At 35.2% G+C, this 70,991-nt stretch overlaps 4 protein-coding genes and 1 pseudogene across 21 annotated transcripts; 3 read left to right on the top strand and 2 right to left on the bottom strand.

Moving 5' to 3' along the window:
• Positions 1 to 3,742: 3,742 nt before the first annotated feature.
• On the top strand, positions 3,743 to 8,864 carry LOC114295900 (HSP20-like chaperones superfamily protein). Of its 3 annotated transcripts, none has more exons than XM_082904248.1 (7): positions 3,802 to 3,957; positions 5,288 to 5,474; positions 6,136 to 6,289; positions 6,393 to 6,436; positions 6,524 to 6,567; positions 6,598 to 6,686; positions 8,469 to 8,864. In XM_082904248.1, exons 1-7 carry the CDS (start codon positions 3,953 to 3,955, stop codon positions 8,597 to 8,599), a joined length of 654 nt encoding a protein of 217 aa, XP_082760374.1. In that variant the 5' UTR covers positions 3,802 to 3,952; the 3' UTR covers positions 8,600 to 8,864. The 3 variants fall into 3 exon arrangements, with proteins under 3 accessions (XP_028096002.2, XP_082760374.1, XP_082760375.1); XM_082904249.1 differs by having other exon boundaries at positions 6,524 to 6,569; positions 6,618 to 6,686; XM_028240201.2 differs by having other exon boundaries at positions 3,743 to 3,957; positions 6,524 to 6,686.
• Positions 8,865 to 20,713: 11,849 nt separating this feature from the next.
• On the top strand, positions 20,714 to 24,665 carry LOC114295899 (Transducin/WD40 repeat-like superfamily protein). Its single transcript, XM_028240200.2, has 8 exons — positions 20,714 to 20,961; positions 21,050 to 21,257; positions 21,392 to 21,487; positions 21,710 to 21,784; positions 22,002 to 22,112; positions 22,269 to 22,360; positions 23,250 to 23,334; positions 24,077 to 24,665. The coding sequence occupies exons 1-8, from the start codon at positions 20,831 to 20,833 to the stop codon at positions 24,437 to 24,439; spliced, it is 1,161 nt and encodes a 386-aa protein (XP_028096001.1). The 5' UTR covers positions 20,714 to 20,830; the 3' UTR covers positions 24,440 to 24,665.
• A 212-nt stretch (positions 24,666 to 24,877) lies between these two features.
• On the bottom strand, positions 24,878 to 33,647 carry PMS1 (DNA mismatch repair protein). 13 transcript variants are annotated; one of them, XR_014350098.1, is made up of 12 exons: positions 33,164 to 33,640; positions 32,203 to 32,550; positions 30,397 to 31,674; positions 29,828 to 30,102; positions 29,209 to 29,737; positions 28,907 to 29,106; positions 28,465 to 28,533; positions 28,164 to 28,266; positions 27,495 to 27,560; positions 26,798 to 26,901; positions 25,697 to 25,878; positions 24,878 to 25,377 (listed from the first exon to the last, which is right to left on the bottom strand). XR_014350098.1 is itself a non-coding variant. In XM_028240197.2 (11 exons), the coding sequence occupies exons 1-11, from the start codon at positions 33,404 to 33,406 to the stop codon at positions 25,258 to 25,260; spliced, it is 2,868 nt and encodes a 955-aa protein (XP_028095998.2). In that variant the 5' UTR covers positions 33,407 to 33,647; the 3' UTR covers positions 24,878 to 25,257. The 13 variants fall into 13 exon arrangements, 4 of the variants coding, with proteins under 4 accessions (XP_028095998.2, XP_028096000.2, XP_028095996.2 ...); XR_014350097.1 differs by having other exon boundaries at positions 28,193 to 28,266; XR_014350096.1 differs by lacking the exon at positions 28,907 to 29,106 and having other exon boundaries at positions 28,350 to 28,533; positions 29,605 to 29,737; positions 32,227 to 32,550; positions 33,164 to 33,647.
• A 3,405-nt stretch (positions 33,648 to 37,052) lies between these two features.
• Positions 37,053 to 37,805, top strand: LOC114295906 (ubiquitin carboxyl-terminal hydrolase 3 pseudogene; annotated as a pseudogene).
• A 2,770-nt stretch (positions 37,806 to 40,575) lies between these two features.
• LOC114295902 (AAA-type ATPase family protein) lies at positions 40,576 to 56,645 on the bottom strand. 4 transcript variants are annotated; one of them, XM_028240204.2, is made up of 28 exons: positions 56,321 to 56,635; positions 56,000 to 56,198; positions 55,787 to 55,914; positions 54,281 to 54,403; positions 53,991 to 54,137; positions 52,693 to 53,381; positions 51,755 to 51,876; positions 51,569 to 51,660; positions 51,163 to 51,406; positions 50,914 to 50,977; positions 48,495 to 48,643; positions 48,300 to 48,370; positions 47,997 to 48,170; positions 47,840 to 47,911; positions 47,156 to 47,257; positions 46,977 to 47,066; positions 45,346 to 45,421; positions 45,150 to 45,246; positions 44,968 to 45,037; positions 44,590 to 44,769; positions 44,320 to 44,442; positions 44,147 to 44,230; positions 43,695 to 43,879; positions 43,470 to 43,608; positions 43,328 to 43,387; positions 41,763 to 41,867; positions 41,302 to 41,425; positions 40,576 to 40,943 (listed from the first exon to the last, which is right to left on the bottom strand). In XM_028240204.2, exons 1-27 carry the CDS (start codon positions 56,399 to 56,401, stop codon positions 41,312 to 41,314), a joined length of 3,780 nt encoding a protein of 1,259 aa, XP_028096005.1. In that variant the 5' UTR covers positions 56,402 to 56,635; the 3' UTR covers positions 40,576 to 40,943; positions 41,302 to 41,311. The 4 variants fall into 4 exon arrangements, with proteins under 4 accessions (XP_028096005.1, XP_028096006.1, XP_028096004.1 ...); XM_028240205.2 differs by having other exon boundaries at positions 40,576 to 40,940; XM_028240203.2 differs by lacking the exon at positions 40,576 to 40,943 and having other exon boundaries at positions 41,009 to 41,425; positions 56,321 to 56,645.
• Positions 56,646 to 70,991: the final 14,346 nt, after the last annotated feature.

The raw sequence follows: 70,991 nt of genomic DNA, 5'->3' as shown, positions 1-70,991 counted from the left end.
AACCTCAACTGCCTGACTTCGCAGCTGGAGCTCGGCAGCCGAGCTGCTCTTCCTCGGCCATGTCATGCGCCTAGCCGGACAAACACGTGGATGACCGGGCTAGGCGGCATCTCGGCAAAGCCTAGCCCGGGCACCTCCTTTGGTTGGCCTTCCTGCCGGTCAATCAACTACCTCGGCTGACCGCGCCTTTCCGGGCGCCGGTCTCTCAGCCTGTCTGGCTTCGACCATCCTCGGACCGAGCATCCTGGTCTGACCGGTCACTTCCTGGCCGAGCAATTTCTGTACGGTCCGGGGTGGCACACGCTCGGTCCAAACTCTGCCCGGCCCAAGTTTTGGCAGCCCTTCTCTGGGCGAACAGTGGATCATCTCGGCCCAATGCACTGTTGGGCTCTCAACCTGATCGGTCGATATCTCGGCCCAACTCCAGATCATAAATCACCCTCTCAGGGTAAAACTTGTTTATTCTTGGTTTCTAATGAGTTGATACTAGGATCTTGATGTTCTTGAACTAGCAAGTCATGATCTCTGCTAGTAATGCGATCTTTGTCAAGATAAACCTAGATGAAATGAAACATGATGGTTCATGGTTCTTGATTTTTGATGAGTGGACTTTTGAGTCCTTGTTTCTTGGTGCCAACGAGTCATGATCTCGGTCGGGGAAGTACATGTATAGGTTCCATTACCTTAGTTTGCCAAGGTAATAAAACTTAGGGGGCAGTTGTGGGGACATATTTTTAGGTAGTCCACGTGGCCGAGGTACCACGTGGATGAACTATGGTTCCGAGATATGGTGCGATAAAATCGGAATTCGTGATATTTGGATAGAGGACTAGAGTCTTAGATGATATCAAACTACCTATTTGAATAGAGATGAGACTCTTGAGGGAATTCATCTTAATCTGAATAATGTGAGTTGTGATAAATGTTATCCTTATAAAGGATAAAGTCCCATGAAGTAAGATTTCTAGGGGAAGTTGGACATTGATCATTATAAAAGTAAGGTACCCTCGTGGGTCAAAAGCATGTTTTATTTGAGATACTTTTATGCTTTCATTGTTGAAGTTTAAATATTTGTATTGATATCTGTGAGAGATAAGATTTACTGACTTGATCGTCGGAGTGCCCTTGGATGGACGAACCACTGCGGTATTCTTATATTCTTGTTGGCAGGTGTTCGGGTTTAATCTATTCTACCGGTACTCTTCAACTGAGTTCCCTGTTTAGTTGTGTGGTCAGAAATCAATATCCACACTTATTAATAAATTCTTTATGAATTTAAATTTAACATTTTAAGATATATTTTAGTTTCAAATACAATCCCCAACATTGACTCTATTTGGTAGGGCTTATTTTCAGTTTATTTCAGTTTTTAGATTAATTTAAGCTATTTTGGTGTGTTTGGTTTAGCTTAACAATACAGTTTATAGCTTTTTATAAGTCAAAAATCAACTTATTCTTTGAGTAGGGGAGGATAAGCTTAATTTATAAGTCAAAAATCAACTTATGTTCACAATTATAAATTATAAACTGTTAGATTATAAGGTATAATTATTTTCTCCCAACTCTACCAAATGGGATCATTGACACCGGTCTATGAGAAGAAAATGTGACGCAATGTATCGATTTAGGTGGCCTACATGTTGGTCCAATCGTGGAGTTGTAATTGGTCTTTATTTTTAGGTTCGGTTTCTTTCACTCAAGTTCAAATCATGGACAGATCATCGAACGGTTTATTTGTATATTATTCGTAATTTTTTTAGATAATTATATTTTGTCTCTTTTATATTTAGGTAATTTTTTACTTTGGCCTTTCAAAATTATTTTTTTTCCACTCTACTCCTTTATGTTTTAAATTTTTTTCATTTTACTTTTAAAATTAATTTCTATTAAAAAATAAATAAAAAATAACACATTATTAGTCATATGATATAAAAATATTTTATTATATATAACTCACACTTCTAACATAAACTTAAACTCTAATATAATAATATATTTTTTATATTATGTGACAGTTATTATGTCATTTCCTGTCTAATTTTTAACAAAAATTAATTTTAGGAGTAAAGTGAAAGAAATTTGAAACATGAAGAGTTAAAGTGGGAAAAAACAAACTTGAAAGGCCAAAATGAAAAAGTGACTAAACATAAAAGAGGTAAAATATAATTTATAAAAAAAAATAGCATTTTTTTCTCTTGAAATTGGCCTTTCAAAATTATTTTTTTTCCACTCTAATCCTTCATGTTCCAAATTTTTTTCATTTTACTTTTAAAGTTAATTTCTGTTAAAAAATAAACAAAAAATAACACATTATTAGTCACATGATATAAAAATATTTTATTATATATAACTCACACTTCTAACATAAACTTAAACTCTAATATAATAATATATTTTTTATATTATGTGACAGTTATTGTGTTATTTTCTGTCTAATTTTTAACAGAAATTAGTTTTAGGAGTATAGTGAAAAAAATTTGAAACATGAAGAGTTAAAGTGGTAAAAAACAAACTTGAAAGGCCAAAATAAAAAAGTGACCAAACATGAAAGGGGTAAAATATAATTTATAAAAAAAATTTGCATTTTTTTCTCTTGAATTGTCAGATTTTTTAAAGTTTAAATTATAATCATATTTAAAATTTATTTCGGCCTTGTTTGACAATATGAATTCGTAGTTAAAAATTCAAAATGTCACTATAAATTATCACTTCACTGCTTTTATTTTTACATATATATTCCTAAAAAATTAAAAATTTAACTAAAATAATCAATTTCCAAAGGGGACCTCAATAAGCAAATAAAATAATTTAGTGAGTAAAACATATATGCATTATAAAAACCAAGTAATTTGGGCTTTGTTTGTAATTGATTTGTTAAAAATATATTTGAAATTAACTCGTCTATTTAACTAAATTGGATTTATTTGGTTTGCAAAAAATATAATAACATAAATATTAGTTATAGAATCAGATGTGACTCTTTTACATAGAAGTTATTATTTGTCAATAGATTATTTTAATTACAAATTTATTATAAATTATAACATTGTTCTCTTTATATTTTTGTATATTTTTTATAAAAAAAATATTTAAATCATCAATAAAAAAATATTTAAAACTTATTAAAAAATATCTCACAAGGTAATCTACAATAATATGATAAAATATATATTAATTGTTAATTTATCATTATCTCTCTTACCACATAAATATTGATCAAAATCAGTATTTAGCGCACTACTCAGTACCTCCAATTTCACACATATAGCAGATAGTCAGGGAGAGATCAGGCGAGGAGTGAGGATACTCTTCTTGGCTTTTTACTTAGTAGGTCATTAGACTCAATTTTGAGTTTAATTTCGATAATTCAATTCATTTATATTTTAAAATTTATAATATATATTATATTTGTAAAAAATTAAATAAATTGAATATCGAAAATTACGTTAATTAAAAGTTTTATTAAATAATAAAATTGTTTATTAAAATTTTTTAATAAATAATTTTTAATTTTTCTAATATTTAATTAATTTAATTTTTTATAAATATAATATACATGATAAATTTTAAAATATAAATAATTTAAATTATTAAAATTGAACCAAAAATAAGCATAATAGGAAGGCAAGAAGAGAACGTAAGAGAGAATCCTTACTCAGTAGGAAATTGGTACACAGATTTATCCGTACCTCAAAATTTGGACCGTTGATCAACCAATCAACGCTTTCCAGTTTTCATTCCTTTGCTTTGCTTTCCTCACCCTCTCAACCTCAAACACACGCGTTGTGTCTCAGCACACCCACATTCCAGAAGTTTACTTTACTCTATCTCTAAAAGTACTAGTATAAAACTCGTACTCTCTTACTCGCCTCATCTCTGCTTCTAGGGTTTCAGTGTTTTTCTATCCTCTTCGTTTCCACAGTCACAACATCACAAACCAAACCACACAAAGATGAGGTATCTACTCTCTCTCTCTCTCTCTCTCTCTCTCTCTCTCTTCCCTGTTTTCGATCCTTCGATTTCGAGTCTTCAGTCACTCCGATCGACTCTTTTACGATCTCTATGTTGTTCTTCAATCATATGCTTTTTTACACTTTCAATTTTTGTAGCTTTTGTTTTTTGTTACCCCCCCCCCCCCCCGCGGGGGTTATTTTCGATTGTGTAAATGTGTGTTTTTGATTTTTGCCCTAAAAAAGCAGAAATTTTTTATATAGATTCTGTTGAACTTGTATGTGATGGTGTTATTCTTTCCTGCTGTTGCGAAAGTTTGATCTCTCATTCTATCTTTCATTTTTGCATTCTGAAAGATCCCGTAATTTTAATTGTTGAATGAGATCATTGTTCAAGAGATATTAATAACATAGGGTTTTGGGTTTATGGGTCTCGAGTCAATTTGCCAAAAATTCTGAAAAAGTTTTTATTTTTGTTTTTGTTTTTATTTTTATTTTTATTTTTATTTTTATTTTTATTTTATGAAACATTTTAGGGGTTGTGATTCAAGATTATGATAGTTGTGTTATTAGTTACTTTGTTTAGTTGGATAAGAAATATGTTATTTTGGGAGTCACAAAGAATTGCTAGTGACTATTGAACGGCTTTCTACTAGCAGAGTAGGTTTCTGTTGTAAAGTGAACTACTTCAATCGGTTGGTGGCATTTCTAAGACTCCTAGTTATTGGTTATTAAAGACACTGTGTGCTGATTTTCTATTGATACTTGGTCTTGCATTTTGAAACTTATATGTGTCCGTAGTATACAGGTAGGCATTTTTTATTATTTTAAATATTACAGTAGCTAATAGAGACAATTGTTAAGGAGTTCTCAGCACCATCATCTTTATGATTTTCTAGAAATGAATAGTGGAAAATAGGAGCTCTGAGTAATGTTTGTGGGAATGCAAATGTCTGTTGGCCATTTGTTGATGGACAGAAATCTGATGACATTGACAATATTATACTCCATGTCATGGAATTTTGTAGGCTACTGCATGAATTGATGATTGTGTCATGCTTCTATTGAAATTCTGGTTTTGTTTAGTCCACTTCATCAATCACACAACTCAATTCTTATTCTTCTACTTCTTTCTATGGTTGGCCAACATACTGGAGTGGGTCACTTTACCTTTGTAGTTGCTGCAGTGTACTCTGCACGTTAATATTGGTTGTGTTCTCCCAATATATATTTATATTTACTTGAGATACACACTAAAGATCGCTCCTATGGTTTCTTTATTTATTTTGTTATTTTTGTGTGATTATCACTGTCCTAATATGTTTTGTAATTTCCAGTCGACATCCCGAGGTGAAGTGGGCTCAGAGGCTGGACAAGGTTTTTATCACAATTCTATTGCCAGATGCCATAAATGCAAAGGTTAATCTCGAGCCTGATGGAGGTTTTACATTCACTGCTAGTGCTGGAGCAGAGAACCACCTTTACGAACTGAAGTTGGACCTTTTTGACAAAGTTATTGTCGAGGTAAGACATGGTTTGCCATTATTGCTACTCATTTGGTTCTTTCTGAATCATTGCGACAAGCCTGATGTATATGAATGATGGTTCAACTTGCACTGCACCTTGGACATGTAATCACATAAGCTGAGAATAAGGATTTGGTCACTTAGGCCTCGTTTGGGAACAGGCTAATTTAGTAACTTTTTAGCTATTTGGCTAAAAAGATAGGTAAAAAAAACTTGTATGTTTGGGATGACTTTTTGGCTAATTACGAAAAGATGTGCAAAAAGTAGAGAGAAAAGAGAATCTTTGACTTTTTGGTATAGGTTGTTGGCTTTTTGGCTAATTTAGTAACTTTTTGGCTAATTGGCTAAAATAGCCTCTTGCCAAACGAGGCCTTAGTTTATTACACTGGCTTAATATCTAATTACATAATCTAACTATCTAATGCGCTTGTCTACTCCTTTGGAAGGTCACAGGAAGTGGGTCCATCAGAAATAGTTTAGAATAGAATATTGTTTGTTATTATTGTATTTTGACTGTGATAGCTTTGTAGAATTTATTACGGTTTTGAGGGGATCCATTGACTGGCAAGTGTGCACTTGTTTGCTGTGGTTAGAGTAATGTATGCAAAATATTTTTCTGATTTATTTTACTCTACAACTTCTGATTCTCATTTTTGCAGGAAAGCAAAATAAATGTGGGTGTGAGGAGTATATTTTGTGTTTTGGAGAAAGCGGAGATGAAATGGTGGAAGAAACTACTGCGGGGAGATGACAAGCTACCACACTATGTGAAAGTAGATTGGGACAAATGGGTGGATGAAGATGATGATACTAGTATTATGCCCTCCAATTCACATTTTATTTCTTCAAACTGTTCTGCTTGATGTTGAATATATGGTCTTCATTTGTTAATTTGAAATCTACTTTTTTTGCTTAGGTTCTACTCCTAATGACCTTGATTTGGGAGGGATGGATTTCTCGGTAAGGATGTTTAGAGCAGCTTTTTGCTGTAGATTTGGAAATTCTTATAGGACTCTGCTGATTTTTTGCTTATTGATGCATGCACAGAAATTTGGGGACATGGGAGGCATGGGCGGCATGGGAGGCATGGGAGGCATGGAAGGCATGATGGGCGGCATGGGCGGCATGGGAGGCATGGGAGGCATGGGCGGCTTGGAAGGCATGATGGGCGGCATGGGAGGCATGGACGACCTTGATGATAGTGATGAAGGTAAAAAACTTTAGGCAGTTTTTATTTTGATATACAGATCAAGCATCACGTGTGCTTTGTTAATGCATCAAGTGTTAAGTAAAAGGGTGGTAAATATAGTGCCAAGATTGTTTGGTGTTGAGAGTGGTGTATTAGTAGTTTAGTTGCCATGGTCAATTGGAACACTGGCACTTCGAGGGCCCCATAAAGGCATGTTCAACATATCTCCAATGTACGTCCATACTGACATTTATTTAAACATTTGGAAGTTTGCTTCCATTCTTTTCCAAAATTTTAAACTGTTGTTTGAAGTTGACTTTGAGCAACAAGTTTTACTTTTGTGGAATTACTCAAGTATAACTTCGGCCATGAAATCAGTTTTTGCATGTGCAAATATATTGAGAACATAGTTCACCTTTGTTTCAGTAATATGTAGAAAATTGAAACAATGCGAAAGCAGTTCATGAAAGTATACCTGTTTATTGCTTTTCTTAAGCTGCCATTTAATGTGCATAACTCCTCATTAAACCACTAGGTCAGGCCACCCCACGGTCGCTCGGTTTGGGTTCTAACTAGGGCTGCAAACGAACCGAGCCGAGATGGGCTGAGCTTTGCTGAGCTTGAGCTCTGCTCGATAAGGAATTGGGCTCGAGCTCGGCTTGGCTCGTTAATAGTAATGAAACTCGAGCTGAGCTCTGCTCGACTCGGCTCGATAATTTTTTTTAATATTATTTATATTATTTAATATGTACTATTATTTATATATATTTATTTATTATTTAATATACAAATAATATATTTATTATATAATTTAAATAAAGATAAACGAGCCGAGTTTATGCGAGTTCAAGTTCGGTTTGTTTACTAAACAAGCCTAATATTTGAGCTCGAGCGTGGCTCATTTACTAAATGAACTGAGCGGAGGCGAACGCTTAACGAGCAAAGTCAAGCTTATTCATGGACAACTCGGTTCATTTGCAGCCCTAGTTCCAACCTAACTTGAAGTTTGACATCTCCCACTTGCCCATGGTTGGCATGACATTGTTGCTTCTCTCAAAATCCATCTTATAGGGCATCAACGTGGTTTATGAAAATGGCATAGTCCACTAGTTCTCATGTCAGGTGCTGATTCTGTATCACTGATGTGAGAAACAATTTTTGCTGTTTTTCTTTTGTTGAACTTCTGCATTTGTTTGTGGGACTAACAATTAGGTCCTCATCTATTTTGTCTGAGGGGCTTGGGCATTTAGAAATGAAGGGATCATGTCTCAGTCTTGCTTAAGAAGTGATTTGTCATTTTGCAATGAGTGTCAAGTTCAAGTAGCTTGCCGCTGGGTATACAAGTGTTTGCTATGTTGGTATCTTGGTGGGTGGGTCAATAGTAACTTCTTTGCCATTATTTATATTCCTTGTAATATGAGCTTCTTAATTAAACGATCTTGAATTCTGTAGAACAAGAAGTGATCCTTGAGTTTAGACGGGATCATTGATGTGGAGTTTGTTTCATAGACATGTAGTACTGGGTTCTTCTAGTCTACTGAGCGCTTGTGTTGAATGTGTTGGGAAAGAGTTATTGTGAAAGGTTTCTCTCTTCTGTGCTATAATCTATAGACAGCTCTTCTAGTTTATCCTTTTTTCCACAATTTAATTTTTGGTGGGAGGTGGTCTTATTTTATGTACTAAAGGTTTCTCTCTTCTGTGCTATAATCTATAGACAGCTCTTCTAGTTTCTCCTTTTTTCCACAATTTTATTTTTTGGTGGGAGATGGTCTTATTTTATGTACTAATTTAATTTATGTGTAGATGAAGAAATGTCAAAGCCAGAAGAGAAAAACGTCGAGAAAGCAAAAGGGAAAGCAACGCCAGGGGAACATGTGGCCAGTAAGGTGGAAGGAGCTACAGAGGGGAAAGTTGAAGCTGCACCAAGCACATGAACTGTCTTAGTTGAGGGTGTTGATGGATACCTTTAGCGCTGTGTTAGTGGGTAAATTTCTTCTCCATACGACTTGAAAAGCATGCCTTTTCCAAACTAAGTGAGTGTTAATTTGGCCCGAAGTTTCATGTTTACAAATATTGGCTTCTGTCGTTGGAGACACAGCAACTGTTATTCCATATATTGACTTGGATTTGGTGGTTGTATTTTATTTGAGGGTTTGGTGGATGATATTCCAATAGTAGGTGGCATCTGGATTCACTTAATGATTTCTTTTGCCTGCAGGAGTTTGATTTATTTCTTTTCTCGTTTGGTTTTTTAGTAGCCATACTACTACTACTGGAAAATTTGAACGAAAATTTGAAACGATATGGCGTGCGCGTGTGGTTTTCAAGGATTTGGTCGTGTTGGGTTTTCAAATTAATAGTATTTTTGTGTTGGGTTTTGGTTGTATTTTTAACTCCCCTAAGAGCATCTCCAACCGTGAATCAAAAATTTCACCAATTCTGAGTTCAAAAATGGCCATTTCCTGAATTTGATACTTCAGGCTCCAACGGTTCACCTTCACCAAATCTATCCCGGGACAACCGGGTGGTCGACCGGCCGGTTGACCGGTTAGGCCAAAATTTTTTTTTTTTTTTTTTTTTTTTGCGAATTGTCTGAACTTTTTTTGAACTTTCTGAACTTTTTTCGGGACAACCGGGGTGGTCGACCGGCCGGTCAACCGGCCGGTTGACCGGTTAGGCAAAAATTTTTTTTTTTTTTTTTTTTTAACGGTTTGAACTATTTTTTCTGAACTGTTTGAATCTTTTACTGGTTGATCGGTTGGTCAACCGGCCGGGCAACCAGTTGGTCGACCGGTGTAGCATTTTCAACGGTCAGTAACAGTGATTTGGTAAAATCTGTGTCTTGATCTCAGTTTGATGTCTTGTTTGCTGAATTCTCATTTTGGTATGACTTTGGTGCAACCGTTGGAGCGTGAAAAAGTAGGTTTTTCATCGAAATTTAAATCTGATGCTGGGTTTGGTTCAGCGTTCCAATTCAGCACTTTTTGTTTCATCAAATTTAAATTTAATAAAAATTTGTGCTTTTTGCTGTGTCAACCCTATCACCAAATAAGTATTAAATTTAGGATTTCTTAAATCTTTTATTAAATTGATGATGAATGTATCTTTCACTATTGATAGCCATTGGAATTGTAGGTTATTTTCATCGTCAGACCGGTTGGATGTCCGGTTGGTTGTCTCCCAGGATGAATATTGTTTTGTAAAAATTTGTGAAAAAATTCCATTGACTAATTATCTGTCTGGTCGTTTGATTGGTCGGCCGGTATTTTGATGAAAGTTTAATATTTTTAGTTGGAGTACGTGATATCATATTAGGTGATATCATCTGAAGGTTTTACCCAAATTTAATAAGAAAAAATATATATAAAAATCACAAACTGGTGCAGTGCCGTGACCCAACCCCAAACTTTTAGGTCTGACTGCCAGGAAGAGCGGAATAAAGAAGTGGAAGCTTTCAGCTCTATTACCCATCTATTGCTCTAACCCATTTAAATCAACTGCCGGTTCAAAATTGTTAAAATATAGAAAAATTACAATTCAGTCCACTTTTTGAAAAATAATTATAAATAAATAGAAAAAATTATGATTTTAATTATGGGAAATGTTTAATCCACACACAATATTCTACCCCGACACACTGCAATTGCACGTGGCACCCTCTGAACAAAAAACACCCCTTGTTTCCTCTCTATTTCTCAAATGTAAAATCTCTCTCTTAGAAACTCGTAGCAATCTTCGTCTCTCTCGAACAAGATTTCAAGTTTCGTATTTCTCTCTTAAATTGACGCCACAGCGATTCTCTCTCACAAACAAAATTCCAAGCTCCGTCTCTCTCTCTCTCTCTCAAGTTGACGCCGGGCCCAATCTCTCTCAAACAAGATTCCAACCATAGATTCAGCATCAATTCTTTCTTGCCTTCAATGACATTGCCACATTGTTTGTCAGATTGGGTTTTGTCGCAACCATAAAGGATCGAGCAATTGAAGTACGTAGAAGAGTAAAAGATCAAAAATTTGTTGGAGGAGAAAACCAACATGCAAGGGTGTAGAAGAGGAGAGATGAGACTGACCTAGCCAATCGAGGTGGCTCATTTCAGGACGACCTATTTGGTGACTACGATGATCCAATTGGAAAAGCCACACATCAAAAAATTGATGAGATCAATTTGCACTCACTTGATCAAATGAGTTTTCTGTTTCCACAACACTATGTGTGGTTTTTCTTAAATTAAAAGTTGATAATTAGAAAGTAAAAAATAAGAGTACTCATTTTTTAATTTTTAAATAATCAATTTTTTTCAGCTTATTTAAATTATTTTTGCGTAATAAGTTATAAGCAGAAGTTACACTAAACAGTTTGGTATAGACTCCTAAATTAAATAAGCTATAATTATCCCTAAAAATTGTACCAAACAGTCTATGTGAATGTAAATATATCCGATTTTATTCATATATTATTGACAATTGAAAGTTTGACACTTCATTGTTTTATGCCATTCAAAACTTAGCTCATCTAGATGCTTTACTAGATTATAAATATTGTTTTCGAAATTGAAAGAGAAAGAGAATAGGTTCATAATCAGAATAACAAATTAATACACACAACAGAGACAACAACCAAGGAAATGTGCATAACGGGGATTTATGTTTGTCTAGCATGAGACACCATTGCCTTTATCGTTATCGCAACCGACAACACAATCACTGCCAACCCTCTGCTATAACTTGCCACCTCCCTCTCTCTAGATTGCGACAGCCCCATCTATTACTGGACGCCCCAAAACTAGGGTTGAGCAAGGAATTGGTAAATTCGTAATTCGATCAGATTCAGTCCAATTTGATAGGTTTAGATTAGTTTTTTGAATCTATGATTTTAGTTCTGGATTGAAAAATTAAAAATTCGTAGTTCACGAATTAGTTTCGGATTGAACCCTATAGTTCCGGATTAAAACTAGTCCGGATCATATACAAATAGCCTATATTTATATTACACACTCTCCCGCATAGTATCTTCTCTTATTTCATATAAAACTTAAACGAAAACCTAAACCCCGCATACTATCTTCTTTTATTACTTTTATTTGTTAGATTTTAGTTTTAATTTGTAATGGTTTAAATACTCATAGTGGAATCAGTTTTTTTTATAATTATTTAAATTCTAGAACAGTATAGTCCTATTATGGAAAAACATGTTACTATTGTGGAACTAATATGATGCTATGTTTATGTTTTTATGAAATTAAAATGTCACATATATATATATATATATTTTTGTTATTTAATTATGTGAATCCGTGATCCTAAACCGATCTAATCCATGTTTAAATAGATTGGTTCCATGATTTAAATGGATTGAATTGGTTCTAATTCTTCAATAATCGTAAATAACAAATTGATCTTGATTTTACCTCAATTTAAACCAATCCGGACTATGTTCAACCCTATCCAAAACTCCTTTCACTGTCACCCTTAGTTCTCTCTGTCTGGCCATAATCAAGTGGTTTTGGTGTTGAATGCGGGGATAGATTTGTAGCGTTTTTGGAGGTGGATTGGATTGAGTGGAGTTTATTGGTGGTTTTGGCAATGGTGGATTATGTAAAAAGACGTTGAGGGAGGAATTTTTTTTATTTGTCATTAGTGATAAATTTGTCATTAGTGATGAGTTAAATTAAACTTTTAAATATTCAAACTTATTTATTAAGAATTAGCTCGAGCTCGAGCTAAACTCTACTTGTGCTTAAAAAATCAAACTCTAGCTCAGCTCGTCAAATATTTGTTGAACTCGAACTCGACACGAGCTACAGTTTGAAAAAAAATTAAATTTAAATTAAGTAAAAAAATTAAATTTAAATTAATATATTTATTAAGATAAAAAAATACAAAATTATGATTAAAATATATTATAATTCTTATATTAATAATAAATTTTATTAATCAAATATGTAAATTTACACAAACACTAAATATAAATAAAAAATGAAATAGATTATTGAAAATTTATTTAATATATTATTAAAAATAAATGTTAATTTATTATTTTTATGTTCACGAGACTTAGGAGTGGTTGTGGTTCGGTTTTAGATGGTTTGCGAATCGGTTTGGAATGATACAGATTGAATTTTAAAAAATAAGTATTTTTATTTTATTATTTTAAAATTAATATTGTTATGAAATTATTTAGTTATAGTTTCTTTATTTCCGTATTGCATTATGGTAGTTGCCAATTTTGGTTGTTTCCTAATTAAGTTAGATCTATATTTTGGTAGTTGCTGATTCTGGTTGTTTTCTAATTAAGTTAGGTCTATTTTTTGTTTATAAATAATGAATATAAGCCTTAGGGCAAAGGAAGAGATAGTTTTTTTGATAATTAACATATTTTGAGTTTTATAATCTTTTGTCTAACTTTGAGTATTCTTTTTAATTAACTATTGTTAAGCCTTTATTCTTGGTATTCTTTGCGAATCAACGAGTCTAGAGAGGAATCTTACTTCCGGAATTCTTGTTTGAATTAACGGATTTTAAGATTATTTTTATTACGCGTTTTGCGCTGCATCAGTTGGTATCAGATCTTGCTACGTTCTTGCTTTATGCCTAGGAATCGCAGTGATGCTCAGGAGGTTCCTGTGGAAGAGGAGGAGGTAATAGATGATGATTCTAACCTGCTGAGTTTTCATAGTGAAAGACCGAGGAGAGATCATGCATTGAAAAATTATAAAGATCACGTGAACCAAATCACTAAACACGATGATCTGATTAAATGGCCTTTCATGTCAAAATTTATTCTGGATTCGATTGTGAATTGGAGTAAGCCATCGATTTTTGATGATGAACTATTCATTGATGGAACTAATAATATGTTTAATCATATTTTGTCTGTTGGAAGCATAAATCAAAGTTATGGAAGCGTTGGTGTTAATTTTATTTTTGTGGAAGATCATATACTTGGTTTACATGAGTTTAATGAGCATTCAAAATCGATTTACAATATGGAGAATATTTTCTATGATCTGTTTGAAAAGAAATTTCATGAAGTGTCACGACCCCACTCTGTCCCTAGTAGAATGGTGCCGTGATGACTAGTAATCCGAGATTACCAAAGGCCAACTTACAAGGATTCACACAATCAGAGTATATATATATGGGGCCTACATGTGCAGAAGCAATAAATTTAAATCTAAGTAGTCCATAACATGTGCAGAAGCAATAAATTTAAATCTAAGTAGTCCATAAGAGTTGTGCATAGATCAAATGAAATGACATACATCTTAACATGGTTTTACAACTTGGATACAAATAAAATAAAGTATATGTTACATTTTGATCAAAAGGCTTTTCAAGCTGACATATACAAAAGAAATGAGTTACAAACTAAGAAGCATAATCTTCAAGATAATACAAAACATGAATCAAAACATCTTGCACATAATATCTTAGGCGTCACCGTCTTCTTGCTCATCACCTACATATATATAAAGGGGAGGGTGAGCTTGGATATTCAGTGAATGATATAATTAATAAAGGTTTGAATGAATGATATCCGAAATCTTTATCAAAACAATACATATAATAACTTGTACAAAGCATGAGATGAATCAAGTTCATCAATCAAAGTCTTTCAAAGCTTCTTGGATGTTAATAACATCTACATATTACCAAAGGATGACATTCCAGACAAAACAAGGGAATAATCGTCCCGGAATCGAAGCACACCCGTTAACGACCGTTGGTGGTCGACTCGGAATCAGTTAGACAACCCACGTGGAAAACTGTCAGTGGCAAAACAAGGGAATAATCGTCTCGGAATCAAAGCACACCTGTTCACGACCGTCAGTGGCCGACCCGAGATCGATTAGACAAATCCATCCGTACAAGACCGTCGGTGGCAAAAGAGATATCTCAACAAAGGTGCTACATAGGCTTAATGTCCCCTAGCACGAAAGGACGTTCCAAGAATGTCATCAAAACAAACATAATACTTGATACAAAAACTAGGGATAATCATTCATACTTAAACAAATACTTTTCTAAAACGAAACAAAGCAAAGCTTTTTATCAAAACATTAGAACATAACTTTATTAAAAATACCACTCACATAGCTCTTCGGGTGTAGGGATTAAGGCAAGGATTCAAGACCTACAAATACATGGCAAAGTCCACTAAATGTATTTCAAGAAGACAAGAAAGAATGCTCAAAGATGGTTATGCAATGCATTCTTAAAAACAAGCTTTACATGAATGAAAATGATGCCAGCATTTCTTTCCAAAACCAAGTCAAGACAAAGCAAAACATGTGCTGGGAGTTAAAACACTGTTTTTCTTCTAGGGAAACATGCTGGGAGTCAAAACATATTTTTCTTCTAGGGAAAACATGTTGGGTACCAACTAGCTCTTGGAATGGATGCATAGAGATGATCTAGGCTAAAATGACCTAGCTGGGTGAACTCAGGAGGTCTTGGCCGAGGTCCCACACCTCTTGGCTGAGGTGTGGTTACCTAGGCTTCGGTGTGCAGCTGCCTGCCGAGGTGTTACAAGGTGCCAGCAAGGGTGTACCGTGGTCGGCCTAGGTGTGCAGTGGTTAGCCTAAGTGTGCATGCAAGATAGACTAATGGTGCAAGTGATCATGCAAGGTAGACCAAGGTGAGATACGATGCTTGGCCTAGGTGTGAGATCTAGGCAAGAGTGGTCTCGGTGACCACACCTAGGGAAAGGTGAAGTCTGGAAATCTGGGTTTCCTCCCTTGAAGAACATGAAGAACATGAATGCTAGATTCATAACTTTTATTCCAAAATCTGAGATTTCATGATATGAGTTCAAAAACATGGACCTGGGTACCCATACTTGGAGATTTCATGAAAACAAACACAAAAATATGGAACTTGTTACAAACTTTTGGATCAAAAAATGGTTTTTCTTCAAGAACACAAGAACATCATTTTCTCTTCCTAAAACCAAACTTTAAATCAATGCATGACTTATGAATCATGTTAGATCATGCAATGCGATTAGATCAACATAAAGAACAACAAGAGTAGATCAAGAATCTAACCTCAAAATGCAAATCCAACGGTTCAAACTCTAATGATAAAGTTTGGAAATCTAGCTCTCTCTCTAAGAACTTCTTCCTCTTCTTCCTAGAGCTTCTCTCTCTACAAGGCTAGGATATGACAAAATGATATGGGGTTCTCAGCTAGCACCTGACTTAACCCTCTGCTGGGACACGTGGTAACGCCGGATTGGATAACCTCAAAAAGGTGCTAGAATGACAAGACAAGAGTATGACAAAGTGTGTATAACAAGTAAGGTGGTATGGGCACTTTGGCAGGTAATGATCTTGGATTAGGACAAGGCTTTAGGCAAAAGGTTTTAATGATCTCGGCTAGGAAGGATAACACTTGACCTAGCTGTGCCACACCTCGGTCTAGGTCATACCAGTCTAGGAACAAGATCGCTAGGTGCAAGGATCAAAGATCTAGGACGCCTAGATGATAACATCTCGACCTAGGTGATGCACACCTCGGCCTAGATGATGACATCTCGACCAATATGCCTAGGTGACGGGGGAGGTTAACCAAGGTGGTTCCAAGATGGTCCTAGGTGTAAGAGGTTCAAAGGTGTGACCTAGGCTTGAGATGACTTAGGCTTAACATGACCTAAGCTTGAGACAGCAAGCAAGGAACAAAGCATGCATATAACACTTAGGCAAAACACATAAGCACAAAACAAGACATGAACTTTTACTTAGGCAAAACAAGCCAAAGTCTACAAATACAAGCTTAACAAGACAAAATCATGCGAATGCACATGAATATGACTAAGACAAGAATGTGGGTTATTACATGAAGAGTTTATAAATTTTAGTTTGAACCGTTCAAATTTGGGCTTTTATGAAGATGTGTTAAATTTGTTAAAGAAATTTGTTCCTTTAATTTTAGGAAACTCTTCTTTGAAGTTTAGATTTACAAAAATTAACCTCAAATACAAGATTAATGCGAATAAGTGCAGACGTGCCAAGTTATTTCAAGCAATAGAAACTCGAGGACGAGTTTTCTTAATCGGGAAAGACTGATGCGGATTGAATTTTAGAAAATAAGTATTTTTATTTTATTTTTTTAAAATTAATATTGTTATAGAATTATTTAGTTATTTAGTTTCCTTATTTCCGTATTGCATTATGGCAGTTGCCAATTCTGATTGTTTCCTAATTAAGTTAGGTTTATATTTTGGTAGTTGCTAATTCTGGTTGTTTCCTAATTAATTTAGGTCTATTTTTTGCTTATAAATAATGAATGTAAGCCATAGGGCAAAGGAAGAGATAGTTTTTTTGATAATTAATATATTTTGAGTTTTATACTCTTTTGTCCAACTTTGGGTATTTTTTTGAATTAACTATTGTTGAGCCTTTATTCTTTGTATTCTTTGTGAATCAACGAGTCTAGAGAAGAATCTTACTTCCGGAATTCTTGTTTGAATTAACGGATTTTAAGATTATTTTTATTACTCGTTTTGTGTTGCATTTGACCCGTCCGCAGGTATGCGGTTTAGGAAAATTCAACCCGTAACCGCCCGTAGTGTGGGTTGCGGTTTGTGCGGATAGGGTTCGCGGATGTACGGACGGTTACTGGCAGTTTACAGATTAGACCTTTTTTAAAAAAAAATTATTTTGGAGTCTTTTTTTTTTTCTTCCATTTTGTAAATATTTATTTTAGGTTCTTTTCTCCCCATTTTCAAAAATGTTCCAACATTAATAATTAATGAATTAAAACTTATAAAATTAAAAACACAACAAAATCAATTTCTAACACAAACAAATCATTCAAAATTTTAAACTTTTAAATCAAATCATAAACTAACACAAGCATATATTTCAAAATTCTAAACTAGATCATCAATTTCATTCACTATCTACTATCTAACAATACAATTAAAGTAAAATCATTCAAAATCCTAAGCTTACCTAAAAGTAATTATTCATTAACTTTTACATTCATAAAAAATACAATAATAAAATAACAACGGATTTAACACACACGAAAAAAAAAAAGTCCAAGTGTCAACGGGTTCTTACGGGTGCGCCGCAATCCGCAATCATACCATATTCCAAACTACATCCGTCCGCATTGTGTCTAGGAAACCGGCCATTTGTATGTGGATCGGTTCGGATTGGTCGGATTACGCGGTTCGAATAACCCTATACGCAGCCCTAACAAGACTTATTGAGCCGAGTTTAAGGCTACTCGAACTCTTCATTAATAAGTAAGTGTAAAAATTGAACTCAAACTCCTTCATTTAAATAAATAAGTCAAGCTCAAACGAACTTTAAACGAGTCGAAATGAAATTGTTCATGAACAACTCAGTTGGTTTGCAGATTCACAAGTGTACTGTAAGGAGATGTTTGATTGGAAGGATTAGGGTGTGAGATTGGATTGAAATCCATTAGAAACCTCTTATCCAGCGTTTGTTTTTCTTTTACTCCGCCGAACATGGATTCTGACCAGACTCCTTATTCCTCATATGTGGGATTACACTGTCTGGGAGGGGTGTGGGACAATTTTCATGGGATAACAATCCCATGGGATTAAACCGTAAAAAGTCTATTTTGCCCTCATCATATATCATTTATTTCCTCTGTTGTTGGTGGGTTTTGGGTTTGTATTTTTTTTTTTTAAGCCTTGAAACATAGTTGATATGTTGCTTTTAATCGATCGGTGTGAAGGCTTTTTGTTAAAATCTCTTTAAATTTTGTTTTTTGTTCTTTTGGTTTTTGGGTGTGTGCTCTTTACTCATTTTTCTTTATTGATGTATTTATGTTTTGTTCATTCTATGTATTAATAAAGTTATTTTTTTACTGATAAAAAAAAATTAATTTTTTTGAAGGGAAATAGTCTTATTTATATTGAAAGAATGTGATCATTAAAAAATATAATTATTGGAAAAATATTTGTTTGAAACATTGAAAAAATTAAACAATTAATTATGATTCACTAATCAATTATAAATAAATATTAAATTTAAAGATAGATTTAATATTGTTATTACTCAATAAATAATTAAAATATAATAAAATAATTTTTTAATCATAAATATTAAATTTATTAAAAATAATTATTTAAAAAAATCTAATCTCATAAAAAAAATAACAACAATGATTCATCCCACTAAAAATATCACCACTAATAGCACTAATGCATTAAAAAAGTAAAAAAAAAAAAAAAAATACAACTCCAAGACCAAAACATCACATCATTAATGACGGGACCCACTGCCACCTAATTAGTGGGAGCACTAATTAGTGCTCCCAAGCATTTTTCAAAAAATAAACCCAAATAATCCAAAAAAATTCATATCCCCAACATTCAAGTCTTATACAAATTTCCTTATCCAGGCCGTCCAATTAAATATTTTCCAAGTTACCGTACCGGAACCCGGATCTTCTGTCGCCCTTTCCTGTGGCCCAACCCTGTCGCCCTCCAAAACGACGTCGTTTTGGAGGGTTTTTTGTTTTTTTCATTTTCTTCTTTCTTTCTTTCTTTCCAACACTGTATGTCTCTCTCTCTCTCTCTCACTGATAACTCTCTCTCTCTCTCTCTCTCGGTTCTCAGTGCCTCTCCGGAGGAATTTCAATTTCTGAAAGCAAGGGTTGAGTTTTGGTGCTGTTTCTCTCTCTCTCTTGTCTCAAAAAAAAAAAAAAAAAAAAAACAAGAACAAAAACAACAGCATACAACTCCAACCACTTCTCCTCAGAAAACATAACAACAAAAACAAACGAGGCATTGAAAGTATGATAATAATAATTTCCCCAAATTGTCCGGTAATATGGGTTTTTTTTTTTAGTTATTATTGTTGATGATGATGAAGAAATTATTCTGGGTTTGAAATTATTCTGGGTTTGATGATGATGATGAAATTTGATTTTAGTTCTTCGGTTTGAAATTTTGGATGGGTAAAAAAAGAAGATGAAGTAGAGAAATTATTCTGGGTTTGAAGTTATTCTGGGTATAAAAGTTATTCTGAGGCAGATCTGGAGACCCAGAATTGGTTTAAGTAAATCTGGAAAAAAGATGTTGAGAGTTGATCGATAATTTTGTAAATCTAGGTATAAAAGTTATACAAGTAAATCAAGTAATGGTTTCCAGATCTGTAAAAATTTGGAAAAATTATGATGTATTAATGGTTTCCAGATCTGTAAAAAAATGAGGTTTCTTCTTTAATACTTTTTCGTTTCTTTCCTTGTTTCTTATCAATGAACACAGTTGCTTTAAGCCTTGTTTACAGCTGATGAATTGAAGTGTATATTCCAATGTATTAATGATAAAGGTGTGGCTTTGTTCTGTGGGAGATTGGTACTTACCAATTGTCAAAGAAATCAGAGACACAACAAGGACAGAGGAGATAAGAAGAGAGAGGGAAAGAAAGAAGAAAAAAAAAAAATCCCTCCAAAATTATTCAGATCTATCGTTCAAAAAATAATAAAAATCATATTTAAAGCAATATACTCTTCGAATCAACAGATCAACAACTACGTCGCAAAAATTTTTTTTTTTTTTTGCAATCAATCAGTTGATTTCTTTGCAAATTGCAGGCCAATTTAAAAAAAAAAAATGGGGGTATTTTTAAACTAATATACTCTCGAAATTGACAGATCAATCACTCGTAGAAAAAAATCAAAGGCAGGAGGCACGGGACAGATCTTCTTCTCGTAGCAAAAAATCACTCGTAGCAAAACTAATGAATATTTTAATCTTCTTCTCGCAGAAACAGTTCGGCTTCATCACAGAAATCTTCTTTATATGCCCCCAAACTAAAGTGAAGTGCAGAGAAGTGTATGAAATTTCCCAGAAATATTTTAGTTTGGGGGTATTTTCATAGAGAGGCTTGACCTTCTTCAAGTACTTGGAGAATTTCTTATCTTCGAAAGCCGATTCATCTGAGCTCTGTTGCTTCTGGGTACCAGAGGAAGAGAAAGAAGAAAAAGTAAAGGAAGAAAAAAAAAAAAAAACCTCCAAAACGACGTCGTTTTGGAGGGCGACAGGAATGTGCTACAGGGAAGTGCGACGGACGATCCGGATTCTACCGTAGGGGGCATTACTTGAGGAAGAGCCCAACCCTAATACACCATTGGTCCTCCACTTTCTCTTGCCCTGCAGCCGAAGAGAGAGAGGGGAAAATGGAGGCGACGGAGATGGATGTGGAAGAAGCAGAGGCAAGTCTGAATACAAACTCGTTGAAGCGATTTGGACTCAAAAACAGTATTCAAACCAACTTCGGAGACGACTACGTCTTCCAAATCGTCCCCAAGTATGTCCCCCTCTCTGTCTCTGTCTCTGTCTCTGTCTCTGTCTCTGTCTCTGTCTCTCTCATCGCTGTATGTATGTATGTATGTTAGGGATGATTGGACTTTAATGGCGGTGTCTCTGTCGACCAACGCCGTAAAACTCTACTCACCGATTACAGGTCAGTACTTTGGAGAGTGTAAAGGCCATTCTTCGACTATCAACCAAATCTCCTTCTCTGGATCCACATCCCCTCACCTCCTCCACTCTTCCTCTTCTGATGCTTCCATCAGAGCTTGGGACACCAGATCATTCCAGCAGGTTCCCCTCTCTCTCTCTCTCTCTCTCTCTCTCTCTCCCCATATATATATACATAGCTGTATGAGTTTATATATATATATATATATATATATATCATTGTTTGTGTTCAATTTTGATTGTTCTTGACACTGCAGGTGTCTTGTCTAAGTGCTGGTCCTTCCCAAGAGATTTTCAGTTTTTCATTTGGAGGATCGGGTGATAATCTTCTCGCTGCTGGAAGTAAGTCTCAGGTATGCATGCATGTATGTATGTATGTATGTATTATTTTTTAGGTATTTTAAGTAATCAGGAATGGAATTTTAATGAGCAACAATCAAATGGCGTAACAAATTGGGATTTAGGGTGTGATAATGGTCTAACAAATTGGACAAATTGGGATTGAGGTGTAATGCATTGGCTTTTTTTTTTTTGTTGTATCTCTTTGCCTGTCACTAATTGATAAATTCATTCAGATATTCTTTTGGGATTGGAGAAACAAGAAGCAGATTGCATGCTTAGAGGAATCTCATATGGATGATGTTACTCAGGTGCTATTTGATGTCTGTATATGCTTTTGCATTACTAGTAGTTTTCTATAAACAGGCAGGCCATCATATCATTGTTCCTGCATTTTTGGTGGTGTTTTTTTGTGATATTTTTACAAAATAGTGCTCTATTTCAAGCTTTCATATTTTAAATATGATGCCAGTTCTTGTGGTGAGCTTGTTTTGAAGGAAAGAATTGTCACTGAATGATTTTTTATAGGTTCACTTTGTCCCTGACCATCAAAACAAGCTTGTATCAGCTTCTGTAGATGGCTTAATGTGTATCTTTGATACTGGTGGTAATATCAACGATGATGATCATCTGGAGTCAGTAAGTGCGGGAACTTTCTTTTGTTCTTTTTTCCCTTCTTGTTTTAGTGTTGTGATTTTGTTGAGCTTTTGGGGAGGGATAAAAATATGAGCCCAAATTTTTATTTATTTATTTATTTTTTATAAATTTCTCTGTTAATTGTTACAACCAATGCAGGTGATTAATGTGGGAACTTCAATTGGAAAAGTGGGGTTTTTTGGACAGGCTAGCCGAAAGCTCTTTTGTTTGACACACATTGAAACCTTAAGGTATTATTGCAAAGTGCATAATAAACTTGCATGAGGACATTACGGTCAATGTTTTTACGAACATCACGAGATGAGTTTTTGATTTCACTGTCCTTTTCAGGTCATAACACACACACGATTGTAGTGACATAGTTTTTTTTTTTTTGGCCCAATTTCAGTGTTTGACTAGTTATTTGCTCCATTGTAGATACAAAATTTTCTTTATCATAAATTAAAGTGCTCCAAATTGAATAGATGGCAATGGAATGGATTAACTACCTACTACTAGTAGGGAAATTTAGTCAAAACCCCTCCATTGGACCCTTGTTTAGTGAAAATGTCAGCTTTATTTTTCTTCATAAACCCCCCTAAGGAGAAGAAAACACACAATTAAGTAAGAACAAAGTAAAATATATACTTTTTTCCTTTATTGGACAATATTGCTAGAGGAACATGTTACCGTCAAATAAAGTAATATGTTATTGTTACTGTTTACATTTATTTCAACGGTAATAATTTTTTTTTAATAAAGAATTTTATAGTCAACATGGATTTTATTTGATAGATCTTGATGAGAGAATTCTAAAAATATTAATTTTATTAAAAATCAGTATCTACATCAAAAGTTATATTATTTTAAATTTTAATATTTTGATAACAGTGATATTTGTTGGATTTTTTAAGGAAATTTTTTTGTGCTTGTCCTTAATGCATTAAAATTTTATTATGAGAGTGTTTTGACCAAATCCCCCTTGGGGTGAAATTATAATGTATATATTGGGTGTTGGGATGGTTTTGATCTTCATACAAGTTGATTACTGGATAACTGTACATGTGGTTTTATCACTCTCTTTTGATCTATATTTTTAGTCCTGATTTTCTTTCTGCTACAATTTTGCTGGACGGTTAGCATTTGGGATTGGAAAGATGCAAGAATTGAAGTCAACTTTGAGGATGCTCGTTCCTTGGCTTCTGACTGCTGGACCTTAGATCATGTATGTGCATCTTTTGCACTTAATAGAGAGTCTGCTAAATTTGCTTTGCTATTGAAGGTTCTATGTTTCAAACATATGATTGCAATACCTTTTTTTTCTCTTTCCTCCTATGAATGAAATGTGCATTATGTATATCAAAACCAATTGTTTTCAAGCTTGGAGCTTTGTTTGGGTTGAGCCCCTCAAGTGTTAAACTGCCCTGCATAAATTTAAGCTGCAATTCTGATATGGCTACAGAAGCACAAGTAAATGGGTCACAAGATCAAATTGGAGAGGGTGGCATTCAATCTTGTGGTTGAAGCCTTGAACAAATTGTTTTCAAGCTCCTTCGGTTTTCAAGATGATGTATCGTGGCCTTTCCCATCCAAATACTCATCTGTCATAATGTTGCCTTACCCATCCAAGTACTCATCTGCCACCATGACAATGCTTCTTTCACATTACTGTACTAAGCCCTGCAATATCTGTTCTAATTTCTGTCATTCAACCACGAGCATTTATGCTTTGTTACAGGGAGATGGATTTTTGCTTTGAAGTTTGTTGAACTTCCTTCTCAAACATTCACCCTTTGCAAATTTAGAATTACATACAAAAGAACAAATCAAAAGAAAGAACCTAGACCTATGGTTTCTTAATTCTGATCTAATTCTTCTGAGCTAGACATATTTTTCAACTTTTGGTACAAGTTCTCTGAGTAACACAAATTTACAACCCATATTCTAACTGACTTCATTTATTGCAGGTTGATTATTTTGTTGATTGCAACTATTCAGGTGAAGATAATTTATGGGTAATTGGTGGGACAAGTGCTGGCACCTTGGGCTACTTCCCTGTGAATTGTAGAGGAAAAGGAGCAATTGGGTCTCCAGAAGCTATTCTCCATGGTGGTCACACGGGTATTGTTAGAAGTGTGTTGCCAATGTCAGGTGTGCCGGGTTGGCCAACCCATAGCCGAGGCATCTTTGGATGGACAGGCGGTGAGGATGGCCAGTTATGTTGTTGGTCCTCTGATGAAACATCTGATGTTAATCGTTCTTGGATTTCAAGTGAACTAGTCATGAAGTCACCGAATTCCTGCAGGAATAGCAGGCATCATCCCTACTAGTAACGTTGATCAAATCATGTTGTATTTCTGTTTTTAACGATTTTTTTGGCCATTTATATTTTGCCCCTTTCACATCTGTACATTTTTTTTTTCAAAATCCAAAAGAAAAAAAGAAAAAAAGAAAAAGAAAAAAAGGAGCATTGGCACAGGGTTTGTCTGGTATCTGTATTGTATTACAAGTAATGAAAAATAATAAAAGTTTTGCTGCGGGGACGTTGTAGATTAAGCATCCATGAACAAATTTTCTGTGGCTTGAATGAGCCTTACTTGAGGAATATGTATTTTGTAGATTTCTACCCGCAAAGAAAAAAACATTTAAGAAAGATAACATTAAAAAGAAAAAAATGATTTATAAAGAAAAAAACAAAACAAAAAACAAGTAAATTTATGGATCCTTATAAAACCCAACCATGAAACAAAAATTAAAGACACCAAACCTTTATAATCAAACTTGAATGCCTATCAATCACGTCTTCATAAAATCATTAATCCAGAAAATGGTGTTACTATACAGATAGCTGTTGTGAGGTTAGGTCCACAGTCTACCAACTGGGCATGTCCACGAACTCACAAACACACAATTAGAGAGCGAGAGATCTCAAAATTTCCACCTTCCGGGGTCTAGGAAAGAGTTTAAACTTGCAAGGGATAGATAGCTGAGAGTTCCAGCCCACAATTCATGTGACTACACGGGTGCTATTTTTTCTTTTTTCTTTTTTGTGGCAGATAATGACACGAATTTACAAAAATCATACAAATAAGTTATAAAGATAGTGGGCACTAGACAGTGATTCACTAGGGCGAGATCCATCAAAAGGTCATACATCATCTTCATCTAACCTTTTATGGACAGTTATTAAGTCAACCAAGTGACGCATTGTTGGTCTGCCGTGTGGACAATTCCAAGGAGACTTGAGATCTGCCAGATTTTCAAGGATCTGAAACAATCAAATGCAGCCAAAAATATGAGCATATACAAATCACATTCTGCAGATATTGAAAATTAAGTTAAAATGAAGGAATGAAAATGAGGGGAAATGGCTTCAGAAAATCCACAAGATCATATATTCCATTCAAAATGCATGGCGGTTGTTCCGGAAAGTTATAAAGAGATTAATTTGTTACATTCTTACTCCAAAATAAAAATAAACTGAGAGAGATTACTTGTCCCAGTGGATGGTTTTCCTCCCCTTTAAATTTCTTGTTCATTGTTTCCCTTTTAACACCATGCAATACAAATATATATAGAGGGGATACCTTCTGCATCTCATTTCTTCCAAGTGGATCTCCAATCATAACAGATGATCTGCAGGCACGTGAAGCTAGCATTGCACGAACTCTTGGCGGGCAAACTGACTCGGAAGTGTCCATTTTGTAGCTACTGGTCATCAAGCATTCCCCTTGGCTATCAGCAAGAATTGAAATGAGCTCCTTGACATCTGTTCAAGAAGACGAAGACATTTACCATATCCTTCATGTCACTTCACTGACATGTTCCAGTTCACGGGCAATAACAAAATGATTATATTGTAATAATAATGCAGAAACACAATGTATATCTGTGGCCAATAGACTATATCTTAGACCTGCATTGAAAGCAATTAGCTTCACACTTGTTTTATCCAATCATGTTTCAAAAGGTTTAGTTAACTTTATGCTATTGGGTTGAAGGTTTTCCAGGAAGCACTCCATATATGTAGTGAAAGGGGAACTGTTGACTGTTGAGTAACACCTGAAAATATTGGATGCTTGAGCCCCTATTTGATTATTGTAATGAGGTATAAAAACCACCTAATACTTCGAGATAGCTCAAGCAACCAAAGATGCTAAACAAAGAAAGCTGGTCTTGAATGGCTTGAGCTTGATTGACTGGTTTAAAGATTACTGAAGCTCGGTCACCAGCCTATGTACTATAACAGGATAAGGGTGACAAGTGCTAAGCAGTAGATGACAAAGAGGTATATTACATCTCAACATTCATTTATTTCATAATAAAATAGGGATGTATCACAAAAGTGTTCATGCTGCATATTTTAAGGATTAGCTATTGTTGAGGTGGTCATATCATGTAGGAGGACAACATTATCATCCCTTAACCAACCGCTTCCAAATACCCATCTCTGTCTGGGACCATACAACAAATATATATACCAAACAATCCATTTGTTGCTTAGATGTTCAAGTGAAAATAAGCTAATAGAATAGCCCTTCAGCTTTAGCCAATCAGCTAAAGAAATGACCAGAATCTCATAAGGACATGCATGCTCTCTCTCTCTCTCTCTCTCTCTCTCTCTCTAAATTTAAAATTAGTTATAATTTATAAGAAAAAGTCATGGAAGTTTCCAGAACAAGGATTACCAGCAATTCCAAAAGTTACGTTTTTACTGAAGGGAATGGCTTTCAGTTTAAAACGATGGCCAGGTGGAGCATGCAAATCCTCTTCCAAAGCAAATCCATTTTTCCTGACAGTTGAAATGAGCAGAATGCATACATCATCAAAAAAGAATAAACTCTACCCATAAAGAAAGGGTCAAATTGTAAAGCATCAGAGCAAAACCACTAAATCATTATTATTATTTTTTTCTGTATTCAAAAGTACAAACCACTAAAGCATTTGATGAATCTTCAAACAGAAAATTGGATATATGAATACAATGGATATGGAAAAGAACAAAAATGGCTAGGTGTATAGGCAAGTCGATCTTACAAACCACTAATAAAGCTCATTCATTTGTATCAGGCTGGACGAAAAACTGATGTTTACATCTCTACTTGTTTAAAAAGCATTATATGATGTGTTATCAGTAACCATGTGCTCATGATTTTTTTCCCCCTGATTTGTGCAAAATTTTATAGAGAAGTCTTATAAAGAGTACACATGAAAAAGGATTTCTCTCCACAAAAAAAAAAAGTAAAAATGTTGCACAAACGGAAACAGTTAATATGAAGCCTTAGAATTATTTGCAACCAGAAATTGAAATGTATCAGGGAAAAGGAAAGAAAACTGAATGAATAAATGAGTAAAAGAGGAAACAGATTCGTATGGAATTTGTACCTGATGGTATTCATGTGCATGGAAGCAACTATTTCTTCTTCAGGAGATAAGTCCAACCTTAATGGTCTACATATAAAATGTAGGAAGACAGGAAACAGAAATTATGTCTAATCAAAGAATGCCTTACATAAATGCCAGGGGAAAACAAAAATAGTCAATTACAAGGAGAAGATTAAATGTGATATATGTTTTAACACCTCAATATTCATACTCTTTACACACAATCTTATTTTGCTTTCCTCATTGGAAAATTCTAAAAAGTTTATGTGATAGAATCCAAGGAATATTCCGTAAGCATGGGGAAAAAAAAGGTAAGCTTATTAAGAAGATTTGTAAAGGAATAATACAGGCCACATTATCTCTACTATCTCACCTATATGATGACAGAAAGAACAAAATACAATGATATGTTAAATGTTGAGATTTTCATAATAGATGTTGTCTAAGCAGGAGGAGAAGAAGAATAATTTGTTTTATGTTAACTGTTAAAATTTTCACAATAGATGGTAACTTAGTAAGAGAAGATTAATAAATTATTTTTCTTTCAGTAACGATTTCAGAAATCTGGAAAACATGTGGGTTATCCTCCAGTATTATCAATATTCGATCATCTAGTGACTGTGCCAGACAACCTGTATTCTGATGTTTTATGTCGTTCAATAAAACTACCTTATATCAAAATATAACAAACTCCTCACCGAAGCAGAGGCTGTTGGCTAAAAATGGTTGACTGAGAAAGACGCTCATAATTATATTTCTCATCTGCAGCATGCTGAAAATAGAGAAAATAGTAAGTTTCGATTTTAACTGGAAGTGCATGCTATTGAAATCTGAGAATTTAAACATGGAGGCAACCTGTTATATTACAACCGGATCCCACACATTTAGCATTTGATGAGGAAGTTCCACTACACACAGACATTGATCAAAACATGAAGTATAGAACTTTAGGAGCATAGAGAGAAATTACCTGATCCACGATAAACAAGTCTTGATCTAACTTGCCAATAATAAAACCAAGATTGAATTGCCCAATTACCTACAAAACAGAGAAAAAAAGAACAATCAGTTGTCACCAGGATAAACTTATCCCAATGTCCGCTACAGAACTACAATCAATAACACATGCAGTTATGCTAACATGTGAATGGGAGATGATGAATTAGACCGCATGGGCTGCCACAAATCCACAATTTCTGAGTCAAACTTTACTTCCCAGGATTAAGAGATCTAGCTGCCCGAATCCTTTCAAGTTTAATGCACAAGCTTGGAGGAGCATAGCTCTCCTCTAAACATCATAACAAAACTGATTTCACTACCACACATCAAAAAATAACCATAACCCGAGCCTTAATTTTTTTACCTAGGACGTTAGAGATTCAGTTAGTGGATAGCTGAGTGAAGAAAAGTACCAAGGAAGGCCCAAAATAAGCATAAGAGACCCATCAATGCAATCATCGTCAAGAAGCCTCCATCTGATTTATCAGACTGAATGCACCAAAATCCCAAACATACAGCTTTCCTGATTTTTTTTTCTTCTCTAAATTGATTAGAATAAAAGAAATAAGAAGCTTCTTTTGGACCACACCTCCCAGGTGTAATGTATAGATGCCTATTCAAAATAATAAAAAATTGAAATTCAAAAAACTGCATGAACCATGAACAACTGAACAATAACACAAATATTGGCAGGCAGGCAGGCATCCATCTTTACCTTCTATCTGTGCCAAGCACTATCATATTTATGTGTGCTCTCAATGTGCATTTGAGATTGAAGGGTGAAGTAGACTAAACCAAACCATCCAATTTTTTATTGGGTTAAATATTCCTAAAGCCAACCCAAACATCAAAGCACCCCAACAGAGCAGGTTTCCAAGTTGGAATTAGAATTTCCCAACTTAACAGACAAATTGTTTTTGTCCAATAAAACAGGATCAAAAGCCAGAAAGCATTTTTTCGAGGTGGCAGCCCATCTAAATCATCCCAAGAGATGCACACTCATGCATGCCCACACATGACATATCGGGCCACTCTTGTCAAGCAAACATTGTGCCTTGAGCTAATGTTGGAATGAATCTATTTGTACAAACAATTAAAAGAAGCACAAAACCTTCATTCTACTAAAGTCTTCCTTTTTGAATAGCCTTTCCAGCTCATTTGTAGCTGCAGCTAAAGCCTTAGTTTTCAATTCTTCATTTACCATTTGAGAAAGCTCTAGTGTTGCAGCAGTGAAGGACCTGTGACTGATTAAGAACTACATCAGTTACAAACAGAAACAAGCTCACTTTTTTCTTATTCAAAGTCTTTGAGGGTCAGTTTGATGTTTTAAAAACCTTTTAATTTTCATTTTTCGACATGTATAATTGCTGGACTGCAATCTTGACAGCCTCTGCTGCCTCCTTGTCCTCAAGTCCTTAAAACTAAATTGCAGGGTAGAACATATCTTTACACCACAAGAAGGCGGCATTGGAGTAACTGAAGGTGAAATAGAAGATTGTAATGGAGGAGCTGCATCTGAACGATCTTCTGACATATTCTTGAAATGTTCACTAGATGGAGCAGTTAATACATCAGCAAGAAGTAAATCTTTCTTCTGATTCTTTAAGGCCTGAAAATGAAATTATTCAACTCAGAAGCAAAAAGATGAGGGAAATACTAGAAGCAAACAATTAGATGATGAAGGTAATCTGTAGTTACCAACACATTAGTCTACCAGATTATACTTTCCATTGAACTTGGAATTAATTCCACCAAAATTCTGGTCAATCATCACTTACATAAGTCCCTAACGTAAAGTTTTCTGAATTAGTGTAAAAAATCAATGCAGGAGAAAACCTTTTTTCCCCACTGTTTAAGATGGAAAGGAACATGTTATAAAAGGAAAGTACATAGACTGGCATACCTCTCTAGATTCTCCATTGTTTATGTTGCCTCCAGAACGGAATGGAATGTCTGTTTCACCAAAGACTTCATCTGCTCCAAAACAACTAGAAAGCTCAACCTCAGCCTCAGCCTCAGCCTCAGCATCAGCATCAGCATCAGCATCAGCATCAGCATCAGCATCACGGTCATTCTTGCAAACTTCAGAAGAATCATCAAGTTTGTGACAATTGATTGGATGTCTCAAACCTGCAGGATGCATTGTGGAATTGTTTTTGCTTGATTCACAAGGAATAGCTCTATTTCTCAGGAGAGGCAACTCAGATAAAGTTGTACTACTGCTTTCATGTTGTCTCTTATTTATGGTTACAAATTTGGTAAGTGATGACTGAACAATATTTACGTGACTACGTGAATCTATAGTTTCATCAGTAACTTTCCCTATTGCATTGGAATTGAAAGGAGACTGTTGATCAGTTGTAGCACTATTGAGATGATCTTGCTCACTCTGGCGCATAAAAAAGCTATCAACCATCTTCTTACTGCCATGGGCTCTAAGACTGAATTCTTCTCCAGTTGAGCTTCCATCATTGTTGGTCGCCATTGCACCAGAAGGGTCCCTAACGTGCTCTTTGGCTGTTGTGAGAAGTATCTCACAATCTCCACATTGTCCATCACTGAATGAGTCTTCCTTCGGATCACTGCTGACAGGAGACAACTGTTTCGACATCAATGGTGATCTCTCATGACCAGAATACAACTTGGACCTATTTTCTTCCTTACTGGTCTCCTCAACTTTATTAACAGAATAACTTACATGACTTGGTGAGTAGATATTTTCTAAAGCTCCCCTTAAGGAGTGTAAAATGGAGCCTTCATCAGAAAAGAATACTTTTCTTTTATCAGGAGTTACATTGACATCACAAGCTACAGTTGGAATTACAAAATTCATGATTGCAATTGGATATTGCCTGGAGTTTGCACTTTTGTATAACTCATTCACAAGCTTGCCAACTTTGGGCATATCCACTGGTCGACCATTTACAAAAAAAAACTGCCTATCTCCCAAATTGCGTCCGCTTCCATATCCAGACTTGGAAAGATAACCATCGACCTTGCAATTGTCTGATATACATATATTCACAGGTTCTAAGCAGGAAAAGGTACTCATGCCAAACACTGTAATGATGTTATCTTTAAGGGAACCACTTCCTTGTGTTTTGAGTACTACAGACTTCATGTTTTTCCCAGTTGTATTGGTGCAAACAAAGCGAACTCCTTTTGCAATAAGAGCATAGGCCTGAAAATCAAGAAATAACTTCAGATCAGATGAGACATGGTCACATTACTCCAAAGATAACTGGTTACTGCATACTGAACTAGTTGATTGATAGAAAACTATATTCATTTCAATTCATAACTCCATTATCAAAGTATAGCATACATGTAAACAATAATAGAACTTACCTAGTCAAGCATCACTCAAGCAAATTAATAAAATTAAATCAAGTAATACACAGTAGTGCAACATGAAAATAATTGGTCATACAAATGAGTAACAGACAAAAGTTTTTCCAACCGGATGTCCAGAATCATAATGTCAAGTAGCATGTCATAGATCCAATGCAAGAAGCTTTGCACTTTTCACTAGATGAGGAGTTGTGAGCACAAGCATCAAGCTTAGGATTTTTTTATGCAGGTAATTCCTATTAAGACAACATATTGGTTGCATTACTCCAAAGACTGCTACTCTCAAAATTTTTATTATCCCTATCCACAGCATATCTGAATTCTCAAAACTTTGTTTTGGTATATCTAATTTGCTTACCTGGCAAAACAAAGTTTTACTTACATTCAATAAAGATATAAGTTTTCCGTATTCTTTGCGAATGTTGCGATGGAATTCTTTGCTCCGCACTGGCAAATTGCAAAACAACTTCTTAACAGTGACAGTAGTACCGATTTGACGCGCTGTTTTTCTTTCAGCTGATAAGAGACCAGAATGGTCAAAAGTCAAGTGTGTCGCAACCGATTCATTTTTTGTTCTCGTTTCAACTGTCAAGTCCCCTAAAGCACATAGAGAACTCAGTGCCTCCCCTCTGAAGCCAAAAGTGGTCAATGATTGAAGATCGGGAAATTCTGCTAATTTAGAAGTGTGATGCTTCAGTGCAAGAACCTGCAAAAAGTAATACAAGACAGTGAATACCCAATAAATATCTAAAGGCAAGCTTCTGAATTTGAGCAAAGAGAAAGTAAACAGGCACATTTTTTAGGGAATCAGCTGAGGGTGTAAGAAAAATCGGTAGAACTGAACAGCCTGCTCAACGGAAATTTCAGTTTTTAAAAACTTTACACCAATTCAAATCGAACGAACCAAAATATTATATTTAACTACTTTTATATTTTAATTCTTTGAGTATTAGAATATAAGTGACCGATGATACATTTTGTAAAAAAGGCATATATAGAGCAAACTTCACCAATTCTCTTCATTTATTTCCATTGTGAGATTCTACAAATTGAATTTCCACTGAACTCTAGCATGCAATCATTTCGGTTACTCAAGCAACAAAATTGAAGAGTTTGCAGCACTGACTGAACCGAACTGAACCCTTTACACCCCCAGAATCAACACTGGACAGTAATATAGAGAATCAATAAGACCGCATAGCTCATGGATCAAACGTGCTCTGAGATAGAATTAATTAGTATAGTTCTGTATATTGTGAAAGCTAGACAATAGAGATCATCACTTTTCGGAGATTTATACATGAATTGGAGATGATTACCTTGAAATTATTAGGCGAAATGCCACAACCATTATCGATGACCTGGAAACATTCTTCACCATACTCTTTCAAGGCGATCTCGATGCTAGTGGCACCGGCGTCCAAGCTGTTCTCTACCAATTCCTTGACGGCGGACGAGAGGTCGAGAATCACTTGTCCAGCGCAAATTCTATGAACTACGCCCTTGTTAATGGGCTTAATGGTTGGAGAAACGACTGGTGTAGCCACTGCGCCTTCTTCCATTGAAGCCCCACAAATCTAATGAAAATCACAGCATCACCGACAAATTCGAACTCGTATGATCAGGATTGCGAATAATTTTAACGTAGTGTTCATCAAAAGCAACGATTGAAGGTGTTGGGTTCTGAATTAATCGAATTTCGAAAGAGATTTGAATCGAGAGAGCGATGTATAATATAACAGAAACCCTAGTTCACAAACCTTTACCTTCGAGCCTTTGCCGCCAAAAAACCAACCAAAAGCCAAACAGACCTGGAGGTATTTATATTAGTAATTCATTTGTGCTGAAAAAACACGACATGGTGAGGTGTCGTGGTGTAGTTGGTTATCACGTCAGTCTAACACACTGAGGCCATGTTTGTTTGGATAGACATGAGATCGGGATTGGACTAATAGTCCAATAAAATTATTAATTCGATGTTTGGTTAAACAATTGAAGTACGGACTAATTATTTTAAACTTGACTATTAGTTAAGATAGGATACATAATCCAACGGATTCGTAATCCTAGGACTATTAGTCATGGGAATGCTAATCCAGTCCGTCCAAACAAACATGGCCTGAAGGTTTCCGGTTCGAACCCGGGAGTTCACATGTTTTTGTTTTTTTTTTTAAAGAAATGGTTACATGTCCGGGTCGGGCCACTTTTGAAAGGTGGGCTTGGACCCGGCCGTTAAATTATTAGTACTTAAGGCCAAGTTTGGCTACAAAGAAAAAAGTGCACTTATTTCATCTTTTTATTTTTTTTGGTTCACATCAATCAACATCTCCTCTCTACTTTTTCTACACATAATACAAAAAAAATCAAAAAGTACACTTATTTAGTCTTTCCAAACTAGACCTAAATTATAGGTCCTATTACTTAAATTTTTTAAGTCCAACTATAATAAAACCAGTCCATCTACAAATTATTTTATATAATATGAGTGGTTTTATGTTGTTATTTTTTTTTAATAAACAAAAATTGTGTATAACTAGTCTTGGAAAAATATCTCCATCAAATTAGTCATCCTTTAAATACAACTTTTCAACAAACTCTTTATTTTCTTTTCTATTCAAATTTTTTGTGAGGATTTTTTTTTAAGATTCCTGATATTAAGATTTTATAGTATAAAAGACACTCAGTATTTTCATAATGTCTAAGGTCCCTCAATATCAATTTAGAGAAAATTCGATCCAGAAATTAGGGCTGAGCAAGGAATCCGTGAAATTCGTAATCCGATCCGATCCAGTCCAGTCCAGTCCAATCCAGTAGGTTTGGATTAGTTTTTTGAATCCGTGGTTCGGTTTCGGATTGAAAAATTAAAAATTCGTAATTCACGGATTAGTTTTGGATTGGAATCGATCCGGATCGTATACAAATAGTCTACATTTTTATTATACGCTCTACTGCATAGTATCTTCTCTTATTTCATATAAAACTTAAATCCAAACCTAAACTTGCTAGTTTTTAGTGTTAATTTGTAATGATTTAAATACTTGTGGTGGAACTAATTTTCTTATAGTTGTTTAAATTTTAGAATAGTTTGTCGCTATTATGAAAAGACATGTTACTATTGTGAAACTAATATGATAGAATATTTATATTTTAATGAAATTAAAGTGTCATATATATTTTTTTGTTATTTAATTATGTAAATCCGTGGTCCTAAACCGATCCAATCTGTGTTTAAATGGATTGGTTTGGATTGATTCCACGATTTGAACGGATTGGATTGGTTCCAATTTTTCAGGATCCGTAGATAACGGATTGGTCTTGATTTACTCCAATCCGGACCATGCTCACCCCTACTAGAAACTCTAGATCGAATTTCCTCTGGATTTCACAGAGAAATTCTAGTTCATAGAGAATTTCTCTGGACAAATTTTCTCTGGACTTCACAGAGAAATTTTGGTTCACAAGGCTTCATTATTATTGAGAATTTCTCTGGACTATAAATTTGAATTGTTGAGAATTTCTCTGGACTATAAATCTGTAATTTATTGCAAGGAGTATTCACAAGGCTTCAAAATTTCTCTGCTTTGTTCTTACCAGATCTAGAGAAAATTCAAACCACTCTAGAGAAATCAAATCAAGTCTCTCGCAATTTCTCTACTTTGTTCTTACCTGATCTAGAGAAAATTTAAACCACTCCAGAGAAATTATTTCTCCATAGAAATTCTTTGATAGTCATCATCATCATCATCATCATTTTCTTTCTACATCAAATAAGCAGCTGTAGCAGCACCATGAAAGCCATAGAAGCAACAACACTTTGATAGCATCAACACAAATGTACAACAAGACAAATGATTAACTGGAGGTAGCATGAGGCAATAACAGTATCAACTCCACCTATCAATGGCTCGATTTGACCCTTCTAGAATAAGCTGGATAACAAGCAGATACAACAACTGCAAACTAGCCACCTATGATCTCACTTGAGTCAACAACAACTCAAAGAAAAGAGAAAAACAAAAAAAAACCCAACCACAACTCTAGAGAAATTATGGGAATCCAAATTTCTCTAGACCGGACTTCTCAGAGAAATTCAACAGACTTGATTATCTTTAAACAATCTCTCCACGAGCACTTCTCTCCCAAGCTCTTTAACACAACGTGCAATTTCTTCGTCAATATCAATCCATTTCCATCCTAGCCCTAACATAGGCCCAAAGCCATCAGTGTACTTGCAGGACAATGGCATTTTACGGAGACGAAGAAGAGGTTTAAACCAGAGAAATTCTCTCCAAACTAGAGAAAATTGAAAATGTCCAGTAAATATCAGATGGGCTATTCCAAGATGATAAAATAATAATTAACTCAGTTAATGTTATTTAGTTATACTAGAGAAATTTGAAGACTACCTGAATTTTAAATTTCAAAACTCATTAAAGCCTTAAAGGGCATCTAACTTGGTATGTTGCATTTGCAATGAAATTCTCGTCTAATAAAATATTGCTGGACTTAATGTCTCTATGGTACAGTGGAGGATCACAATAGAAATATAAGTACTCTTGCATGTGGGGATATCAAATTAGGACAAAGTGAATGTCACAAGATAAGAATTATATTGCAAATGAATCTAGTAGATTTTGAAACTATAGTCTATTGGCTCATAGGTAAGCATTATTTTGCAGATTACCAAGGCATTTGCCACATCAATGGCAATTTGAATTCTAGTCTGCCAACTCAAAGGAGTTCTACCTGGAGCTGCACATAAATACAGAGACATTTACGACTTACTAAAATAAGCCAACTCTAAAGATTTAATTTCCGTTGCATGATCTCTAGACTAATATCAAAAACCCTTGAACCTTTCACAAATTTCTTTAGACTAACATTCAAATTTCTCTGGCTCTCTGGACTAATATCAAAACCCTTGAACCTTTCACAAATTTCTCTGGACTAACATCAAATTTCTCTGGATTTCTAGACTAACATGAAAAACCCTAGAACCTTTCACAAATTTCTCTGGACTAACATCAAATTTCTCTAGATCTCTGGACTAATATCAAAAACCCTTGAACCTTTAACAAATTTCTCTGGACTAACATTCAAATTTCTCTGGATGATATTGATAACAATCGTCTGTGCATATTTTGCATATTTTCAAAACAAGCTTGTGCAGAATCAGAATCGAGTATTTTCTTTGATGAAATATGATCATTTGTTCAAATTTGGAAAAGAATATAACAAAATTTCTCTGATCGGTGTGAGACGATGACAGTAAGAGATGAGACGTTCTTAGATTTGAGCCTTGATATTGAACAACATAGTTCAGTAATGAGCTGCCTTAAAAATTTCAGTTCCACTGAAACTCTGAATGTTGAGGACAAATTCTTCTACGATAAGTGATGCATGTAGAATATGTTCATTCCTTGTTTTTTAGTGGGGTAAAGAATTAATTATACAAAAAAATAATAATAATAATAACAATAATAATAATAATAATAATAATAATAATAATAAAGAATAATTAATTTTTTGTTCCTCAAAAGCAATTTACAAGAAGCCCAGAAGAGGATGAAGAAAAAGAAACTGCCTCAGGTCCTGGTCATTCATCTGAAGTGTTTCAAGTACGTGGAACAGCTTGGTCAGAACAAGAAGTTGTCTTACCGTGTTGTGTTCCCTCTAGAGCTGAAACTGAGCAACACCATGGAAGATGACGACTCTGAATATTTCTTATTTGTTGTTGTCGTTCATGTTGGGAGTGGGCCAAACCACGGGCACTATGTTAGCCTTGTGAAAAGCCATGACCATTAGTTGTTCTTTGATGATGAGATCGTAGAGATGATAAATGAGTTTGCTGTTCAAACTTTCTTCGGATCTGCTCAGGAGTATTCGAGTAACACAAAGAGAAAGGGTTTGGAAAAGATCGGAATGTGCACAAGGAGAGAGGGTTTGGTTTGGATAAAATGAAGATGAGAGAGAGAGAGAGAGATGCAAATTTCTCTGATCTGATATATAGGTATGGATTTAGGGACCTTGGACATCAAAAAATAATATTGTGGGTCACTTTCATTACTAAAAATAAGAAATGGACCTTAGATTAATTTTTTCTTTTTTGGGGATTTTTTTTAAGGTCCCTAGTATTAAGATTTTATAGCATAAAAGACACTCAATATTTTCATAATGTCTAAGGTCCCTCTACATCGATCTAAAGAAAATTCGATCCAAAAACTCTGGATCGAATTTTTTCTAGACTTCACAAAGAAATTCTGGTTCACAGAGAATTTCTTTGATCGAATTTTCTCTGGACTTTACAAAAAAATTCTTGTTCATAAGGTTTCATTATTATTGAGAATTTCTCTGGACTGTAAATTTGAATTGTTGAGAATTTCTCTGGACTATAAATCTGTAATTTATTGCAAGGTGCATTCACAAGACTTCAAAATTTCTCTGCTTTGTTCTTACCTGATCCAGAGAAAATTCAAAGCACTCCAGAAAAATTCAAAATTTCTTTGCTTTGTTTTTACCTGATTTAGAGAAAATTCAAACCACTTCTTACCTGATCTTGTGAAAATTTAAAGCACTCAAGAGAAATTCTTTCTCCAGAGAAATTCTTTGATAGTCTTCATCATCATCATCATTATCATTGTCTTTCTACATCAAATAAGCAGCTGTAGTAGCACCATGAAAGCCATAGAAGCAATAGCAGTTTGATAGCATCAACACAAATGTACAACAAGACAAATGATTAACTGAAGGTAGTATGAGGTAATAACAGTATGAACTCCACTCATCAATGACTCGATTTGACCAGTCTAGAATAAGCTGGACAACAAGCAGATACAACAACTGCAAACTAGCCACCTATGATCTCACTTGAGTCAACTACAGCTCAAAGAAAAGAGGAAAAAAAAAACAGCCACAACTCTAGAGAAATTCTGGGATAAGATGGTGACAGTAAGGGATGAGACGCTCTTAGATTTGAGCCCTGATATTGAACAGAATAGTTCAGTAACGAGTTGCCTTAAAAATTTCAATTCCATCGAAACTTTGAATGTTGAGGACAAATTCTTCTACAATAAGTGCTGCAGGTAGAATATGTTCATTCCTTGCTTTTTAGTGGGTAAAGAATTAATTATACAAAATAATAATAATAATAATAAAGAATAATTAATTGTTTGTTCCTCAAATGCAATTTACAAGAAGCCCAGAAGAGGATGAAGATAAAGAAACTGCCTCAAGTCCTGGTCATTCATCTGAAGTGTTTCAAGTACGTGGAACAGCTTGGTCAGAACAAGAAGTTGTCTTACCGTGTTGTGTTCCCTCTAGAGCTGAAACTGGGCAACACCATGGAAGATGCCGACTCTGAATATTCCTTATTTGCTGCTGTCATTCATGTTGGGAGTGGGCCAAACCATGGGCACTATGTTAGCCTTGTGAAAAGCCATGACCACTGGTAGTTCTTTGATGATAAGAACGTAGAGATGATCGATGAGTCTGCTGTTCAAACTTTCTTTAGATCTGCTCAGGAGTATTTGAGTAACACAAAGAGAGAGGGTTTGGAAAAGATCGGAATGTGCACGAAGAGAGAGGGTTTGGTTTGGATAGAATGAATATTGAAGAGAGAGAGAGAGAGTCAAATTTCTCTGATTTAATATATGGGTGTGGATTTAGGGACCTTAGACATCAAAAAAATAATATTGTGAATCTCTTCCATTACTAAAAATAAGAGAGGGACCATAGATTAATTTTTCTTTTCTTTTTTCAACTCCAAATTCAACATTGTTCATTTTATTATTTAAATTCATTTATAGAGACTTTCCAATCGTAGGTTAGATGTAAATGAGGCATTTGGAGCTCAACTAAAAATTAGCCAGCAAGGTGATCTTGTCGAAGTACATTTTCCATTGAATGAGTTTGGTGGGGATGCTTTGAAAAAATTTTGTTAGAAAAATTTAAATTAGAAGGGCAAATATTTAATTAAATAATAATAGTTGGGTAGGCAAACAACCATTAAAATAATTATATTAAATATTTAAAAAGATTTCTTTTTTCATATTTAGACAAGTTTGAGAATAACGCATAAACTAAAGTTTAAAGTGGGCAGACGGACCTTCAATAATTTATTTCAAATGATGTTATGTAATAGTCGACACAACAGAAAGTATTTTTGTTTTGCAACACCTCATCAGACAAACTCGTCAACCCACTACGGAAAACAAAAAATTATCAAAATATTATTCCAAAATGACTCACCCAGAATGAAAACTAACTTAAGCAAAATACGTGGACAACTCAAAAATTTATTTATTTTTTGCTGAACTCATAATCTTCACTCTCATTACTGTTCGTCTTCCCCAACTTTCTTCATTTTTCAAACAAATACATTAATATATAGGCCCTACTAACAAGACATTTGTAATAATCACTTGCCAAAAATTTAAAATAAATAAATAAAAATATCCAGTTATTCAATGTAAAGATGGCTGCTAAAATTCCTACAATGGCAGCTAGAAGAGGGTATGAAAATTTTCCACCCCCAAATTTCATCTATTAGTGTAACAATGTACTCAAGGGTCCACCACAGCATACCATCCCAAATAAAGCCCAAATTAACTGCACTTCCATGTTGAAAAAACCCTGGTCACTTAACCAGAATTGCAAACTTTGCAACCCCCCCCCCCCCCCCCAACGCCAAAAAAAAAAAAAAAAAAAAAAAAAAACAAAAACAACTGCGAACTTAGATTACATTCTCAAATTACATATCACGGTTACCTTCATGTTCAATTTGCACACATGGATCAGAATCTCATTTGAAACTTGTTCACAAGTGAAAACAATAATACTTGTACATATATAAAATTCACAAAATGGGGGATCCTCTGTACATCAAGCATCAAGTACGAATTATGCTAGAAAAATAAAAACAATATCACAGGTCTAAACAAACAAAATAATAATAGTCATTCATGTGACTGGAACTGAAATCATCAATAAAGGTCAGTTTCCTTCTAATTTTTTGTCATTTTCTCTTTTGATTGATCAGCTCCACGAGATATAATTTTGTCCCAACGATTGTTTCTGTTTTGCACCAAATATTTTCCCCTTCTAGAATGAAGGCATCCAAAATTTTAAGAAAAGAAAAACAATCCAGTTTCAGAAAAGAGACGAGCTTCAATAAAAATCAAACAGGAAGATGCTTATTAAATAAATTAAATTGTATATACAGACAAAAGGGAGACTTGAGTAGCGAAAAAAATGTCATAAAGCAAGCCTACAAAATATTTTAAAATTTCCAATGGATCTAAATATTATACATGACGGCCTGAATAGGGACCGGGGTTATAGGTGGGAGGGAGCTGCAACGAAATTTCTCAAAGCAGGTCCCAAAGATCACCGAGGGGCTTTGATTGTGAAAAGGAAAAAGAACCATAAACTAAACAAGGAATTCTATACACTTAAATACCTCCTCTCCTCTACATGAAGTAGCTGAGGGATCTCTTCTTCCTTGATCCACCTTCTCCATATAAATCATTCCACTGAAGGAGCTCATTCATGTTTGCAGACTCGGATGACACACTCGCACACAACTGCATTGGAGAAAAAAGAATTAAAATGAGGCTTAGTGTACCATCGATACAGAAATAAATCATGCAAATCAAGGAAGAGAATAACTCCATTAGGCCCATGAACATCTACAGTAATTGAATGATCAAAGAAGAGGGATAGATGTAATTCTTACAGATCCACCAAACCCACACCCAAAAAATGCTTGTAAAACATATTTTTCCTCTATAGAGAAGTTGATTAACTTCTTTTGGGCAATCAAAAAATCATTCTATATAATAATTCCCAGTAGAATCCAGAATAAAATTACGAGAAAAGAAACATAATGGCTCGTCACTTTCCAATAACCACCAATCATACCTGTTCATGTGCATATTTTAAATCCTCCATGCTTAGAGACCGAACGTCTGCACTGCTACGCAATGCAGGTAATGGAATGTTCTCTGCCAATGCCAAAGCTTTCTCCTAAAATTGTGCAAATATATTATGAGGTTGACTGTTTAAAGGAGAAATAATAATAATAATAATGTGTAGTCAATAGCATAATTTCATAATCCAATCCAATATGTAAACTCTGGGCAGTCCTATATACAAATGCCAACAAGTGAGCTAAAATTAAATTCAAATTAATTTTTTTAAAAATGATTCATGTAGCCAACCCCACTTGATTGGAACACAAGGTTTAATTTGGTTTGGTTTGGTCTCCTTCTTAATAGAAGCCTAACGACTATGAAGGGGTTGTTAAAAATAACTAATTAGAGTTAGCTTCTAGATTTTTTATTTTGAAAATTTTAAAGTCGGATACACCAATAATATGCACGCATTCTTGCATTGGACCACGAGTGTGACCTAGCTTTAGGCTTGAGTCGAGATGCCCCTCAGATGACTGGCATCACCCCTAAACTTGACTGGGGATTTTATGCTCAAGCACATTGCCTGTCGCTCGTGGTGAACACATTCCAAGTCCCCTCCGACCAACCAAGCAGTCTGACCGAACATGTCTCCAATTCTAGAATTATATGCTCACTCCTAAGCTGAATGACCCATCTCCACAACTGTTCTGACAGCTTGGCTTGCTTGAACAGTCCCACCAAACGACACCTCTAAGCAGGCTTTGATGACAATTATCTAAGCTGGAAGCAAAGCCTAGACACCCTAACTTAGGATCACTTGAAGACTTATTGTTTGGAGTAAGGATCTGGCCTCCCCCTCTCTCGAAGGGATCTCCACCACCACTGATCTTAGAGAAAGAGAGGGGGACAACCACAAGAAGACTAAGAATTTTGGCCAAGGCATCACACCTCAAAATTTGTATCATAAACAATATTGCAACTCTCTTGATATAGCCCTTAAAGTTAAGACTTAACCTGCCTACCAAATGAGAACCCATGATAGAAATTTCAAGTCAGATCATGGCACAAAAGGTAGTTGGGACACCTCTAGATTGTTGAACCAAGGCAGTTGAGCCACCTGTCTACGAATGGGCTGTCCCCGGGCTCAACCCAATGGAGACTATGCATGCTAGGTATACATATCACCATTTATACTCCTAACGGAGTATCTTTACTGCCTTCTCTTCTCTCTTAGACAGCCTTGGCTCTCTCCTCCATCTCCAGTAACCCTAAGCCATCTCAGTGCCCACCATCTTTCCAAAAGGTCCCACCTAAACACCTCATCACCATGCATTCACAAAACTATTTTCAATATTAAAAATAAAACTAAACTTTGAAGTTCACTTTAAAATATTTTGATCTTTTCTACAGGACACACCCACCCCCACCCAGTTAACAAACACACTCCATTAATAAAACAAAACAGAAGAGGTAAAAAAGAGCTTGTTTTTTAGGCAGAAAACATACAGAAGATATCCAAAGGGATCTATTGACATCAAAGTCAACATATCCACAAATTTATCTAAAACTAACCTTCTTTTCCTTCTCCAAAATTTCTCTGATGGGACAATGAGCTGCTGCCACACACAGATTCTGCAACCAAAACCTTAATCAGGGGAACTGAATTTGCCAGAGGCAAAGGAAAAAATTTTAAAATTGAAAAATAGAACTCAACCTTTAAATCACTTCCTGAATACCCATCAGTCATATTAGCAACTGCTTCAAGATCAACATCAGGAGCCAATTCTTCTTTTCCCAATATAACTCTCAAAATTTTTTCCCTGTTTGGAGCATCTGGCAAGTTTACCATCAATCTGCAGGAAATAGGTGTATATTAGACCAGCAATTACGAGACTTTCCATAATAAGCAACAAAAGAACTGAAGAAAACATATTTTTACCTCCGGGGCAGTCGCCTGATGACAGCCTCGTCAAGATCAAAAGGCCTATTGGTGGCAGCAAGAACCAGGACACGTTCCTTATCCTTAGTACGCAGACCATCCCAGTTCACCATGAACTCATTTTTCATTTTGCGCATCGCTTCATGTTCTCCAGGATTTTCACGTCGTCCTAACATGCTGTCAACCTGAAAAAAGAATTTGAAATGGACAAAGCATTTGAAAAGGGAAGAAGGAAAATGATGAAGTAAATAAGAGTTAACACTGAAAATTACAGGGTACAAACTTCTATCATCACTGGAAGAAACACAAGATGACAATAGACTAGAGACTAAACTAACACCATCACCAGGAAAAGAAGCCGAAAGAGATGAAAAAAATAGATGTCTTCATCAAGCAAGAAAGATAAAGAGCAATCTATCAAGGGAAATGATTCCACAGACTAGTTAACCAACCTCATCAACAAAAATAACACTAGGAGCAATTTTACTAGCCAGACTGAACACTGCTTTGACATACTTCTCTCCTTCTCCAAACCACTGTAGTAAGCAATATGAAGATGCCAGTTATTATGCCGATGGAAACACATACAAAAAGTACTCCAAACTTGCCAGTCAAATACAAGTACCTTTGAAGTAATGCTCGACATTGATATGTTGATGAAGTTTGCACCAGCCTCAGTTGCTACAGCTTTTGCAAGCATTGTTTTACCAGTACCAGGGGGTCCAAAAAGCAGTATTCCCTTGCAAGGCTGAAAAGACAGTACCTCGTTCAGAAGCAGAACAAACTTGACAAACTAGCTCAAACTCACGACCAATTTCAAAAAAAAAAAACACACACAAAAAAAAAACTTGAATACCATTTTAAGGAAATCAGTAAATAATTTATGCAATTTAACCTTAGTCAGATGTCCTTTACAAAACAATTCTGGTCTCTGAAGAGGTAGCATGACCAATTCCCTCAGCGTATCCTTCACATTCTCTAGGGCTCCAATGTCATCAAAACTAACCCCAATATCACTTGCTGGAATTACATCTGCAAGAAGCCTCTTCTCAAATTCGTTCTCAGTAACCACATCCTGAAAATGTTACAGTTAAATTACAAGATCAAGTAATAAAACACACTCTGGAATATAAATTTAAAAAAAAAAACAAAACAAAACAAACGCGTGCGTGCACAAACAAACAAACAAACAAAAAAAGCAAAACAAACAAAACCAGGAGAGAGGGACATACTCTTAAAAAAATGATCATACCACATCGACAATCAACTTTACCTTGAGTGATTTCTTCAAACTCTTGGTTTCATTTTGAATTCCTTGTAGAATGTTGATCCCATACCTAATACTGCAAAATTCAAGATGAATGGTAATGTTAACAACAACCCAAAGAAACCAAATCAATATTTTCTCTCTTACAACATTGTCAATAACATAGTTGAAAAACAATATATTGCAACCTTTCACTGGAAATTGTGAGTTTGGCATCTTTAGCTGACACTCCAGAACAATGCATAAAGTGATGACTTAAAGCCCAGCCAATAATTTTCTCCACACCTATTCAAAACAGTAAGAGGACGTCAGTAAACATCAGCATTGAGGTCAAAGTATATCCAAACTGTAAAACTGAAAATTATAATTCATGATAATACAGACTTTCACTTGTCAGGGCTTGATCCTTGATGCATACTGTTTCAAGATCAGGGCACTCCAGCCGATTCCGGTTAAGAATCTGAAATCAAGAAGTTGGTTTCAAATATTTATAGCATGAACTCAACATCAGAAACAACCAGTCTATTCAAATTGTAAAACATATCCTACATTCACCAATCCAAAACCTCTTTGGTGCAAGTTTGTATCATCCCAAACAAATCCATAAAGGATAATCAGTATTTGCAAAAGAACTTCAAACATTTCATACTCTGTGTGCTAACCTATGAAGCACGGACACGTCCCTGAGGCTTGCGTATTAGTGTTGGACACGTGACGGACACGGACACGCGTACGACACGCTGTTGACACGTGTCCGACACTCTCCCCTGCGTGTCCCCCTTTTTTCAGAATTTTTCAGAGTCGGACACGAGGTTGGACACGCGAGGACACGATTCAGACACGCAGGTGGGTGGATCGAAGAAGCCCTAGAACTGTTGGAGAGGAGAAAGAGAGAGCCAGAGACAGAGACAGATCGAGGGAAGAGAGAGAGAGGGAGATAGGTCGAGGGAAGAGAGAGACAGATTGAGGACAGAGAGAAGAAACCTAACCTGTTCGTCTTCCTCGTCTCCCTCTCTGCACCTCGATCGACCATCGATCGCCCTCGTTTGACCCTCGTTTGACCATCGATCGACCATCGACCTCGTCTCCCTCTCTGCGCATCGTTTGACCCTCTCTGCTCTCTCTCTCTCTCGTGAAAATTTTCGACGCAACAGCTATATACGTTATATACTAACAATATATATACATATATATATATATATTTATATACTAATAATAAATTATATACTAATAATAAATAATATAACCCCTAACTTTTCTTTTGGTCTTAAATAATATAAATAAATACAAATAATATATTTATTTTTTAATTTTACATATAATAAATAAAATTAGTATATATTTTTTAATTTTACATATAATAAATAAAATAAATAAATAAAAATAAACACAAATAGTATATATTTTTTAATTTTACATATAATATATAAATAAAATTATATATATTAAACGTGTCCCCAACGTGTCGTGTCCCCCATTTTTTGAAAAATTACGTGTCCGCGTGTCCGTGTCGTGTCCGTATCGTGTCCCGTGTCCGTGTCCGTGTCCGTGTCCGTGTCCGTGCTACTTAGGTGCTAACCAACCACTACTTCTCAAACTTCATGTTAACCACCTTCTCTTTCTATGTGGACAGAGTTGGCAACATTTAAGAGGCCAAATGACATGCAAATGCAATTCAATGTTATTGAAAAAAGCTCTGTATAACAAACTTAAGGATACACTATATGAACACAAACTAACACAAGGTACAAGATCTAGCCACCCCACCAGCTAATCAATCAGGCATCTCGTGTAATACTACTCTTAAGTAAACTTTCAAGCACAGAATGATTTTTTTTTTATATGTACCTAGTACATAATGAAGTAACCAATATATATATACACACACACACTAGGTTGACTGGGTAAAGACCTAGTGGCACCACTGTCAGCCCCAAGGTGAGTTGCCTACCTGGGTAACAACTACGTTAACTGAAAAAACAGGTGTCTTGCACAAGAAGGTTGAGATTACTCACTGAGCGAATGCTGACAATGTTAGACTGCAATTTCAGAATCTCAATATCATGATCCAATTGATGTTTCCATTCTGAAAGTACAGTTTCATCCTGCCATAGTTTCAACAAAATATTAACAGCTTCCCACATATATTCATGGAAGATAACACTGAACCATACACGGTATGTAGGCTCAATACCTGAGGCATCTGAATAGTCACTTTATTTTGGAAAAGACGGGTGAGTTGCTTCATTGTTTTAGGCGTTTCTTTGCTTCTATCATGCAGTCTACCCAAGTTATCCTGGCAACCCAGTTACATCAGTAATGCATCTTTTGCCTAAGAAAAGAAAGACTTTGGCCTCATGCATCTTATGTTAAAAATATGGCAAAGTTCAAACATAACTGGCAGTTGATCAGAAAATACAATTTCACAATTAACCCTTGAGCACAAGGATTAGGGAACTATTAAGTAAAAGAGCAAGAAAAAAAAGAGTCAATATAAAGGTTTAACACTTAGAAATTAAAAAGCACTAAAAATGTTATGTTAATCAGATAATAGAACGTCATATTTCATCCTACAGCACAAATATTAGAGAGAGATCAGATACTAACAGTAAAGTTACAATCACCATAAAAATTAACACTTCATATAAAAAGTAGTAGAAATAATAATTTAATGAATAATAAAGGCCACATAAGCATAAACCCAAAGCAAAATAGCAAGTCTACAGTTTGCACTAAAGTGAAATTCAATTTCACTTAATATAGAACAAATGAAATTGTTGGCATTCAATTAAGCCCGTACAAACATGGAATTTCAAGCAAAATAGAATGCTGCAGAACACAAAGAACAAGACATACAGTGAAGCTGTAATTAACATACCGGAAAGGCTAGGTCAAGTAGTGCTGTTTGGTTGCTCCCAAATTTTGTAAACAGAAGACCACCTGGATGGGACTGGAAAATATGTATAGATAATATACAGAGTCAGATATGTAATATAGAATCACAAAACAAGAAGTCCAAAATGTACTATTCTTACTTTCTCCTTGCGGCTGTCCATCTGGGAATGGGAAGCAATGACAACTACATTCTCTGGTATATTATCCAGCTTACTCTTAAGGGCTGCATAAGCCTCTGGATTCCCAGTGATTGATTTCTCTATGTCTTTCAGAAATATAATTAACGGACTGTTTTTACTCTCACTCAAGGCAACCTATAAAATGACACACCTAGGTCATGATAAATAAAATACGAACGAGACACTTCAGGATTTAAAATATAAAACAGGAACACATAAAATGATGTATCCTTCCATACGAAAAACCAGCAAACCAGAATTTACCTCAAACAGTTCGTTTATGGCAAGCTTGTCAACATCATCAGCACTAGAACTATCTAGGCGAAGTAAGTCAGCTGCAATGAAAGAAATCAAATTGAGGAGCAGCCCAAAGGTTTTTTTTTTTTTTTTTTTTGATATGCAAGGTGCAGCACAAAGAAATTGAGAGAGAGAGAGAGAAAAGAGCTGTCAAAAAATCACCAGCACAAAAGAATCCGTGGTCTTCCTCGCAAAGGCCCCCAAGATCATTGCCTTCTGGAATCGATCTATCAAATCTAACCCCAATTTTTGAAGACCCATTTTCTTCAAATGGAAGAAATACTTTGCCTCTGTAACCATATGTTGGGCCCCTGCAGACACCCACAATGATATTTAACATTTTACATTAACAAAATGACTGCATCAAGTATCCAACATTTTATCTTCATCCTATCTAAGCAGAGGCTAGGCTTTCCTCATAGGTATGGCATCATTGCTCTTAGGGGTGTGCATAATACCACCGAAACCGCCGAAACCGCCAAAACCGCACCGCCAAGGCAAATTCGTTATTATTTGCCAATCGAACTGCCGGTTTTTGGTAAGAAAAATGGCAAATTTTAGTGACACTTTTATCAATCCGCCGGTTTCTATTTTTCTTCCAAACCGCACCGACCCGCACCGCTATTAAATCATGTTTTATACGATTCTAAAAATTCTTTTTTACTTAAGTTTGCTTGTTGTTCTATACCTTAGAATATAGTATTACATTACTGCTCGAGGGGAATTCAAGATGTCAATAATCCAAAATGAAGTTGGATTCCAATTCACTTTTCAATCTTTCTTTTTTTTTTTTCTTTTTTTTTTTTTTTTTTTTTTTCTGACCATGTTGCAAACTTGCATCAGCTCACTTTTCAATCTAAATACGTTTCAACAGTAAACATTTTCAATATATTGTAAACCCTGAATGATATTAATTTTATGTATTGTATTTGATCATTGTAGCTTCCACAGATGCTTGTAATGAACTGATAGCATAGTCGTTGATATTATCATGTTGTTGCTACACTTGCTGCATCAGAAGAAAGCTTCGCAAGATGCTTAACATCACGATATCTCTTGTCTTTTTTTTACTCTTTTATTTAAGTTTTGTAATTTGAATTATATTTTTTATAAACCGCCAATCCGCCCGAACCGCCAAGGCAAATCCGCCATTATTTGCCAACCGAACCGCCGGTTTTTGATAAGGAAAATGGCAAATTCTAGTGACACTTTTATCAATCCGCCACCCGCTATACGATTTTTATTTTTCTCTCAAACCGCACCGACCCGCACCGCGCACACCCCTAATTGCTCTTATACCTGTCCCATCAATTTGAGTGAAACTATTGTAAATTTGTAATATGTACATGGTCCCATGCACACAAAGATACATACCAACTCCTCCCCCCTCATGGGAGCTCACTTCATACGACACAACACTGGTATATGCATGAGCCATAAGCCTGACAGAACCAAGCTATATAGATATTTAATAGAGAGAGAGAGAGAGGGAGACAAACGCAATAAAAATTGCCGAGATATCAAACTTAACAGAATGTCCAATCAACATGTAGTAGTTAGATAAGCCTATCTATTTCACTATGGAAAACAAGATTGAAAACTTAAAACAGTTCAGTCGGGTCAAAGTTGGTATAAAATTTGACGATCAGAAATACACATCTACTGCTGACAAGTTTGCCAAAGTCATTATGACATAACATTAGATACAATGGAGAACTGTCCTATGAAGCATGAACACCTCTCCGGAGGTCACACACTGGCCATGAAGCACGTATTCATCAAAAAGGGAGTCATATATGTATCGTATACATCACTCATCAAATATTGCGGATACGTGTCCGATACTTCCTAAACTTATCTAATACTTGATGTTAATTTTTGACAAGTATCAAATACTTTTTGAACACTTTTAGGTCAAGTATCCGAACTATTATATTACAAAATTGAGATAGTAAATAATTTTTGTATAGTATTAGAATATAATTGTTAGAACCCTGGGGGGTTGGCTAGCTCAGTGGCAATCACTTGGCCCTTTGGTGCCTCATGAAGCATCAGGTCTAAGGTTCAATTCCCACTAGAGAGCTATCAATTCCTTAGGGGCCACGCCCAAAGGCTTTAGCCCGAGCTTTGCCCAACCCACGTGGAGGGTACGCTTCGCTTGGGTCTCAAAATTAGTCAAGGCATTGCCTCAGAGACCCGATTATCAAAACAACAATGTACTTATTGAAATAAATATAAGAAGTTTTTTAATATTTCCTTATTTCTTACTGAAAAAGAAAATAGAGATTAAAATAGTACCATATTTTTTTAGATTTTATCAAATTAACGTATCCACGCGCGCGCACACACACACACACCAAAAGTAAACTGATTATTGGCTCCTCATTATTTTTTGAGCTCACATATAATAAACACTAAAAATTATATTTTTTTCAACGTATCCTGGTCGCATCATGGACATACTTTCCAAATGCAATTCTTATATACAGATACAACCTGGCATGAGGTTCCGAGAGCAAAATATATCAGATAATTTGTCTGGTAGCAATTATGATTTTATTTGTCCCGGTAGAATAGATACCTTAAAGGAGGTCGCAGAGGAGAAAATCCAGATGGTAAAGAACCCACAAATTTTACTCTATCACCTGCCAAAATGACCATTGTTGATGCAACTAAGAAGTCAAAAGCTGACTAAAAGATGAATAGTTCAACAGTTCAAAACAGAAAGAGAAAAAACAAGGAAAAAATAGAATCAGGAGAGGAGTATTGAAACCATAAGATAGCCTAATGTGTTCTTTATGAATGCGTTGATTGAGAAAGGATTAGATACCTTTCTTGAAAGTGTAGTTCTTTGATGTCGCTGTAGATGCCTCCTGCTTAGGCTGGGCCTGAGAACTTATGGTAGACCCGCCAGTTATATCAGCCTCAACACTTGAAGCTGGTTTCCTGAGCTGTATTGAAGCTGGTTTCCTGAGCTGTATTGAAGCTGCCTGTCCAGCTCGTTTAGCAAACACACTTGCTCTTTCAGGCCTTGAACTCTCTTTTGAAGAATCAGAATCCTTCAATATCACTCCCTGAATAAATTAGAACACAAAGAAGCTTCATGATGGTCAACTCCTTCACAGCTAAGTATGTATAGCATAAAGACCAAACCAAAGTTATATATTCATTGAAAATAAAATAAAATAAACTTCTACTGCAACGGGTACTAAAATAAAGATGTCGAAGAAGCTTACACCAGGCAGTAAAAGAGAATCAACTATGAGAAGTCTAGCATCAAAATGTTTGGCAAGCGCCTTAGTCAGCGTTTCCTGATATATTTCAGAACCTAGAAAAAAAAGATCAAGGGTAACATAATGTACAAGATTGGAATCAAATATGTGGGAAAAGAACAGAATGTACCAACAGAAACTGGATCATACCTGCAGGACCAGATAACAATATTCTTGGGCACACAGTAGGGAGATCAGAAGTGTACTTTGCAAATTTATTACACTTCAGATGTATATAGGTAGATGTAATCAAAACATTCTTTGTGGTCTCACTGTTACACAGAAAATGATAAGTAAGTCCCCAAACAATATAGAATAAAGCAGATTCCAGCAGTTCAGTCAGGGAAAAATACACTAGTGTATTACACATCAACACATGCATATATTTTAAAAACTTAACAAACTGTTGACATATACAGGGGGAGACAGGGGATTCAAATCATAGCAATCAATAGCAACAGTGGATGGAATAAATACCCTTCTAATATAAATCGCCATCATAACTAATAAATACACAAAAACTATTCAGAACAATGTTCAATAGAAAGAGAGCGCAAGTATTTATCCAAAAATTGTTCTGATTTTTACAATTAATTGATGATGAAAGAAAATACATCAAAGGTTTGAGGCATGCATACAGGTAAGAAAAACAAACATGCTGTGCAGAAACAGAAAATGAATTGTTAGACTTTCAAAACCAAAGTAACTAACAGCTATAAGGACAACAATAATAAAATAGAAAAGCAAATTTATAGTTTCCATTAATTACAATGTCATATTTAAGTTTGCTCATGAAAGCGGTGCTTCTCACATTTTGATTACCAACTACAAAAATATGAAGACACGATGTGAACTGAAAAGCATTAGTTTAAAAGAACATATAAAACAGTCTGAGAATAGAAACAAACAAAAATGTAAGCAGAAGGCTATGCACCTCAATTAACATTTATAAATTATACATAATCAGCAAGCATACATATTTTCTACACGTCCAAAATGATACCATTACAAACAAAACAGTCACAAAAAAAAATTACAAGAAATAAAATAATTGTCAATAGCCTATCTTCGAGGTCAAAGGTCTGCACCTTAAATAATATGGGAAGTTTTCAAATGAAGCTTCAATGTTGTTGGCAGTGAAAATTCCTTCTTGTAACCCATCTTTAAATGCTTGGCTCATCGTTGATGCTAACATTGGGGAATCAAAATCCTTGAGAAGTTCTCTATTTTCCCTTTGCTCATCAAGAATTTTAGAAATGCTGCCACTTAAGTCAAACTCGGAAGCAGGTGATCCTGCAAGCATCTGCAGAAGTGGTCTCAATTCATGAGTTTCCCCAGGGATCTTTCCAATATCAGCATCCCCAGCATCCTCCAATCCAATGGTATCAAGATTCGGGTTTTCAGAAGTAACATCAGAAGATGGAACAACGGCCTTCTCACTTGACGAACCACCGGTCCCATCATCACGAACAGAAGCATCCTTCATTTCAGAATCCAGAATAAGATTATTAGATACGTCGCAAGCAGAAGGTAGTGTAGGGATTTCAGAACCTTGTTGCACATCCTCATCGTTTCGAGATGGTGGTGGAAGAAGAGACAACTCTTTTTGAAGATTCGACAAAGATGCCAAAATTGATGCTCCTGCAACAGCTGAAGCATCTCCTGCTCTTGTCTCAAATTGTAATCCCTTTATTGGACCACCATGGGCTTCTAATATGCTTAACGAAGGTGGCATGCCAGCAGCAGCTAGGTCATCATTGACAAGTTGCTGGAAAATCTGACAAAACCGTTAAGGAAACTTGTTTTGTCTTCCTAAATTGGTTTTGCCTTTAGTGTGACAAGGAGTCAGTTTCTCATTTTCTTATGGTTATTCATTGTAAAGTAGCGAGGGATTTGTGGGGGTTGGTTATGGCATTGTTCGGCATGCATTGGGTTTTCATAGAAATGTGATGGGTTATGTTTGGATGGTGGGGAGGTAGGACAGGGAAGAAAAGGCAGAAGGCATGACAACTAGCTCCTTTGTGCTTAACGTGGCTTTCATGGAGGGAGAAAAACAAGAGGACTATTCAAGGAGCGAAGGAGCCTCTTCATAGGTCTCGAGAGTTGTTTTCTGGCCATATAGTTGGGTCTCAAGGAAGGTAATGCCTACCTATACCATTTTGTAGATTTGATTTCTTCATTTGCAAAAAGCTATAGGTCTTGTTATCTTTCAAGTGTACAGGCCTCTTTTGTTATGAGCGATATGGGTTATCACTATTTAACCATTTGTATAAGGGTCAAATATATTTTAAGATTACCTGAAGCAATATAAAAGCAAATAGTAACTAGAATAAAATGAATATCCATGCAGCTGCTTTGGTGATAAATACAAGTAAAAGAAGGATACATATGCATGTCTACCAGATGAGCTGAAAACCACCTCATCGCCTCCACTCAGAGGTATAGTAGAATTTTTAGCGTAAACTTTGCCATTTACTTGGACAGCACCTTTTCCCCCAATAATCTCAAGTAAGGTGCCAGGAGAACCTCCCCGCTAAGCATAGTAAAAGAGAAATGTAAGTATTATAACTAATTAAGCTGAGTGAAGAACAGGAAAACCAAGGATGATTTTCACACCGCTATGCATTATTTATTGACCTAACAATCTGCACAAACAAATACTGCAGAAAATAATACCTGCAGTTCAGTTGGCCTCAGATTACACAAAGATTTACTAATAGACGGATCTCTGAGCCACAAGTTGCATTGACGGCCTTGACCAACAGTAAAAATAGGACCACTCATAACCATGTGAGGATTCTGTAGCAAATGAATAACTTGAAAGCATTAAACACCATAACATAGTAACTGATGAAGATGCATTCAAATAAAAAGATTTTGCATTGCTTACCAAAAAACATTTACTTAGTAATAACATTATAAAACAAAACATACCTAACATTTACTTAGTGATAACTTTATAAAACAAAACTTGAGAACCATTAACTAAGCCTAACCTTTTCCAATCTTAATCCAGCCAAGTCAGGCTGCCTTGAATAGTTAATTGGGTACAAGCCTAACCTTTGACATCATTTGCATGATATACCAGATCTATTTTCTATCCATTGGAAATAAAAAATAACATTCTATCCCTGAAAGAAAAAAGGTAAAACAAATGAAAATTGATTTTCCCCAAGAGCCAATGCACTGCATGCATCAAACCAGGACTCTCGGAGGTTAAACAATAAAAAGGGAACTCCACCTTTATTCACAAGAAATAGCTGTTTTGTTGAAATGTTGGCATAGAATCGAGAGAGATTATCTTCTTGAGGGAAAAAATAAATAAAAGAGCACACACATCAAAATACCTAAATCATGCTAATCTTATACTCAGCGATGTTCCACTCTGCTTTTTCGATGGGCAAGTCTCCTAGAGGAATAAGTCTGGCAATTTGGCAAATAATGGAATTGATGTGAAAGGCACACTTGAGAACCCTTGAGTCATGAAAGCTTGAAAACGAACAAGAGCGGGAGGAAAAGCCCCTGCCCATGACATCAAGATAATTAGGACATAATGTCTTCAAGATCCATCAAGGATAATGAGGAGTGAACTCCTTGAGTACCCCTAGTTGGGTCCCCCTCTGCTCCAAGACTGCTTGTACAATATCAGTTAGAGCTCAAAGCAAAACATTACTCCCTCAAACATGGGAAGAGTGAGATCCTCAAGAAAGGAATCTCCTTCACACTGATAGTACCCAAAAAAATGTCCTGCCTAGTTGGCTGGGAAAACCAGGTTGGCACCTTCAAAGCTTGGTACGCGATTATAGTACGGCCTAATGGTTACCTTATAGTCCTTCCTAGGACAAGTGAATAAAAAGTTCGAAATAGAGGCAAGTACATAGTCACAATATTCTTACCAGAGGGAAACAAACCAATTTCGTGAAAAAGCAAAATAGCAGACTGACGCATATAATTAAAATACTCAAGATACAAGAAAAATATAAGTCTTACTATGCCACAATTACAAAAGAAATTAACATACAGAACCATCAATTTAGTTGAATGCCAAACCCATGACATAATATTTTAGTTGTGGTAGCTACCATAGAATTCCAAGCGTCTTTTTTTTATTTTTTATTTTCTTTCTAGCAAAATGTTCACAAGAAACAAGAGAATAAAGGAGATTGAAAACTGAAGACCAACCTGAGAGCACTGAGAAAGAAGTTTTCCCCATGCGACCTTGACATTTGATTTCAGTTGCCGTTTCCTTGGCCAAATAAGCTTCGTCTTCTTTGTAAGCTTCGTCTTCTCCGCATCCATGGCGGAATCACCTTAAATCCCATTAGCCAAATAAAAAAAAACTCCACATACCCAAGAAAGTCAAATCACAAACAAAAGAAAAAGAAAGAAACGCACCTGGAGACACCAAATGCTCGCCTTCCAGTTGAACATCTAGGGATTTTTCAGGCACAGTAGCATCAAATCCATCGACACGAGGCAGATCAGATCGAACCTCTTGCTCTCGAGATTCACACCCCGATTCCTTCTCCGGAGCTAGGGTTTGGGCCGGGGGTGAACAAGGTGTTTCGGTAGTCGATGACGAGGCCTCCACCACCTACCATGCAAACACATCAAATTCCCACAAATCCAAAACAGATACACACAAATTCATAAACAAATCGATAAACCTTGCCCTAGATTGGGAAGAAAAAGGAAAAAAAAAAAAAAAAAACGAACCTTGGATCGTTTGCCGTTGGGGAGAGAAGATGAGGAAGGAGAACGTTTTGAGGAAGATGAGCTCCGCCTGGTTTCAACCATGTCGATCTTTCTCTGATCCAAAGCTTGTTGAGAAGAATCAGAAGAGAGAGAAGAGAAAACGGAGGGTGAAGATTGCGGAGGGAGATCAGTTATGGAGCTCCCTGTTCACAGATTTTTATAATGTTGAGAGAGAGAGAGAGATAGAGAGAGAGAGATTATGAAGCAGAGGGAGTAGGGAACAAAAAAAATTTGATGAGATGAGAAAATAAATGATGGGTTGGTGTTTGTTTGGTCAAAGTAGTGGATCGGATCCGGTTTGTATTATGAAAATTTTATATAATTTTTTTAATAAAATTATTTGATAATAAAATTCACATTAATAATATAATAAATATAAATAAAAAAATCATTACATATACATTAAATTATGTCAATCATCATAAGGGTTAGTTTGGGGTATACTAAATAATACAAAAAGTTAAAAAATCACTATCCTATTTAAGTTACATCATCTTATTTAAATCACATCACCTCTCTAACACATCACATCAAACCCAACCTAAATCCAATCCATATAAGTCAATAAGTCAAAAAATACACTTTTTTAGAATATCCCAAACCAACCCTAGGTCTTATCAAACTGATGAATTTGTTTAGTTGGATGCTTTAAAAAAAAAAAATCGTTCGAAATCTAAAAAGTAATTTGTAACAAATGAGAAAAATAAAAGAGGTAAATTACATTGATACTTTCTGAGTTTCTATTTAATACAGATTTTCTTTCACGTTTAAAAAATTATATTTATTTTTCTATCAGATTAAAATTATATAATTGTCTCTTAACTTTTGTATATATAAAATAATAAAGTAATATTGATATTTTGTTTACATTATTTTAAGAGAAATAATCGTCACCTTCTTTGGTTAAACTTGCACAATTTTTTTTTTTTTCTATTTTTTTTACAATATTTGAAGCAATTTTTTTAATTTTATTTTTTTAGAGTGTTTTGTTCAAGCAGATAAACAAGTTGCTGACAGAAGGAAACTAGTAAGCAAATGGCATTCCACGACTAAAGCGGAATTACTTAGTACCTTTAAAATCTGAAGGGTGGCATCTTCTTAAATCCATTGCATGTTTGCTATGAGATGATGATTAATTTAGATATGCCACTTCCCACAAGGTAATTGTTGGATTTTTTGACTTTCAAAGGTTATTTTTGTAATTGCGAGCGTGTCAGTAAGGATTGAAAAATCCTTACAAATTAAATTCAAGCTAATTATCAAGCGATTGCGTTGACGGTTCGTTTGCCTCAACGAAGAGGACTTCAAATTTGCCAAGTGTAGAGAAAAGAAAAAGTAAAAGAAGAAAGAGGGAGACGGAGAAAGACGATTGAGTGAACAATCAAAGTAATAATTACTTACCTCTACTCCTATGCTTCGAAAATGAAGTGCATAAAATGTTTCGAAAAGGAAATACTGAAAATAAATGCTTCGAAATATAAATCTATGTTAAACTACTCCTTAGATAAGGAAAATGACAAGAAATATTAAAATCAATTGTCTTTGATTATGAATTCTGGCCTTTTACAATGTAGCCATTAATGGCTATTTATAGAAGAAAAAATACAGCAATAACTACTTAGTAACTACCAATTTCTTCCATCTTCATTCTTGTCTTACCATGTGTCCTTCCACTCATCCACTTTTTCCTCCCACTTATCCACTTTGTCCTTCATATTCTCCATTATCTTTATAACTTCTTTTAACCTCTAAATGAATAAGAGGATGCCACGTGTCCTGCAATTATATAAATAATAAATAATAATAAAAATTACAGATTTATGGTGCTAACATTACCCCTCGCGGTCCTTAAAAATGATATTTACTTGAATTTTTAAAGGGCTGAATCAAGTACATGACTAATTTAAGCAATAAAATGCTTCGAATAATATCAACAAAGTGCTTCGAATGATATAATAGCACCAATGAAGTGTTTCGAATGAGTATGAAATTATGACTAGATGTCTCGAATGCTAGCTATTACGGACTAGTAACAAGCTTCGAAGGTGGTACAAAGGACCAAAATCATCTTTCGAAGGTTGAAAGTGCCGACAAAGGACAAATTACATCCTTAGAAATACTCGACAAAGTTTCGAAGGTTCACAACCACCATTATTGTTTCTTCGAAGCTATTAATGCAAGATGGAGTGCTTCGGAGCTTACAAAATTATGGCAAAAGAGCTTTCGAAGCAGCTTTTGGCCAACATTGTAGTTATTCACATTTTGTATGTTTTGGTTCATACATAATTAATGAAAATATTAATTTTGTGCTTTGAACCAGTTATTAATTCTTCGAAGACACCAAAACTGTTGTTCTTCGAACCAACTTATCATGCCAAAAACAGGCATTATTCGACAATTAATTAATTGTCATTTTACATATATTTGAAGAGATGTACACATTTCGAAAGTTTTCAAAACTTTATACAGTTTCGAAGGTGAAGTAATCAACATTTGAAACAACTTTTGATGTTTCGAATGTATCTTCAAAGCTTTATACAGCTTCGAAGGTGAAGTAATCAACCTTCGAAACAACTCTTGATACTTCGAATGTATCTTCGATGCTTTGATTGTCTACATACAAACAACTGGCCATCAATTTGAAAAGATAAGCCATTCTCAACCATTTATTTAAATGCACAGGTTTTTTCTAGCCAAATTCATGCATTTTAAATGGTTATCCCTTGTTCTTAGTGCTTCGAACTCATAAGAACAATTTGTTAATTTTATTAGCCACATCATCAAAATTATATTTTGATGTGAACCACAAATCCAAGAAGGATTTTGAACACCAAAAGTCATGGTATAGTGTAACCATGAAAATTCATACTTTTTGACATTTTGAAAAATGTCAAAAATTTTGAATTCATGAAAAGTAGCTTGTTCATTATTCTTGACCATGTTTGTTTTAAAAACATGACTTTTGCCGAATAGGTTTTCATAATTATTTGGCAAAGTGGGTTGTTTTTCCATGTTAGCCATTAATAATGGCTTATGAAAATCACCCATAGATATGTTATTTTCATGACTTGACTCTCTAAAATTTGGTTTTTGGACCCCACAAGTCATACATGGAATATCATTCTTAGCCAAATTTGGCTCAAGAACATGCTCTTTCGTTGTGTTAATTTCATAATTTGGCTCTTTTAAAACAGACTCTTGAACCCCTCGAGCCATTAATGAAATCAACTCTTTGCTTTTGTTATTTTTAATCATGGAAAAATTCTGAAAAAATTCACCAATTCCGACCATTAAAGCCTCAGTTAAAGACTTGGTAGTGAGAGTTGATAACTCATCATTCCATTGGCGAATTTCCATATCAAGTTGATGAATTTCTCCAATTAAATGGTATCTTTTTTCTTCCACCAAATAATATTGTAAGGGATGAAAGTTTATTTTATTAAGAAAATGGATATCTTCTTGAAGATCCAAAATTTATCTTTCACGCCAATATATTTCATATTGACAAGTTCGAATGGCGAAATCCAAATAGTTTGTCATTTCTTACACTTGGCTGTCCCACCGGGCGTGCCAAAAATATATGTTGACTTTTTTGGCTTTCGAAGGTTATTTTTGTAATTGCGAGCGTGCCAGCAAGGATTGAAAAATCCTTACAGATTAAATTCAAGCTAATTATCAAGCGATTGCGTTGACGGTTCGTTTGCCTCAACGAAAAGGACTTCAAATTTGCCAAGTGTAAAGAAAAAAAAAAGTAAAAGAAGAAAGAGAGAGACGGAGAAAGACGATTGAGTGAACAATCAAAGTAATAATTACTTACCTCTACTCCTATGCTTCGAAAAGGAAGTGCATAAGATGCTTCGAAAAGGAAATACTGAAAATAAATGCTTTGAAATATAAATCTATGTTAAACTACTCCTAAGATAAAGAAAATGACAAGAAATATTGAAATCAATTGTCTTTGATTATGAATTCTGGCCTTTTACAATGTAGTCATTAATGGCTATTTATAGAAGAAAAAATATAGCAATAACTACTTAGTAACTACCCATTTCTTCCATCTTCATTCTTGTCTTGCCATGTGTCCTTCCACTCATCCACTTTGTCCTTCATATTCTCCATTATCTCTATAACTTCTTTTAATTTCTAAATGAATAAGAGAATGCCACGTGTCCTGCAATTATATAAATAATAAATAATAATAAAAATTGCAGATTTATGATGTTAACAGTAATACAACTTCACAGAGCAATTTTAGAACTTTGTTTTGTTCTTGTTCTTTTTTTACTCGCAATATTTGTCAAAAAACACAAATCTGAAAATCAAATATTGTTGCTTATCATAGATTACTTTTGTTTTGTGATAGGGTTGCCAGATTAGGAGGGAAAGCTCTTATGGAGAGAGTGTGTGCTGTAACAACGTAAGAGCTTTGTTTGATGAGCTTTCAACTCCACACTCGGTTGTGGACTTGACCAAGCTTGTTTCAGCTTCTCTTCTCAATCTATTCAATTATCGTTTCAAGTTTTTCAAACCCTTTAATAAGTTTAAGAGGTTTTTGGGTTTTTGGATCTTTTTGATATTTTTTTGTCATGTATTTCACTCTTATTTTGTTTGATCTTGTGGATCAGATTGGCTAAATTTGATAGAAAGAATTGGAGATCTTCATACAACGCTCTAATTGTTCTAAAACACTTGTTGACCCATGAACCAAAGAGTGTATCAGAGGACTTTCAAACTGATAGAGATGTTATCTCAGAGATTGGAAGTTTCAACATATTTCAGATTACACTGGCCGATCGACCGATTGTTTAATGAAAAGCTACATCTCTTTGTTAGAACAGGTGATATCAAAAAAAATTTTTACTCAAATTTGATAAAAAAAAAATACATGTTTGTCTTTATTTTTAAGTTAGTTTCCTTACAATTGTAAACATACAAATATATATATATACACGAACAACTATTAAAAATATAAAAATAATAAAATTTAATATAAAGGAATGAATAAAAATAAATGAGAGAGAATATAGTATATTTAACTTTTTTTATACTGAATATGTACAAGTTTTTTAATATTTGGACCCGTGACTATGAATTGGGACCAAATGCCTTTTCCTTTTTTGTCTTTTTATTTATTTATTTTGGACTCTTTATAACCTACACTAGCCTAATATAAGAGGGAAAAATTATTTATTTTTCCTTTTTTTATATATGTATATATATTTTTTATTGCTTTGGGGGAATGGCTTTCCTTGATATAGTTGAATTTGATTTGGTTTGGTTAGTCCTTAAATTATTCAATTTAAAAAAAAAATAAACACTATAAAATGAAAATATTACAAGTATTGAATATATCTAATTATTTTCATTAATTACAAACATAAAATGATCTACAAAATAAATTATTTAAATTATTAAAACATAATTTGTAATCTCATAAGTCCATACAACACTCTTCAATCCAATTTTTTGACTGGAGAGGAGCCCTATTCATATGTATATATATATATATATATGTGTGTGTGTGTGGCTTATGTCCATTCGGCATCCAACAAAAAACAATTAGTTGACATACACTATATAATCAATTAAAACATCTTTTTAGATCTATCACATTTTAAATAGAGTTTATTATACCGTTTAATTATCAGTAGTAGCCATGGTAGGTTACTTTGGAGGTTTTGTAATCACATGCACCTTAGAAAGTGGAGGAGGAATCACAATGACTAATTATTCAAGGAGTTAGATTAGGTACAATCATTAATTGATTGTTTACATATATGATCTAACATTTAAAAAGTATAGAATAGTAATTTTACAATTTATTCTTTCAATTTAAAAAAAAAAATAAGAAAAAGAAAAGAGTGGTACAGTTTTGAAAGAGTATCAACATCAAACTTGAAAAGTATGATTAGTAGTACAAAGTTTGACAAGTGTAAACACCATGTGAGATATATCTCATGTTCCAACTCTTGAAGAAGAATGATATGTAGTCGAGAATGACCCTTCTATCTATTTTTTCCAACTCATGCTGATTTGTGTAATTATGCATTGACTTCTTAAAACACATTTAAGGATGTCTACGGATGAATTGTCAAAAAAAATTATCACATAAATGATGTTTTCTCTGATTTTAATGTGGACAATAAATTATACCGTTGTAGGAACAATTTAAGTCAAAATTTGAAAGGAATCCAAATAATCTAAGGATGGCAGGTTGTTCAAACTATGAAGCAGCCAACTTAATTTGATTAGCACAATATTATCCGCTTTGATCAGAATTTTACGGTTTTGCTCTTCTTTAAAAAATGCCTCATGTTAGTTAGGAGGAGTTAGTCAATTTATTAAGTGGATTGTGAACACCTCTCAAACCAATGTGGGACAAATTCATTTCGGACTTCCACAAACTATATAGTAATTATAAGAGCATTCATATCAGTTTCTACAAAATTTGAGTCAAATTATAATTAAAATTTTATTTTATTTTATATTTTAGTTAGTATTTTTTTTTTTATTTTTTATTTTTATTTTTTTTATATATATACTACATCAAACTCTCTATTCTAAAATTATATGTTATAAAATATTCGTTTTGTATTGTTAAAAAGCAGCCAAAGTAGTATAGGAGAAGTTGTTAATTTTGTATTTTTTTTTTTGTTTTTAATTTTGTATTGTTATTATATAGTTTCATATTCCTAAAAAAAATAAAAAATAATATTTGTGCCAGTAGCGGTTGTCCGGCCGGATATCCAAGGATTTTTGTTGTTTACATATATGTAGTTTCATATTCTTTAAAAAAAAATGATGGTGTAGGAGTCAATTATTCAAAAGGATGTCTGGTCGGATGCGCGGCAAATATTGTATTTCATATAAAAAAAGAAAGAAAATGAGCAGCAGTGTGACGCCCAAAAATTTAAGAACATCATAATAAGATTTAAAACTTAAAATTAATGTTGCCACCAGTTTTACTAACATCCATTAATTAACAACTCAAAAATTAGAAGTTCTTAAATTACAACTCCAATAAAACTTAAAACTTAGTCTTAGTACATAAAAAAATAACATAAATATAAAAAGAAAATTAGAGAAAAACTAGAAAACTTAAAAAATAGTTCATGGAACTTGGGCACTCTTCAAGCTAACCAAGACTGAATGTCACATTGCAAGGCCTCGGCGTTCCCTTCGGTTTCTTCAGTACCTGGCATAAAACACCAGAGCAATGAGAATGCCAATGAGCGACGAGCTCAATAAGATACTACAACCTGAAAATACCCACCCTGATAATAATACTCACAATTAATGAATAATGTGTAGTAACAGAATAACAAATAGTATTTAATAAGCATAACATGAATGCTATCAGTTGAAATAATAACAATAGATAATAAAAAAAACAATGGCAAACGGAAGCAGTATTTCATCATAAGGAAAATGCCCACTTTTTTTTTTTTTTTTTTTTTTTTTTTTTTTTTTAAATTCTCATAGATTGAGTTTATCAGATAAGTTTAAGTAACTTCTTGCGGAGCACTATTTCCACTCAACCGCTAAGGAATGGCCACGGGCAATTCTGACTCCCTCTTGGTCAAATATTCAAATATTACTTGTTGTAACTATCAATGATGCCCACGCACCAGGGTTACGTACCCGAGTTGTGACATTACGGTCTACCTCAAGGGAATGGTCTATGTTGTGACACCCACACCACCAACCTTATATCGCCTATACCGATAAGAGCCAAAATACTTTCCCGTGTCATGTTAGGGTTCACAACTCACTTCCACAAGACTCTAAACTGGGCTCACCCCCATCATTTTTAAATTTTAATGCATTATCGGTTCAATTTTGTGTTCCTTTACTTCGCCGAATTCACATTTTGATGCATATGCGAGTTTCAGTTTGAAAACCACAATGACATAATGTTTATATAGCACAGCACAATCATGTATGGCAATCAAAATAAATATGATAGAATGTCTTAGGAACCATCACAAAATTTCTTAAGAATTCACACACTTCTTCTTTCAGCACTGTATGGTCAGACAAAAAAAAAAAAAAAAAAATGAAACCCATTCCAAACGAAGTTCGATCATTACAATATTTTAACTGGTGCCAGTTCATTGTGTTAGGAAAATATTTTGAGAAGAATACTAGGGCTAAAAACGATTTTAAAATGGAGAAATAAAATTTGGAAGAAAACTGGTTTATGGGATAATGAGTTACAGTAACTTCCAACACAGGTGATTTGTGTTTGAAAAATAAAACGGAGCATCAAACGGTGTCAAAAAGAGGTACGGTCAGAACGGATTACTAGATATTTGAGTTTAGAACATATTTCTAGAGAGTTTGAAGACTGAAAACAAATGGAAGATGGTCAAATAATTTTTCTAAGAAAATAGAACAGATTTTGTCGCATTTTAGTAAAACTACAATTTCTCCTTTTAGACTTATCCATTTTTTATGAAATTGGCGGAAAATGAAAGATAATTCTTATATCTAACTATCCCAAGTGGTCGTGTAGAAAAATATCATTTGTAGAGAAAATGGGGACCTGTTTGAAGTCATTGTTTCTGCTGTGTTGTGAACAACACTTAGGACAAATATTTATTTCGGTAAGAATATGGTGTCCAATGATTTTATAAAAATTTACATGTGCATAGAACACTTATATATACTCCCAGTACCAACAAATTTTTGACACAAGTTATTTTCAATTTATTAAAGTTTTTACCTTCGATAAAATTCGAAATAGTGAGGAAAATATAGGTTTCGAGTAAAAATGAACCAATCTTATCTCATTTTACCCACCTGCAAGATTATTTCGAATGAAGAAGAATATTTGAATACATAAGAAGATGAAATCAGTAGCTAAACCATCTAATCTATGCTTGCAAGAAGGATAGAAATCATGTAATCATAAGATTATCATTCTATCAAAATGTAAACATGCATTGAGCTATTCCTGCTATGTGTGTATTAACAATGCACACTCTTCCATATTTTTAATATATAGATTCAGTTAAAAAAAAAATATCTAAGGGATGATAGAGGTTAAGTATTCTTACCTCAAGAGCTTTTACAAACTATTCTTAAGGTTAGTTATGAAATGGTGATCACCAAGTATCCTCTCCTCTTCCTCTCTTTTTCTTTTCTTTTCTTTTCTACTCTTTCTCTCTTGTTTTTCTTTGCTTAGCCATGTATCTCTAAGGTGGCTGAAGATGGAGTCCTTATGTAGGAGTTTGGAGGCCTAATTTTATTTCATTTTATTTTTATTTTTATTCCTCTTGGCTTGGGAATATTACCTACAATGTATAGGTTAGGGTGTGGTTGGAAGCATGCATTGGCATGCTTGCCCAGCAGCCTCCTTCCTTGGGAAGGAAGGAGCTGAATTCCTCTGCCCAAAAAATCAATTTTGATTTGATTTTTTTTTGTGTGTATAAAAAAAAAAAATCAATGAATATCCTAGATATTTTGCTCCCTACTATTCTTTAACTAACTTAGTTATTATTTGTTTAACTCATTTAGTTTCCACAATTGTATTTAGATACAAAAATTTAATCACATAAATAAATTTATTTAAAGGAATTTACTATTGGTATTAATTATGGTGCAATTAACATTATAATTCGATAATTTAATAATCACTATTTATTTGACTTAATATTGTTATTAACAAACTTAATTAGTTGTCCAAAAATTCAAATTCTTACAACCTATCCCCCTTAAATAATTTCGTCCTCGAAATTTTAGCGCGTACCTTTATCTTCAAACAACTGAGGGTAGTTGGCTCGTACTGCATCATCTCTTTCCCAAGTAGACTCCTCCACTCCTTGATGCTGCCACAACATTTGTACCAAGTGGATGACTTTGCCTCGCAGGTTATTTTCTCATCAATCCATAATCTTTATTAGCCTTTCCTTAAAACTTGTATCTTCATTGATATCAATCTCTCCCCAATTGATAACATTGGAAGGGTGTGGCTCATATTTCCGTAACATTGAGATGTGAAAAACATTGTGTACCATTACGAGCTGTTGCGGTAGTGCTAAATGGTACGCCACTTCTCCTACTTTGCTCAGAATTTTGAAGGGTCCCACATAACGAGGTGCAAGTTTTCCTTTCTTCCCAAATCGTGTAGTACCTTGATAAGGTCGAACTTTGAGAAAAATATGATAACCTACCTCAAACATTAAGGGTTGTCTCCTTTGATCCGCATAGCTCTTTTGTCGACTTTGGGCTATGGTTAGCCATTGTTTGATCAGTTTTATCTTCTCAGTGATCTCTTGAACCAAGTCTGGTCCTAACAAGGTTGCTTTCCCTACTTCAGTCCTACAGACTGGTGACCGACAAGGTCATCCATAAAGTGCTTCATACGGTGCCATTCCAATATTGGCCTGAAAACTATTGTTGTGAGCGAACTCAACGAGAGGTAGGTGTTTCTCCCAATTTCCCTTAAAATCCATAACGCAAGCTCGAAGCATATCCTCCAAGGTTTGTATCGTCCTTTCAGACTGCCCATCTGTTTGTGGGTGAAATGCCGTGCTAAAGCATAGGTTCATTCCCATCGCTTTTTGCAAGCTTTGCCAAAATTGCAAAGTGAATCGAGGATCATGATCAGACACGATGCTAACTGGTACTTCGTGTAATCTGATCATTTCTTTGATGAATAATCTACTAAGTGAATCTAACATATCTGACGACCCGAAAGGTAAGAATTGGGCTGCCTTAGTTAGTCGATCCACCACTACCCACAGGCCGTCATGTCCCTGTGGTGATCGAGGCAAACCCGCTACGAAATCCATGGTTATGTGTTCCCATTTCCACTCCGGGATTGGTAAGGGTTGAAGTGTCCCTGCCGGTCTTTTGTGTTCAGCCTTTACTTGTTGACCTGTCAGGCACTGAGAGACAAACTTTGCTACGTCCCTTTTCATTCCACCCCACCAATATTGGCATTTTAAGTCTTGGTACATCTTAGTACCTCCTGGATGTACTGCGAATATTGAATGGTGGAATTCCACAAGTACCTTTTCCTTTAGTAAGTCGTTGCTTGGCTCGAACATTCGACCTTGATATCTCAAACTCCCATCTGTGTGAATTTCCCAACCAGGCATGGTTTCATTAGATTCCATTAGTACCTTGATGAATGCTACCTCCTGATCGTACTTTTGTGATTCTAATATCTCGCTCAAAATTTTAGGCGTAGCAATCTGAGCACCAAGGTAAGCCCTTTCATCTTGAACCTCCATTTGTACCCCAAATTCATTGAGCGTTTGGAGACACCCCATTTTTGACCGACCTTAAAACTCAAACGTCATCGATTGAGCGCTCGGTGATTGTGCATGTTTGTGCTCGTTTCGAGTTTCCAGAGTTTTCGGCTGAGTGCCTTGCCTATGGGCCTCTGAACTCTTTCTGTTTTGGCTCAGTTTGTGGACCAAGCCTTGTTGACCTTGCCTGGAGGGACACAGTGGTCTCGTAGACCACTTTTCCCTCCGGTAGGCCAGTTTCCGGTTTTCGGAGCCTTCGGCCGAGCACCTTGCCTTGCTTCCCTTTTGGTTTGGTTTTGAACCAAACCTTGTTTTCCTTCCCTAGAGGGAGAGTGAGGTCTTGTAGACCACTTTTCGTGGTCGTAGACCACTTTTCCTGCTTGGAGACTAGTTTTCGGTTTTCAGAGCCTTCGGTCGCGTGCCTTGTCTCAGGACCACTTAACGTTCTCCGTTTGTCTTGGTTTTTGAACCATGCCTTGTTGCCTCTACCTAGAGGGACTCTGTGGTCTGGGAGACCACTTTTTGTGGTCGTAGACCACTTTTCTCTCGTAGACCGCTTTTGGTGCCCGTAGACTAGTTTTCGAGGCTCCCGGCTATGCGCCTTGCCTCCCGGACTTTCATCTGGCATCCTTTTTGGTTTGTTTTTGGTACAAACCTTGTTTTCCCTGCTTAGAGGGTGGAATGAGGGTGGGAGACTAGTTCTTCCCCTTGGAGACCACTTTTCCTGCCTGGTAGCCAATTTTCTGGTTGGCCAACTGGTTTTCTTGGTCTTTGGACCACCAATAGTGGTCTCCCACCATGCCATTAGCTTGCTTTCATGTTGTAGACCACCTTTCCACCATGGGAGACCATTTTTGTTTCTGGGAGACCATTTTTTGTCCTGGTTGACCAGAAAAAGTAGTTGGCCGACCAGTAAAAGTAACTGGCCGACCACTTCAACTGGTTGGCAGCTTTTTAGCACCTTTTTGAAGATCTTTTCTTGCCAGCTGTGCCAGTTGGAAGGCACAGAAAGCATCCTCCATATGGAGGGATTTCTTAGAGCTCTTAGTGTGTTCAACAAGCTTGAACTTTGTTTTGCTATATAAGGGAGCCTCCTCCCTCATGCCTTAGGTTCAGATTTTGGTGCTTGAGCTATATATATCATTCTATCTCTATAATTCTCCATCTCTTTCATTTTTGTGCCTTAAAGTGTAGTTTCTTCACACTTTTTCACACAAACACATAGTGAAACACCACCCTTTTGTTGCTGAGGCATCTTGAGGTTGTTTTTGGAGTTTTTGGACTGGTTTGAGCTCAAAGAGGTTGCTGGAGTTACAGCCTTGAAGTGGTTCTACAAGGGTGAGCTTCTATCCCTTAAAACCCTTGTTTTGGTTTAAGCTTTTGATCTATTTGCATGCTTATTTTGGCTTGACTTTAAACTACAAAAGTTTTAATTTTGCATGCTTAACATGTTTGTTTAAGGTCTCTTTTGTGTTGGGGGTAGTTTACCCCCCTTTAGGCCTTGTTTGGCCTTGTTTTTGTGCCATCCTTTTAAGCTATTGGGACCACCTTGTTTTGGCCTTCTCACCACTGAAACTCAGAGAACTTTCAGTGGTGGAAATGTGTTTTGAGGTCCCAAATAGAAGAGGGTCATCCCCTCTCCTTGTGTTTTGTATGCTTGCTTTGTATGCCTCATGTTTAAGCATGTTTGTTAAGCTTATGTTGGCTCCATCTTAGTATGTATTTGGGGTTATTTTGACATGGAATACCACTGTTTTGACTTGGTTTTGCCATTCTTTGCATGCCTTATACACTTGTAGTGTAAATTTTGCAAACTAGTCTTGTATGCTTCATGAAATAGCATGCCTTTCTAGCATGATTTGATTCTATTTCAGCATGTTCTTGGTGTTGTTTTGCCATGATATACCTCTGTTAAGGTTTGGTTTGATGGCCCCATGCATGCTCCATGCACTTGTAGTGCAATTTCATGAACTAGCCTAATGTGTATCATGCTTTAGACCATCATTCTAGCATGATTTTGGCTTAACTCTAAGAAGCTTTTTTTCATGTTTTAGCATGCTCTAGCTCTAATTTGTGTTGTTTTGGTCATGCATGCCATACTTTGTATAGCTATAATGCATTCTAGCTTGTTAGCTTTGTGTATTAAGTCCACTAGCATGCATTACTTGGACTATTTTCATGATTTGGCATCATTTTTTATGTGATTTCAGTTCATGTTTCATGTTCATGCATTCACATCTTTCACTCTTTTGATGCTTTGGAGGGTTGGTCCTTTATGCCTAGGAATGAGTCATTGCGTATGCCTTCATGCCTAAGCTTGCGAGCTATCATTTCAGTGTGTTTTTTGGGTTATTTTGTCATGATATAACTCTGATTTTTGTGGGTTAAGTCATCTAATGCTTGGTCTTGATAGGTGTAGTGTAATCCTTCCTTTTGGCCTGGTATGCATCATGCCTTATGCCCTTCATGCTAGCTTGTTTTGGCTTCCTTCCATACATGTTTTAGCATCATTCTAACGTGTTCTAGGACTTTTTTGGGTTGCCTCGACCATATGCTTCATGTTTTGTATAACTATAGCGCAAGTGCCTATGCTAGCTTTGAGTTTTGAGAACCATAGCATGCTTCATTTGCATCATGTGTATGATTTGGCATCATTTATCATGATATTTCAGAGCTTATAGCATTGCTATGTTCCCACTTCTTTCATGCTTTGAATGCCTTTAAAGGTTGTGCATTGTTGCCTAGCTTGTGGCCTAGCTTGTATGCTTGCATGCCTTGACTTTTGAGCTCCCATCTAAGCATGCTTTGGTATTTGTTTTGACCTATTTGAGCTCTGTTTGTGGCTGGTTCATGCATTTGTACCATGTATTGCATGCCCCCTTTGTAGTCCTCTTTGTTAGCCTTATGCCTTAAGGACTCTAGTATGCTATACTTGTATTGTTTGAATGATTTGGCATCATTTCATACCTTATTTCAGAGCATTTAGTGTTGTCACACTTCCATGTTTATCATTTTTTCATCATGCTTGAGGTTGTGCTATTAGGCCTAGTTGATAGGCCAATGCATGTGCGTACATGTCTTGCCTTTTGGTGCCTTTGTTTTGGTGTTATGGCCACTATTTTGGGCATGGCTGAGGTTTGTCCACATTCGGTTTAAGTCCATTTAGTATGTTTATTGGCATGTTGCTTGCATGCTTATGTTACATTGCATTGAGTATGCCATGTTATTGTTAGCATTTAGCATTGTGTATGCCATGTTGTTCTTTGCATTGTGTATGCCATGTTGTTCTTAGCATTATGTATGCCATATTGTTTGCATGCTTATGTTACATTGCATTGTGTTATGCCATGTTGTTCTTTGCATTGTGTATGCCA

The sequence above is a fragment of the Camellia sinensis genome, chromosome 14 (genome assembly GCF_055761805.1).
Source record: "Camellia sinensis isolate YWXY chromosome 14, ASM5576180v1, whole genome shotgun sequence".
NCBI classification, from domain to species: Eukaryota; Viridiplantae; Streptophyta; class Magnoliopsida; order Ericales; family Theaceae; genus Camellia; species Camellia sinensis.
Note: the sequence above shows the minus strand (reverse complement) of the source record. Positions and strands in the feature narration are given on the sequence as shown.

What these genes read in the sequence shown, in the direction of transcription:
- LOC114295900 (XM_028240201.2), top strand. An exon ending in GGATGAAGATGATGATACTA is followed by an intron (nt 6,290 to 6,392) that starts GTATTATGCCCT and finishes TTTTTTGCTTAG; the next exon opens with GTTCTACTCCTAATGACCTT. An exon ending in CCTTGATGATAGTGATGAAG is followed by an intron (nt 6,687 to 8,468) that starts GTAAAAAACTTT and finishes ATTTATGTGTAG; the next exon opens with ATGAAGAAATGTCAAAGCCA.
- LOC114295899 (XM_028240200.2), top strand. Translation starts at nt 20,831, where the DNA reads ATGGAGGCGACGGAGATGGATGTGGAAGAAGCAGAGGCAAGTCTGAAT. An exon ending in ATATGGATGATGTTACTCAG is followed by an intron (nt 21,785 to 22,001) that starts GTGCTATTTGAT and finishes GATTTTTTATAG; the next exon opens with GTTCACTTTGTCCCTGACCA. An exon ending in ACACACATTGAAACCTTAAG is followed by an intron (nt 22,361 to 23,249) that starts GTATTATTGCAA and finishes CTGGACGGTTAG; the next exon opens with CATTTGGGATTGGAAAGATG.
- PMS1 (XM_028240195.2), bottom strand. Translation starts at nt 33,406, where the DNA reads ATGGAAGAAGGCGCAGTGGCTACACCAGTCGTTTCTCCAACCATTAAG. An exon ending in ACAATGGAGAATCTAGAGAG is followed by an intron (nt 30,103 to 30,396) that starts GTATGCCAGTCT and finishes TTTCATTTTCAG; the next exon opens with GCCTTAAAGAATCAGAAGAA. An exon ending in CGAAAAATGAAAATTAAAAG is followed by an intron (nt 29,738 to 29,827) that starts GTTTTTAAAACA and finishes GTTCTTAATCAG; the next exon opens with TCACAGGTCCTTCACTGCTG.
- LOC114295902 (XM_028240203.2), bottom strand. Translation starts at nt 56,401, where the DNA reads ATGGTTGAAACCAGGCGGAGCTCATCTTCCTCAAAACGTTCTCCTTCC. An exon ending in CATCTGGTAGACATGCATAT is followed by an intron (nt 53,382 to 53,990) that starts GTATCCTTCTTT and finishes CGGTTTTGTCAG; the next exon opens with ATTTTCCAGCAACTTGTCAA. An exon ending in CCTCTGCGACCTCCTTTAAG is followed by an intron (nt 48,644 to 50,913) that starts GTATCTATTCTA and finishes GGGTGTCTGCAG; the next exon opens with GGGCCCAACATATGGTTACA.